Here is a 72,089-nt window from a genome sequence, read left to right on the forward strand (position 1 = left end):
CCTGGTTCAAGGAGGTGGCAAGGAAGCGGGAGCTCAGTGTTGGCTCTCTCAGGCAGCTATCCCAAGAGGCAGTGTGTGATAGCGGGGAGGGCGTTGCACAGATGACATTGCCAGATGACCACAGAAGGGGGAAAAAGTGTCAGCACTGAGGGGGTTGGGGGAGCAGTGACACTTGCTCCAAAGGAAAGAGTCAAGGAAAAGTTTGCGGGGGTGGGGGAGTGGTGCTGGTGTGGATAGAGGGCCTAGGAAAAAGAGAGAAGCTGCCTGCCATGGGCGTCATCCATCCTAAAGGTCTGCTCAGGTTGGGAAAAAGAACCCAACCGATTCACAGCGGACCCGAGCCCGACCCGGCCCGAGTCCCTCCAATTTTGCCCCGTGCCTGACCCAACCCCGACTCACCCCGACTCAACCCGACCCGGCCATCTCTTGACTTACCTTCCAACGCGGAACCTCCAGGAAGCTGACACTTGCTCACTGCGCAGACTCAGTTTTGTCCCGACTCCCAGTTCAGGTAAGTTTTTTAATACTTACTGGCAGAGCACTTACCGTGTGTGTCCGGCACGACCCAATCCGAGCCCGACCCGGACCCGGCCCGACCCACCCCGAGCCCAAAAGCCGGACCCGGAAGAGGGACCCGGCCCAAACCAAACCCAACTCATGTTGTCAGGTCCCGTTGGGTTCAGGTCAGGTAGCAGACCTTTAATCCACCCAGGCTTTGGGGCCCTTTTTGAGGAGGAGGGCAGCTCATAGGGAGGGAGTAGGTGGTGGCATAGTGGTAATGTTACTGGACTAGTCCTTGCCTAATGCTCTGGGGACATGGGTTCAAATCCCACCATAGCAGATGGTGGAATTTGAATTCAATTAATAAATATTGAGTTAAAAAGCTAGTCTAATGGTGACCATGAAACCATTGTCAATTGTTGTAAAAACCCATCTGGTTCACTAATGTCCTTTAGGGAAGGAAATCTGCTGTCTTTACCTGGTCTGGCCTACATGTGACTCCAGACCCACAGCAATGTGGTTGACTCTGAAATGGCCTAGCAAGCCACTAAGTTGTCAAGGGCACTTAGGGATGGACAATAAATTCTGGCCTTGCCAGTGATGCCCACATTCCATAAAAGAACAAAAAAAAGAACCAGGCACTGTCAGAGGTACATCAGCAATCTCAGTACCAACAAGAGACCCCCACCCCCCCCCAAGGCTGGTCACACTAGAGAAGGACAGAGAGGGGCATGTCAACAGCCTCCTGTGCACAGAAGAGGCTATCCCCAGGGGAGAGTGTTCTGCTCCAAGATGGTCTATGCCCCAATGTTGAGTAACAGTGTCAGCAAAGACTGCAGCCCTCCTGGGAGGCTGTCACTGATCTCTGCACCATGCTGTACGATGAGCTGAGACCCATGGGGGTAGGTGGACACCAACTGTGGCTCTCAACCTCTATACCTCCAGATCTTTCCAGGGATCCAATGGAGACATGTGTGAGTTCCCCCAGTCTGTAGCCCATCACTGCATTAGAGAAGTGACCAATGCCATGTTTAAGAGGGCTGATGATTATGTGCAATACGGCAAGTCAGTCAGAGAAAGCCATTGGGTTCGGGGCCATCACTAGATTCCCCAGGTGCAGGCTATGATCGATTGCATGCACATGACACAGGGATCAGTGACAGCCTCCCTGGAGAGCTGCAGTCTTCGCTGACACTGTTGCTCAACATGTGGGCATAGATCAGCTGAGAGCAGAACGCTCTCTCCTGGGGATAGCCTCTTCTGTGCACAGGAGGCTGTTGACGTGTCCTTCTCTGGTGTGACCAGCCTTGGGGGGGGCGTCTCTTGTTCGTACTGAGATTGTTGATGTGCCTCCGCCATCAAGGCTCCCACAGAGCAACCAGCAGCCTTCATCAACAGGAGGGGCTTTCACTCGATCAATGTCTGTGACCACTTCAGGTGTATGCTCAGTTCCTGGGAAGCAGCCATGCGCATATTTAATTCAGCAGTCCCAGGTGCAACCATTTTTCCCGACCTTCATGGGCCTTTAGGGATGGATACTGGGAGACAAGGCTGCTCACATCTGTGAAGAACCTGCGCACAGATGCAGAACAGAGGTACAACACCTGCCACGTGTCAACCCAAGCAAACATCGAGTAGGTCACTTGTCTGAAGATAGGATTCAGGTGCCTGGACTGATCCAGTGGAGCCCTTCAGTATACCCCAGCAAGGATCTCGTGGATCATGGTGGTCTGTTGTGCTCTGCATAATCTGGTGCTGCAGAGGAGGGAGACGTTGAATAATGAAGACATTGTCAATCATGATGCCTCCTTTGATGATGAGGATGTGGAGGACCCAGCTCACCAGGCAATACAAGATGAGGGACCCCTTTGATCACAGGCAAGGAACAATGAGATATGCTCAAGCAAGGCTCGGGTGCTCTAATATATAGCCATTTCTTGTGATCCTTGTGCCCTTTCAGAGACATTCCAATAAAACCTTGACTTTAATCAGCCCTGCTGTCGTTTTGCACTCCAATGTCCAGTGCCCAAGTGCTCATCACACAGTGGAAAGGCTGTGGAGCTCACCAAATGCAGCTTAATCCATCACTTCCAGCCCATTGAGGGAGCCAGGTTGTAGATGAGATCTCAAAAGACAGCAAAAGTTGGAATGAGAAGCAACAACAGTGAATGAAAGATTTATTGAGCAGCACAACAGAAGTAAGGATTTACATCTACATAATCTAAACACCCATGAACCCAGGTGCAGCTAGGTGCTTTCTCAACTCTCATGAGTGCTCCTATGTGGTGCTCTCCCTGCATTTGCAGCTGAGGTGGAGGCAGGCTGCTATTGGGCTGCCCCATGGCTTTGGATAATGGTGGCAGCCATCTTCTGACTGCCTCAGGCATGCTGAGGAGCTCCTGCATAGTTGCAGGACTCTCCTCTGTTATCTCACCTACTCGAGGCACTCGAATCACTGGCAGAGGGGATGAGGGCACACTTGGAGTGCCCTGAGATGAGCCCCCAGAAGCCAGTGAAGGCTGCTCCTCCTCCCTTGCAAGGCACAGTTATACCTCCCTACTGACCTGAGAAGGACAAGGGCGTAGTGGAGATTCCAGGCTCCTTGTTTCCCTCTCTCCTTGCCACTGCTGCATACGTGTCATGCACAAGTCGATGGCATGAAATCTGCATGCATCTCCTGCATCCACTGAGTGGTTTGCTGGCACTGGCTCACCAAAGGTCACCAATTTCTCAATGGAGGAAGCCAAGCACACACGCATCACTGACATGGCATCACTCACGGATGGACTTCTTCACCTTCCACGCAAGCGTGCGCGTAGCCTCTGGAAGCTCTGCTGGATGTTCCCTCACCTCTTGCTGCAGTTGCAGATTTGCTGTGTTAGCAATGACTGCTGAGGCACGTAATCAGCCTGTGTTTCAACATTGTCCTCCCACAGCCCTCTGACTGTCAATGGCCTCAGTTGTCACTGCTCAGACACGTATGCAATCTGCTCACCAAGTTATGCCCCTTAATCTACTCAGAAACATATACCCACTGAAGTGAGAGTATCTGCACTGCTGGAATGTACAGGAGAATGATCTGATTCTGCACCCTTTGAGGATCCCTTCTGATCCTCAGAGGCGGCCGGCTAGCCCCCGGTCATTCCAGCTCTCCGTGCTTCGGCATGATGCTGACCTGCATGAGAGAACAGATGGATTGAATGGTTAAGGGCTTCCCATTGCATCATCCCGACCATCCCTGCTGTGGAGCTCCATGTGTCCAGTGGTGAGCGTAAGCCCTATGTCTTGTGTGTGCTAGATACACCCTTGTGCCCCTGCACTCATTCACTCACCCTCTTGGCTTGGCATTCTTGTCTTGCCATCAGCAGTAGCTTGGCCATCCTGGTGCCCTGCCATTTCCAAAGCCTCTTCCTCCATGTGGGTCAGGATATGAAGATACAGCACCGCTCTGCCAGTCTTGGCCCTTTCTTTGCTGTTGTGTGCTGTCTTCTCCTGCAAGCACAAGATACAAGACTGTCAGTTTCCCCACAGAGACCAGCACAACGCCCATGCTGCTGGTAGACCGACGGCCCATATGCTGCTGCCTGACTCCCTTGCCTCCGACTTAGTGGTCACTCCCTCTCCACCAAACACACTTTCTCCTGTTGCTACATACAAGTCCCAAAGGGAAAAGTGGTATGGAATACTCATCTTGGCGAACCAAATGAGGTAATTGATTCATTTGGGCATTGGATCCTGGTTCGGGGTGTAACCCCATAGCTGCTAACCTCCTCTGTAATCTTCATCCAGGTTTGCTTACTCAGGCAGACTGGTCTTCTCTTCCCATCCCTGGGGAAGAGGACCTCCCGCCTTGCCCTTGAAGCCTGGAGGAGAACCTGAAGGGAGGCATTGCTGAATTGTTGGTCCACCCAATGTCGTCTTTCTGCCTTTCGTGCAGCAGACTTCCAGTCAGTTCTTTGTTTGGAGACAGCAGTCAAGCAGAGCGCTATATTTTGAAGGTAGCAGTGAATACAGGGCTGGCAGCTCTTTAAAAATGGCACCAGAGCCTGCCATAGAATCAGGTGATGTGACTGCGCCATCTCGCTTCCCACCTCTGCACTTCAATTGGACAGCCCCCGCGCCTGTCTTAAGTTAATTGGCCGGGCGCCCTGAGATTGCATGCGGCCAGCCTCTGAACACCCAAGCGGAGCAACACCCACATTCGCTGCTGCCAATGGGACCAATGGTCAGGGACAGGAGGGTATGACTATCAGTGAGGCAGGTAGAGGGATCCAGGAGGTGGTGTTGCAGAAGCCTCAACCCTTGTCCTTGTCCAACAGGTTCGAGATTCATGCTCCCTGTGTGGATGAGGGCAGGGACTGTAGGGAGGATGAGCAAACTGACCATTGCACCATGGTACAGGGAGCCATTCAAGTGGGGGAAGAAAAGAGAAATGTAGTCGTAATTGGGGATAGTTTGCTTAGGGGTATAGACACTATTCTCCGTGGCCAGGATCGAGAGTCCCGAAGGCTGTGTTGCCTACCTGGTGCCAGGGTTCAGGAGATCTCATCTGGGCTGCAGAGGAACTTGGAGTGGGAGGGGAAAAATCCAGTTGTCCTGGTCCACGTAGGTACCAACGATATAGGTAGAACAAGGATAGAGGTTCTGCTGAGGGAATATGAGCAGCTAGGGGCTAAATTAAAAAGCAGAACCAAAAAGATAATAATCTCCGGATTACTACCTGACCAAGAGCTAATGGGCACAGGGTCAATAAGATTAAAAAGGTAAATGCGTGGCTCAAAGATTGGTGTGGGAGAAATGGGTTTGAATTCATGGGACGTTGGCACCAGTACTGGGGAAGGATGGAGCTGTTCCGATGGGACGGGCTCCACCTGAATCATGCTGGGATCAGAGTCCGGGTGAATCACATAACTAGGGCTGTAGATAGTGCTTTAAACTAAATAGTGGGGGGGAGGGTTCAGTTGTATGGAAAATTAGGAAGTCAAAGTTAAAGGAAAAAGTAGGAGTGCAGGTTAGTGATGCGGCTGATTGTTACCAGAAAATAAAAGGAAGGGCAGAACATGTGAACGTCATATTGCACCAAGGAATCGTACAAGAGTAGGGAAATTTGATAATAGAACAAACTTAAAGGCTTTGCATCTGAATGCATGAAGCATTCGGAATAAAATAAATGAGTTAACAGCGCAAATAGAGACAAAAGGGTATGATTTAGTGGCGACTACTGAGACGTGGTTGCAGGGAAACCAGGTTTAGGAATTGAATATCCAAGGGTACTCAGTATTTCTGAAGGATAGGCAGGAAGGAAAAGGAGGTGGTGTAGCTTTGTTAGTAAAGGAAGAGATCAGTGCTGTCGTGAGAAACAATATAGGCACTGGAGATCAAGACATAGAATCAGTCTGGGTAGAAATATGAAATAGCAAGTGAAAGAAGTCCCTGGTGGGAGTAATCTATAGGTCCCCAAACAGTAGTGCCATGGGGCACAGTATAAACCAGGAAATACTGGGGGCTTGTAAGAAAGGTATGGCAATAATCATGGGTGATTTTAATATGCATATAGACTGGATTAATCAAATTGGCAAGGGTAACCTCGAGGGAGAGTGCATTGAATGTATTAGAGATTATTTTTTGGAGAAGTTTGTTGTGGAACCAACCAATGAACAGGCTATTCTAGATTTGGTATTGTGCAATGAGGTGGGATTAATTAATGATCTCATAGTTCAGGATCCTCTAGGGAAGAGTGATCATAGCGTGCTAGAATTTCAAATTCAGTTTGAGGGCGAGAAACTGGACTCCCACTAGCGTTCTAGAGTTAAACAAAGGTAATTACATACGCGTGAGGACAGATTTGGCCCTAGTGGACTGGGCCGTAAGACTAAAAGGTAGGACAGTTGATGAGCAGTGGCAGATGTTTAAGGAGATACTCAATTCCTCCCAACTAAAATATATTTCAGAGAGGAAGAAAGATTCTAAGAGGGAGAAAAAAATCCGTGGCTAAGCAAGGAAGTTAAGGCTAACATAAAGATAAAAACTAAGACATACCATATTGAAAAGGCCAGTGGCAGGCTGGAAGATTGGGAAACTTTTAAAGATCAATAAAGGGTTACTAAAAAAGTAATAAAAAGAGCAAAGGTAAATTATCAAAGAAAACTAGCGCGAAATATAAAAACGGATAGCAAATGTATGTGAACGGATATAAATATATAAAAGGGAAGCGAGTAGCTAAAGCAAATGTTGGTCCCTTGAAGGATGAGACTGGGGAGCTAATAGAGGGGAACACAGAAATGGTGGAGACACTAAATCAGTATTTTGCCTCAGTTTTCACGGTGGAGGACACTAGTACCATCCCAATAGTAACAGGTAATGCAGAGATTATAGAAAGGGAGGAACTCAGAACAATCATCATCACTGGGGAAAAAGTACAGAGCAAACTATTAGGATTGAAGGCAGCCAAGTCCCCAGGCCCTGATGGCCTACATCCTAGGGTCTTAAAGGAATGGCAAAGTGACAGCGGAGATAGTGGATTCATTGGTTATAATATTCCAAAATTTCCTGGATGCGGGAAAGGTTCCAGTGGATTGGAAAAATGCTAATATAATGCCCTTATTCAAAAAGGGAGAGAGGCAGAAAGTAGGAAACTATAGACCAGTTAGTTTAACATCTATCATTGCGAAATTGTTAGAATCCATTATTAAGGAAGTAATAACAGGACGCTTAGAAAGTCAAAACGCAATCCATCAGAGTCAATGTGGTTTTATGAAGGGTAAATTGTGTTTGACTAATTTGTTAGAGTTCCTCGAAGATGTAACAAGTAAAGTAGATAATGGGGATCCTGTAGATGTAGTATATCTGGACGTCCAGAAGCCATTTGCTAAGGTGCCGCACAAAAGGTTAATACGCAAGGTAAAATGACATGGGGTTAGGAGCAATTTATTAGCTTGGATAGAGGATTGGCTAACCAACAGAAAACAGTGAGTCGGGATAAATGGGTCTTTTTCTGGTTGGCAAGATGTAACTAGTGGCGTGCCACAGGGTTCAGTCCTCGTGCCCCAACTATTTATTTATATTAATGACTTGGATGCAGGGATGAAGGTACTATAGCCAGATTTGCAGATGACACTAAAATAGGTGAGATAGTAAGTTGCAATAAAGAAATAAGAAATTTACAAATGGATATGGATAGGTTAGGTGAATGGGCCAAAATTTGGCAGATGGAGTTTAACGTGGATAAGTGTGAGGTTATCCATTTTGGTCGGAAGAATAGAAAGGCAAATTTTTATCTAAATGGAGAGAAAGTTCAGAGTGCATCGGTGCAGAGGGATCTGGGTGTCCTCGTGCATGAATCACAGAAAGCTAGCATGCAGGTACAGCAGGTAATGAGGAAGGCAAATGGAATTTTGGCATTTATTGCTAAAGGAATAGAGTATAAAAGTAGGGAGTGCTGCAACTGTACAAGGCATTAGTGAGACCACACATGGAGTATTGCGTACAGTTTTGGTCCCCTTACTTGAGGATGGATGTAGTTGCATTGGAGGCAGTTCAGACGAGGTTCACTAGATTGATTCCAGAGATGAGGGGTTGGTCTTATGACGAGAGATTGAGCAGTTTAGCCTTTACTCTCGAGAGTTTAGAAGAATAAGAGGATATCTAATTGAGGTATATAAGATGATTAAGGGGATTGACAAAGTAGACATAGAGAGGATGTGGGGCAATCTAGAATGAGAGGTCATAGTTTTAGGATAAGGGGTAGCAGATTTAAAACAGCGATGAGGAGAAATGACTTCTCTCAAAGGGTTGTGTGTCTATGGAATTCACTATCCCAGAGTGCGGTGGATGCCGGGACATTGAGTAAATTTAAGGAGGAGATAGACAGATTTTTAATTAGTACTGGGTTGAAGGGTTATGGAGAATGGGCAGGAAAATGGAGTTGAGGCCAAGATGAGATCAGCCTTGATCGTATTGAATGGCGGAGCAGGCTCGAGGGGCTGAATTGCCTACTCCTGCTCCTGGTTCTTATGTTCTTATAAAGTTATGTGAACTGATAGTATGACTGCAGTAATCACAGCATTATCACAGTTTTCTCTGGCTGAAGGCATGACATGAGAGATCTATAGTTCTCAGAACTGGCCTTCATGACCTGTCAGGTATAGAAACCTTTCACAATGAATGAAACATGCACAGGTCTCCAGAGTTTACTGGAATGTATTTTCAATCGTAATACCTCAAAACCTTTCAGTCTACTCTGACTTTCTGTTTTTTCAACAAGTATTAATTTATTATAAGTATGTTAGTAATGGTTTAAGGATTCAGAAAAGAACTACAGGATTCGATGAAAAGAATACACAGAAAACCTCGCCAAGTTTAAGTACATTTAATCACTATATAAAAGTCTTTTATCATGTTTGATATATTGCTGATTGCCTTTGGAGTGGGATTTAATGGTTATTAGTGTAATACAATTCAGCTTGTCTGCACTTTCAGATGTTAAGTAAAAGAAGAGCATGACTGATACTTTGCTGGAGCTCAGAGAAACACAAAGCATGCCGCAATCAGCTTTTAGGGTGGGTAGTACAGAGGCACGATGACAGGCTGTAGTGATTAAGACAAGGCCTATAAACTTCAAACAAGGGGAGGTTGGCATGGCAAATCAAGAGAGCAGACCGGGTCTGACCTCCTGACACTCTTCCCTCTTTCCTCAACAGTACTAAGTCTGGGAAAAGACCCACTGAAGTTTGTACGACAGCTGTCCTTGTGTGTCCTCTCCTATCGATGTGAAAGTTGCTGTGTCCTTTCTCTCAGCTACTTTCTGCATGTGGGATAGCTTGTGTTTTAGAAGAACTTCATCACTTTTTTAAGAAAGGCTTGAAATGTTAAACAGCTCTTCATTATTCTATTCCATTAGTAACAGCTAAAATAGTGAATATGAGCCTCTTGTAAGATTACTGAATCCCAGGTTGATTTTAGTAATTCCCCTCCCTAAGCTTCAATGGTTTTATAGAACTCTTTTCTCCTGAAGCGCACTGTGAAAGTACTAACTTAAAAAAACACAGATAATGATTCTTTAAAATGAAACAATGCCAACTTTGGAAAAAGGTTCCCTAACCTCTTTTCAACCAAACTTGATTGCTTTGCTGAGTAAAATGGTGGCATTGTTTTAACAAATAAAAGATAATGGCCATACTTTGAAGATAATCCTGATTATGTATGTGTTTTGTTAAATGTCTTTAAGTAATGGACTGTGCTAACCTTGGGGCTGTAAGTTCTTCCGAAGCTTTTGATGATCCATTATTTGGGTCACATCATGTTATTTTTGGCAGGCTACCAGACTGCAACTGATTCAGCATGTAGGTTACTCCCATCACTGACAAAGATATGTGATAAGCAATTCACATAAGTTACAAATATTTTTGTTTACGATTCCTTTAATTCCTCAATATAATGAATTTCGAAAACTGTATTGTTTCAATGATGTAATTTCTATAAACTACATTTTGCTGTTAAATTTAGTACATTTTTACATAGTTTTTTTTAATTTTAGGGAGATACTTCTTTTGTTGAAGAAAAGCTTAATTCTCCAATCAAGATGGCTGATGCACCCAATTTTGCTGCTAAAATATCTGTGCAAGACTGAAGGCACATTTCTATAAATTGGCACTTAAGCAGGTAAGTGCTGAATTTTCCATTTATCCAGATGAGGCATTGTAAATTTTAGCAAAAATGGCACTGCAAAAACGGAGAAAAATCTATTTCGCTGAGCAGTATATGAAGGTCCTTAGAATTAGTGTTCAAGAAATGTGTGCTGGGAGCAGCCCAAGGGCTTGAGTTAGACACAGCAGGCTACCGACCAGGTCAACTCAAGGTCGATCACAAGGACAACCTTGGAGAAAGTTCCATGATCAAAAGAGAGAAACATGCAATGGGTTGCATCACCCATGCTGTGCTATGCTACCCATTTCTGTCTCTACCCTGTCAAAGCTGTAAAATCTTGCCCGTCCTTTGTACAGCTAACAGGTCTGAATGAATGGAAATCAATTTTCATATGTCAAACAGAATACGTTTCTCTTGATTTTCAAGCATGTTTTTTGGGGTGCTAACGTTCATATACATACTTTAGCCAAAGATTAAGATACGAATTAGTGGTAGAAATTAAAGTAAACTATTGTCACTTTCTATCACTGTTGCACCATTGTTAATTCGCATCTACTTTATTGTTGCTGTGGTCTACCTTTTTTTGCTGATTGGCTGCAGTCATTTTGTAATCCAAATTGATGAAAAAGGAACATAGGAGTCTGTGTTCTTTCTTCAATTCCATTTTTTTTTGATTATTTCTTATACAATTTTTATCAATTCACAGTATAGAAAATATGGAGGTGAAAATGCTCTTTAGTAGTAGCATGCAATGGGTGATAGCAAATCGGCAGCACATTTTTTTTTTAGATATACAGCACTGAAACAGGCCCTTTGGCCCACCGAGTCTGTGCCGACCGTCAACCACCCATTTATACTAATCCTACACTAATCCCATATTCCTACCACATCCCCACCTGTCCCTATATTTCCCTACCACCTATCTATACTAGGGGCAATTTGTAATGGCCAATTTACCTACCAACCTGCAAGTCTTTGGCATGTGGGAGGAAACCGGAGCACCCGGAGGAAACCCACGCAGACACAGGGAGAACTTGCAAACTCCACACAGGCAGTACCCAGAATTGAACCTGGGTTGCTGGAGCTGTGAGGCTGCGGTGCTAACCACTGCGCCACTGTGCCGCCCGCTGCATCTGGTTTTCTTTTCTATTTAAGTTGATTGAAAAGAAAAGAAAAATGGGCAACTACTTCACCATAACGCATTTCATTCTTTCACCTGAGTCTAATTTCAGGATGTTGCAGTGACATGGAGCACTGGAGAGGAAGCTAATCATACCTGCAAGTCCTCTTACAGTGAATTAGCAATTTACCTCACAGAGCTCAGGTCAAATTCCACAGGAGAGGAAAACAACAGCGATAAAAATCATACTATGTCACTTCACCAACTCAAACAATCCTCTTAATTTATTAATTTTCAGTCACTTCATTTTATCACCTCCTTAAAAAAAAAACACTGCAATCGTTCTTTTCTTTCAAAAGTGATTTCCAAAAGTGCTCAAACATAGTGGAAGATATCACAGTTCAGCAGGCATGTGATACCTTCTAGAGATAATGGACTAAAAATTCATCTCGGACAGTGGTACAAAATGGGCAGTATTTGATCAGCTTCCTGGTCTACGCAGTGCTTGTTATTTAATTCCACTAATTGCATCAGATCCAAATATCAGGCAGTGCCTATAAGGAGTGGCCAATCCAATACCACCCGTTCAGCACTACCTCCGAGACAAATTTCTAGCCCATTTTATTTTCATCAATTTAGGATGTATATTTTTTGTTTGGGTGTCAATACCAGTCCTGGCATCCCTCTTATTGAGGTAGTTCATTTTTATTTGCAGATTTCCCTCACCATTTTCTGCTCTAAATAGGCAAAAAGTGGAACCAATGACATAAAAAATCAGTCTTCTTCATTTCTTGTTGCTCCAATTACTTTCGTAAAGACTTTGAAGCCTAAAGTGCTCGACATAAATTTTTGCAACTTCACATTCAGCATATTGTAATATGATTGCACCTTATAATATTTCATGATGACTATTAGTTTCAAGAAGAGGAAGTGGAGATATTCCCTAATGTGAAGTAGATCAGAAAAATCAGTAATAAGGTTAGCACTGCAAAAAAAAGGGAGCTGAAGGGTGGAACCAATAACCAAATGTTTCCAGCCTTGAAATATAAACCATAGCTGTTCAATAAAAGACACCTTTATTTTCATTTTATAAACCACAGCAGTCTTTGATTCCTTTGCTTATGCTTGTCCTACCCTTTATTGTTTGTCTTTATAATTCAAACCATTTTAAAAGTTTCATCTTTCATATTTCACATTTTCATTTTCCTTTTGATGTTTTAATCAAGAAAATTGGGTAATTTTTTTTGCTAGCCCTAACGATACATCACTGATATGGCTAAGCTCATATTTACAAATAGGTCAATTCTTCACTGATTAACAAAAATCAAATTCAAATTGGGGCAGTTGGACCCCTTTACAAATATTTTTTGGGCACGAAATGGATATTGGGAGATAAATTTCAAGGCACAATCTCCTGCACCAGCTTCTGAGTGCCTGGCATGCCTGTCTAAAATAGTCTTAAATATTCTATTAAGAGGACTAATGCTTGTTTCAGGAACCCTAAGATAAATTGAGAAAAAACTCAAGCCTGCACTGGGCTTGGTTTGCTCAGTTTTTCTAGATCTATGGAAACCTAAACAATGGTTTGTAAAGGGACCTCTGGAGACTGCTGAAGAAATCACTCTCATTAATGTGCAACCAGGAGGAGCAGCTGGGTTATTTCTGGCCTACACACAAGCCCATCCCATTTACCTCCCTGTCCCACCTCCGTCCCTCAACGTGAGGACTTACCCGCAAGCTACATTTGGAAAAGACCCAGACCACAAGCCACATCAGGACGTCCAATTAACATTCCCAGCTTGCCAGTATTATGGAGATAAGACTGGCCTGAACCCACCTTCTCCCCCCGTAAGCACCTCCTGAAACCTTCTTCCTGCAACTTAGGTGCTGTTAGCAATTTTCCTTATGTGCCTGTCGGCAGCACCCAGGTGCCCAAACTTCAGGTCCTGATCACTGGCTACCTGGCGCTTTCCACACACTTCAGGCAGACAGTTGACTGCCAACAGGTAAATGAAGACCGAGAGTTTAAGTACCTGGGCTTCAAAATTATGCCTGCTAGGGAGTGCATAATAGAAGATGAGGCATTATAAGTGACAGCTATTAAAAGGCAACTAACCTAAAATTTGGTACCAATTCAAATCTTGCATTTTATTTCTGCTTGCAGTTTTTTTTTAATTCATTCATGGGATGTGGGCGTCACTGGCCAGGCCAGCATTTATTGCCTATCCCTAATTGCCCTTGAAAAGGTGGTGGTGAGCTGCCTTCTTAAACTGCTGCAGTCCATGTGAGGTAGGTACACCCACTGTGCTGTTCGGAAGGGAGTTCCAGGATTTTGACCCAGCGACAGTGAAGGAAAGGCGATATAGTTCCAAGTCAGGATGGTGTGTGACTTGGAGGGGAACTTGCAGGCGGTGATGTTCCCATGCATCTGCTGCTCTTGTCCTTCGAGGTGGTAGAGGTCGTGGGTTTGGAAGGTGCTGTCTAAGGAGCCTTGGTGCATTGCTGCAGTGCATCTTGTAGATGGTACACATTGTTGCCACTGTGCATCTGTGGTGGAGGGAGTGAATGTTTGTGGATGGTGTGCCAATCAAGCGGGCTGCTTTGTTCTGGATGATGTCAAACTTCTTGAGTGTTGTTGGAGCTGCACCCATCCAAGCAAGTGGAGAGTATTCCATCACACTCCTGACTTGTGCCTTGTAGATGGTGGACAGGCTTTGGGGAGTCAGGAGGTGAGTTACTCGCCTCAGGATTCCGAGCCTCTGACCTGCTCTTGTAGCCATGGTATTTATATGGCTACTTCAGTTCAGTTTCTGGTCAATGGTAGCCCCTAGGATGTTGATAGTGGGGGATTCAGCGATGGTAATGCCATTGAATGTCAAGGGGAGATGGGTAGATTCTCTCTTGTTGGAGATGGTCTTTGCCTGGCACTTGTGTAGCACAAATGTTACTTGCCACTTATCAGCCCAAGCCCGGATATTGTCCAGGTCTTGCTGCATTTCTACACGGACTGCTTCAGTATTCTCGGCAATCGTTTATTGCACTGACAAAACCCAGAGGAGTTGAAAGAACAAATGTAATGAAATTGCTCTCAGTGATAGGTATATCATGTTACCATTTTGTATGAAATTCCTCTGCATTATTTTAATGCATTTGTCAACTCATGCACAACAATTGCATTAAAATAGCACATAGATAATTTTATATGAATGTTTTGTTAGAGATACAGTCCAGAGCAATTTCACCCCTAAAAATATCCAGATTTGTGTCTGAAAGAAATCTCTGACTTAGAATCAGAGATCATAGTATCGTAGAATATTACTTCAGAGAAGGAAGCCATTTGGCCCATCGTACCCTTTGTCCCACTCCCCTGTGTTTTCCCATCACCTTGCAATTTTGCCTCCTTCAAATATGTATCCAATTCCCTTTTGAAAGTTATTGTTGAATTTTCTTCCACCACCCTTCCAGTCAATGCATTTTAGATCACTGTATTAAAAAAATCCCCTCATCTCACCCCTGGTTCTTTTGCCAATTACTTAAAATTTGCATCCTCTGGTTACCAAAGCTTCTGCCACTGTGAACAGTTTCTCTTTATTTACTCTAGCAAAACCTTTCATGATTTTGAATACCTCTATTAAATCCCCACTGAACCGTCTTTGCTGTAAGGAGAATGAAGCCAGCTTCTCCATTCTCTCCACTTAACATAAGTCACACATCCCTGGCACCATTCTAGTAAATCTTTTCTGCACCTTCTCTAAGGCTTTGACATCCTTCCTAACATGTGGTGCCCAGAATTGGACACAATACTCCAACTGAGGCCAAGAAGTATTTTATAAATGTTCAGCATTATTTCCTCGTTTTTGTACTCTATGCCTCTGTTTATAAAGCCAAAAATCATGTATGAATTTTTAACAGCCTTCCCAACTTGTCCTTTCGCCTTCCAAGATTTGTGTACATACACACTCAAATCTCTCTATTCCTGCAATGCACCTTTAAAATTGTACCATTTAGTTTATATTGCCTCTCTTCATTCTTCCTACCAAAATGCATCACTTCTCTGCATTAAATTTCATCTCCCATGTGTCTGCGCATTTCATCTCTCTGTGTATGTTCTCCTGGGGTCTGTTGCTATCCTCCCCACTGTTTATTGCAGTTTAAACTGTGTTTTTACATTTATTCCAAGAGCACCATCTCTATGGTATGGACAGAATACTAGTTACAACACCAATGCTATTTAATAATATACCGATTGAGTAGTATGAAAACCAACTGTGGTAGTGTGACACTTTGGAGTGGGTTCAGAATACCAAAACAGTTAAAAAAAAATCAAATCCCGACTCACAGTATCAACAACAACATAATCGCAGATTATGAGCTGGATGTTACCAAGCCCCTGACATTGTGATCCCTGGCGGGTAGGCCAGAGGATGGGTCTGAAAGAGGCCCACAAGGAGCCCGACGCTGAGAGGACCCGGCCCAATCCTCCCGGGGCGGTGAGGCTCCATGGCGGTCCCCTGCCGCTCGGCAAGGGGATCCAGATTTGAATATGTAAATAGCCGTTTACCATACGTTACTAAAGCATGCTGCTGCGATTCAGCCAGCAGGTCACAATCTACAGCTGGATGTGCGGCACTCACGCGCCTTCACTTTCACGTCCAAGAAAAACCGGTGGCACCGAGGCATCAGTCCTCGGAGCCTATGAAGGTGGGTGGGTGTGTGTTGTGAAGGGGGTCTCAACTCTGCATTCGTGAAGGGAGGATCCCTGTACTCTTGTTCTGTAAAGGAGGCCACTCTGTGCCCATGAACGTTTGGTGGGGGGTGGGGGTAAGGGGGCTTACCCTGCAGTCGGTCAACAATGTTTGGGGGAGGGGGAACAATGGTAGTCCATGACTCCTTCATGTGGGGTGGGGGCCACAAATGGTAGCCGGTTTAAGGTCATGCCACTGGGGGCCAATCCAGGCAACTGCAATAATCGGACTGTGGTCGTGCTGACCCACTCTTATTTAAAGCTAAGACGGGCACTGTCATGCCATACCATATAGGTGATGCCGGAACACAGCTGAAGGACCAATTCACATCACTGTCTGCCCTGATAGGTGCCATTGGCCTACTGAAGGAACCGGGTTCACCTCCAGAATGTAGGTGGGGCTGTCTTTCTGGATCCACGTACTGTGAGGAGACATATCCACATGAGGCGGAACCAAGAGGCAGGTGCAGCCCACGTGGAAGCTCCCAGACACAAGCAGCAGCAGTCACCAAGGCACTTTTGAGGCCAGAGAAGACAGCAGTTCTATAGGCCCTGCATGACATACCTGCAGATGTCAGAGCGCCAGCGTCAGGGATGACTACAGATGTCCAGCAAGGCGGTGACACATCTCTGTTCTCTGCTGAATGATGACCTGCAGTTGATGGGCTTTAGTGGTCACCTGTGGTACTGAAAGTGACCGCGGCTCATGACTTCGACACATCCGCATCAGTCCAGGGAACCACCAACAAACCGTATTGGGTTTCACAGTCAGCAATACACCGTTGTATCAGGGAGGTCAGTGATGCCTTGTACAGGAGGGCCTGTGATAATGTTTGCTTCAGGATTGACCCTGAGAGTCAGCCCCAGAGGGCCCTCGGATTTGGGGCCATTGCGGGATTCCCATGGGTGCAAGGGATCATAGGTCATGTCACTGGACTAGTAATCCGAAGGCCTAGGCTAATTCTCTGGGGACAGGGGTTCGAATCCCACCGCAGCAGATGGTGAAATTTGAATTCAATTAATAAATCTGGAATTAAAAGCTAATCTAATGGTGACCATGAAATCATTATCAATTTTTGTAAAAACCCATCTGGTTCACTAATGGCCTTTAGGGAAGGAAATCTTCTGTCCTTACCTGGTCTGGCCTACATGTGACTCCAGACACACAGCAATATGCTTGACTTTTAAAATGCCCTCTGAAATGGCCTAGTAAGCTACTCAGTTGTATCTAACCGCTACAAAGTGTAAGAAAAGGAATGAAACTGGACAAACCACCTGGCATCGACCTGGGCACTGAAAATGACAACGGCAAATCCAGCCCTGTCGACACTGCAAAGTCTACCTACTAACATCTGGGGGCTTGTACCAAAATTAGGGAAGCTGTCCCATAGCCCAGTCAAGCAACAGCCTAACATAGTCATACTCACCAAATCATACCTTACAGACAAGTCCCTGACACCACCATCACTATCCCTGAGTATGTCCAGTCCCACCACAGGTGGTGGCACAGTGGTGTACAGTCGGGAGGGAGTTGCCCTTGGAGTCCTCAACATTGACTCTTATAGAGTCATGAAGTCTTATAGAATCAGGTCAAACATGGGCAAGGAAACCTCCTGCTGATTATCACCTACTGCCCTCCCTCAGCTGATGAATCAGTGTTTCTCCATGTTGAACACCAATTGGAAGAAGGACGAAGGGTAGCAAGGGAACAGAATGTACTCTGATTGGGGGACTTCAATGCCCATCACCAAGAGTGGCTCGGTAGCACCAATACTGACCGAGCTGGCCGAGTCCCAAAGGATGTGGCTGCTAGATTGGGCCTGCAGCAGATGGTGAGAAAACCAATAAGAGGGAAAAATCTACTTGACCTCACCCTCACCAATCTACCTGTCGTAGATGCATCTGTCCATGATGGTATTGGTAGGAGTAACCACCACACAGTCCTTGTAGAGACTAAGTCCCATCTTCACATTGAGGATACCCTCCATCGTATTGTGTGGCACTTCCACCGTGCTAAATGGGATAGATTTTGAACAGATCTAGCAACTCAAAACTGGGTATCCATGAGACGCTGTGGGTCATCAGCAGCAGAAGAATTGTATTCAATCACAATCTGTAACCTCATGACCCGTCATATCCCCCACTCTACCATTACCATCAAGCCGGGGGACAAACCCTAGTTCAATGAAGAGTGCAGGAGGGCATGCCAGGAGCAGCATCAGGCATTTTCCTGGATGGGTGCAGCTCCAACAACACTCAAGAAGCTTGACACCATCCAGGACAAAGCAGCCTGTTTGACTGGGACCCCATCCACCACCTTCAACATTCACTCCCTTCACCACTGACGCACAGTGGCAGCAGTGTGTACTATCTACAAGATGCACTGCAGCAACCCACCAAGGCTCATTAGACAGCTCCTTCTAAACCAACAACCTCTACCATCTAGAAGGACGAGGGAAACAGATTCATGGGAACACCATCACCTGCAAGTTCACCTCCAAGCTGTACACCATCCTGACTCAGATTCATATCGCCATTCCTTCACTATCACTGGGTCAAAATCCTGGAACTCCCTTCCTACCAGCATTGTGGGTGTACCTACACCCTAAGGACTGCAGTGGTTCATGAAGGCAGCTCACCACCACCTTCTCAAGGGCAATTAGGGATGGGCAATAAATGCTGGCCTAGCCAGTGACGCCCACATCCCATGAGCAAATGAAAATAATGACTGCATGCAGGTGGCCATCAAGGCTCCAACTGGACAACCAGCTGCATACCTCAATAAAAAGGGCTTCTACTCAGTATATGTGCAGCTCCTATGTGACCAGAGGAAGCGCTTCATGCAAGTGTGTGTCCGCTTTTCTGGCAGCTGCCATGACTCCTTCATCCTGCGCCAGTCCCAGGTGCCAATGCTCTTCATTGCACCGGCTCAGATCCAAGGGTCGATTCTTGGAGGCAAAGTCTACCCCTTGCAGACACGGCTCCTGTAGCCAGTGAGAAACCCCACCAGCGATGCAGAGGAGAGATACAACGCCTGCCACAGCTTGACACGAGCTACTGTCGAGCAGGCGATCAGCATGTTGAAGATGCGCTTCTGCTGCCTGGATAGATCAGGTGGGGTCCTACAGTATGCAGCAGAAAGGGTTGTGGATATCGTTGTTGTATGATGTGCTGTGCACAACCTTTCAATACAGAGGGGGGAGGCTTTGAAGGACGATGAGAGACAGGAGGAGGAGACATCCTCAGATGATGAGGACACAGAGGGTTGCAGCAGCAAAAGCACATGGGAGGATGGAGAGCATCAATGCAGCGCATACATGGTGAGCAGCGAGAAATTAATGCATGACAACGCCTTAATGCTGAGCACTTCCACAATCCCCAAAGTGCACCATATGCTCCCCACATCACACACTACCGTGTTTCATCTGATAGACAGTCTTTGCATCTGTGACATCGGTGTCACCACCATTACTGGCAGCAGATGACTGAGCCATTACCCATGTGACTGCATCTGTGCAGCGCCACATCACACATACTGGCATGGCAATGATGTTATTCCATACATTGGTAGTTCTGGCAGGTCATGTAATGGGAAGACACGTAATCGGTACATGCTGTCATGCGTCATTCACACAGTAAAAAGGAGACACCTTAGGAAAGCACATTTCGTGAGAAGGAATTAATACATAGCCATGTCGCCCATGAAAACCCATATCGGTCATGGTGTCTTTTTGAAACATTTTCGGGTGCTCTTGTGCGGTGCTCCTTCTGCGGAAGCAGCTTGACTGGAGGCAGGCTGCTGATCAGGATGCCCTTTGGCTGCGGATGACTTGGGTGGCCATCTTCTTGGTGCCTGAGACTTGGAGGGCCCCGGCTGCCTGAGGCTGTCCTCAGACGTCATGGCTGCTGGAGCTGGAGTCACCAGCGGAGGGGCTGAGGAGCCAGTGTCCACATTTGAATCACCTTAAGAGGGGACCCCAGATGTGGAGCGCTGGCTCACCACCTCCTTCGCAAGGCTCGTAGGAACCTCGCTGCTCTCCTGAGAAGGACCAGTAGCAGAGATACTCTCCAGGCTCCTTGTCCCTCTCTCGCCTCGCCACTGCTGCATCCAGCTCATGGCTGAGACGAGGGTTTGCAGGTCAGCGTGCATTTGTTGAATGTGGCTCTCCATGAGGGTCGCCAACCTCTCGATGGAGGAAGCCATGTGCTCACATGCCTGGGACATGGCTGCTGTCAAGGCCTGGATGAACTCACCCATCATCCACTCAAAGCTTCGCATGGCCTCTAGCATCTCCGCCAGATGTTGCCTGGGGCTCAGCCTGGGCCCGGCCACCCATCGTCCTCCGACTGTCAGAGGCGTTGCCTTTTTCAGCCTCAGCTAGCTGTTCAGGTGCGAGTAGGTGCTCTCACCAGCTTGTGACCCAGACTTTAAAGTCAAACAGACTCCCACTAAAGTGAGTGTATCTGCACTGGTGGAAGGTGCGGGAGTGTGATGGACGCTGTGTCCTCTGAGGTTGTCTCTTCCTCAGAGGTGCTGGAGGTCTCCAGGAACTCCAGTGCCGACTCTGAGCATCGCCTTGCAAGATACAATGTGAAGAGCACAATTTTAGGTTTTATGGTGCATGTGTCACGAATATGACAGCATTGTGTCCAAAAATGAAATGTTTTGAGTAATCATTGTGTTTGTCAAAGAGTTCTATGTTCACCCAGGACCCCAAGCTCCACATCCAAAACACATGTCCTCCCTGGCTGCCAGCTAGCTCCTGAGCTTCCTCCTCAGCCTGTGTTGGTGGTCTAATGTTTGACACCCCTCCACCGGTCCTGGAGGCCAACCTAGAATTGAGGGCCCTCTTCGCCTAAAAGAGCAAGGATGCAGATATTGAACATTGCCAAACAACAATGTGACACATGTCACAACAGGGGCGTTAAAACAAAAAGTGGGGGAATCTCAGTCTGTAATATGGTCTTAGCCTGTCATGTAGGTGTCATGCTCTGAGATGCAAATGAGGGTGAGTTCTTTCACACATGCAGCCACTCATGTGGCATCAATTCTCCCCGCTCGACCTCCCTGTCTTTGACATGACAGTGGCACCTTTGTGCCATTCCGTGTGGGGATACCCAGGTCAAATGGAGCTGTACAACAAAGTGCCACCTACCTTTGCGGAGCGCATGAGATCATTCATCCTCTTGTGGCACTGCACCCAGTCTCAGCGGGTGACCCCACGGCAGCTTACCTCCTCTGCAATCTCCGTCCAGGCTTGCTGAGTCAGGTGGGAGGACCTAGTCTTACCATCGCTGGGGAAAAGGAATTCCCGCTTTTCCCTTGCAGCCTGGAGGAGAGTGAGTAGGGAGGCATCACTGAACCGTAGGGCCACCCTTCCTCATACCTGTGCCACCTCCGATGCCTTGCAGGGGTAGTTCCTTGGCAGATTGGGCTCTTCATACTTCACTGCTGGCTGGTCAGCTCCAACAGCAAAGGTTTAAATGTAAGCAAGGTTGGCTGCTTTTTAAATATGGCGCCAGCACCTGCTGACTTGTCAACTGACGCTGTTCACAGCTTCGTACAGCCTGCCCCCTCCACGTAATTGGTTGGGGGGGTGGCGGGCCAATCCGGGCATGCTAATGAGCCGTAATGTGTGAGATCATGATGGCTCTTTGGCTCGTGGCTCGCTTATGCGGGCCACCATTTTTTTGAGCTCGCCGCTGAGATCGGCAGTGGGCTCTTAAAATCCAGCCATATGTCATCAGCTTCTTCAAGAAAAAAAATGGACCTCTGACCGCAAAGAAGCAGGTGCACTGATTGATACCTGATAATATTCTAGCAATGATTTATTTTTCAAACAAATTTTGCACTGGTAAGGACCTGCTTTTAACATCCATTGCCATTTTTTGCAATTTCTCCTTACTGTACATGCTGTGTATATCCTTAAAAAGGCAGACTCAACTGCATGTGAATTCAGAAATTCATTCTAAGCTCACTGTCACCTTTTGCTAACATACTGAGCAACCCTCAAAGAAGAATGCCAGTTTTATCCATGTAGACTACGCTGATACTACCCAGAACAAAGCCTCAATATTTTAAGTAGATCTCATGAACACAGTAGGACAATGAAATTTCTTTTGGATATAGAGAATAAGATATAACTGAGATTAAAGGAAAGGAATATGATAAAGTTAGAGCTAACAATACTACACATAATCATTAGGAATTTAGGAAGTTTGCAACATAGGATGTACTTAGTACCAACAATATAGGAAGAAAAAGGGATGAGGTCCTGCAGGCTGAGTTTAGGGAGTAAAGAGATTAGCAAGCAGGACGTCAAAGGTAGTAGTCTCCGGATTACTCCCAAGGCCACGTGCTGGTGAGTATAGAAATAGGATAATGCACCAGATGAATGCGTGGCTCGAGGGATGAAGCAGGAGGAGGGCTTCAGATTTCTGGGGCATTAAGACTGGTTCTGGGGAAGGTGGGACCTATACAAGCCGGACAGTCTACACTTGAACATGACCGGGACGAATATTCTTGAAGGAAGATTTGTTTCTGCTTTTGGAGATGGTTTAAACTAGATTGGCAGGGGAATGGGAACATGAGAGCAGTTTCAGACAGGACAAATTCAGAGCAGGGAACAGGAGGCAGAAAAATAGCAATTGACTCTTCAAGACAAAGAAGCAAAGGACCGGCAGCTCTTAGTCCCAGCAGCACCACCTGGAGCGGTGGCCATTCCTGGGACTGCAATCCAACATCAACAAGAACAGGATGAACGCCCTGGGAAAAGGTAAGTTTTTGGGGCCTCACCGGGGTTGATAGGTCAGACCCCGGCGAGGCAAGGGTGGTCGATTGGGGACATGGGGGGCATGTTTGGCATGGGGGGTGGTTGGGGCATCTGGGGCAGCCCTCTGTCGGGCACAGGGTGCCTGATCATGAGGCCACCCCCGGCTGTCAGAAAGCCACCTGCTTTTGTCAGTCGGCTTTTCTCAGGCCTGGGCCGCCCGACCGGCCAAGGGTAAAATCCCTGTGGTGATGGGCGGAGGCCCTTAAGTGGCCGTTAACTGGCCACTTAAGGGCCTTGATTGGCCATGGGCCGGTCAATTTTCACCGCCGCCGCCCTGCGTAAAATGCCGATGGAGGCGGGAGCAGGTTGGGAAGGGCCTCCCAAACCTCCGACTCCATTTTACGCACCCCCCCCCCTCCCACTCCTGCCGCAACAAACCTGCTTTTTTGGGGGGGGGGGAGACGTAAAATTCCAGCCAAGAGTGCTACCAACTGAGCTATGGTTAACACTTTGAAGGAGTCATGATGAGAGTTCTTGATTCAGCACTGGCTACTATTTGAGATCAGAAAGCTGCTAGTGGCTCTTGTGAAGGTAGCATGCCAGAGACGAGTGTGTATTTTAAATGAGAATGAGATGTGGTTTTGTGTGCCCATGTGTTAGGTAGTATAGGATTTGATAAACACGAGGGAATTGTTCAGAGTGTTGGAGAGAAAAGGCATTGCCATGTGATATTGAAACAGATGGAGAAATAAAGAGCTGTAGTCACTCTTGCTGCTCTTATCAGGCTACTGAAGTGTGTACTGCATTGGATCCAGGCCTTGAGGCCGATGCCCTTGGTGCTGATCATCTCTACAACTTCTTTCTAGGCCTGGTGTAGAATAGTTCTGATAAACTGCCTCCAAATTGAAGAAAAGGGATCATCCCTCCTTGCTTAACCTCTAGCCATAGAACTTTCAACAGAGGCGTGGGACTTGCTACCAATTCAGCTTCCATTTTGCAACATGAAAAGACAGCAATGCCAATAAAATGAATGCAACCTCCCTTTAAGAGGTGCATTCTTGTTTTAAATAGAGCTCTAGAGTCCCAACCAAAATTATACTTCGAAATTGGGTGGACTGGCTGTTCCCAACATAATTGGGTTAGAAGACCACCAATCAAATGTCAATAACTCCCAAGAATTAAAATACCCTGTGCCTCAAATTTATGACAGTGGATGCATTTTGTACATTGTCGCCCACTCCCCTCCCCTATCCCCAGCCACCTATCCAAAACATGGCCAGGATAAAATCCATTCCTTTGTCCCAATATCAAGCTGTTTCAAATCTGCAAAGTTTGCAGTATAACTCGAATTCCAAGCCACTTAGAAGAAATTTTGGCAAGTGACTTGTTGCCACTTCCAGAAAGAAATCGCTCACTACTTCAGATTTGCAGGAGCTGCAGTATTAACTGCAAGCAATGTGAAGCAAATTGTAAAACAGACCACCTGAAAACTAGTTAAATATCATTTACAAAATACTTCATATTAGCTGAAGGATAACTGTAGCCCAAAATGCACAGAGTTCTGCTTTGCCTGGGCAGCAAGCAATGCAGAACTGACATATAACTTCAGTCTGCAGGCTTGGACTCCTCTAAAGCAGGTACTTGATCTCAAACCAGTTTTCTGAAACTAGATGAATTGTGCCCTTCCATGTTGATAGCTTTGGGATTAGTTTTGGATGCACAAGCATCACAAAATCATCTGCTATTGTAATTTACACAAAGTAAATTTAATAAGCATTGGGGGTCAACTGAGTGACAAACCTGTCACTTGTTTATTGTGTCTGAAACATTTAATTTTTACTCATGTGACACTTAACTGACTTTGGGCATATTTAAGTATGTAGAAAAACAAATGAAGCACCTCACTGTCAGCCACTTATGATGGATAACATTGCGTAGGTTTCCTAAAAAGAATGGCCCAGAAAAAAATAAAAAATGAAAAAGAAGGTTCATTGATATTTACTGGAGTAAGTATTTACCACAAATTCTCCTGGAATAGCTCTACAATAGTGATATGAGAAGAAGACTTCAGAATGGTTTTGCCAATGTTATTTAAAGGACAATAGACACCCTTCTCTCAGTTTGTCAATGAAACCCCAATCCCAGTTTCATTTCAGTGGCTCGCTTTTTGTGACAATGTATTTATTGTTCAGGTTAAACATCAGTATTTGAAGCAAATAATCTTTCATCCTTAATAAAATGAAGAAAAAAAAGGAAAATGGCATGTTTAACAAATAAAAAAAATGGATTTATGAAACAATATATTGTACTCAACTGCCACATTATCAAATTAAGACTAAATCTTTCTTTTTAAGGACTTGTTTTTAACCTAACAGGGAATAGTGTTCATAAACATATCATAATTTTCAAACTAATAAGTCAACAGACATTGCATGCCAAATGAAAAATGCTTTTGGAAAGAATGATTACTGACTTTGCTTGGCTCAGTGGCTGTTACCTGCCAGGAGAGGAAATACAACTGAAGTAAAAGGAACACAGAATGCTTACACATAGGAAAAAGAGAAGCAAACAGAGAATAGGTCACAGCCTTTCATAGTAACTTCCTGCTGGGGGAGTCCCCTAAGACTGGACCATGTTATGTTTGCTGTGCTGCTGGTTCAACCCTTATTAGTTCAATTCATGCATCAGTGACCACTGAGACATGACGTAAGGATTTATTGTGTTTTCTTTTGGTTTCTACAGTGTGGAGCTGGGGGAATTGGAGAGGTAGACTGCAGCTTGCAGTCATAGAGAGCACCTTTTACAAAAAGGAAAGCCTTAAATTGCAGCATAAATTTTAGGTAAGTACTAGAAGTTGTGCCCACTGCTACTTTTCTCAAAACAACACACACTGCAATAATTGTAAAGGACATAAGTTGCCTTACTTCATGATATTTCCATTTTTATTTCTAGCCGCTGACACTGGGATCATTAATATTCCAGTTCTATCACTAATTTACCTGCAACAAGAGACATGCTGTCGAAGCTTTTCGTCTTGCACTCATCAGGACAGGCACAAAAATGCCAAATTTCATAGGGGAGCAATAGTTGTTACTGCATGAGAAAGGATGCTGATTGGTTGGCAAGTCAACTCTGATTGGTCGAGGCATTACCATGGAGAATGCACCAGGGAACTATTGTTCCCCATGTTTTTGTTTAATTCATAAATGGTGCAAAGCCTGGACAAGTTCCTTTTCCCTTCAGAGGACAGGTCACTGCGTATGAATATATGTAGCTTATAGCAAGCATAAATGAGCCACATTGCGAGCCCAACTGATAATTTTAAACTGGTTGTTAGTGTAATTCTTAGGACACTCAGGATTGTTCAGCACGTGCTGTCCAATAGTGGAATCACATCTAATGTTAAACGTTACGTTGAGTTTTGCAAGCATGGGCTGGCTGAGTACGATCAGTACTCTGCCTATTGCGAACAGCTGAAGGGATGTATTGGTGGATACAATTTGCCAGTCGTCGAGACGTACGTCCTACGTACCTGGCATCGCACCGGCACCAAAATTTATATACCACAATACTCATTTGTGTGATAGGCAGAACATCTTTTTGGCTTGACAGCAGCATCTTGTTAGTGGAAAATACCATTTGTGTTTCTACTGCATAGTAGCAACGTGAAATGGCTAACTTTACCTGTTGCTCAAATTTTTGAGATACCTTACCCTTCCAGGGTAATTTGAGGTGTACTGGGCACTTTTCAGGTTTGAAAGTGGCGACCTTAGGCCCATTTGTGAGTATGTGCGATACACAACAAGCAATGATCTGATCAGTGTAATCATTATCCCGCAGGATAGCTTTGATATGCCCTATTTCGGCGTCAAGCTTGCATGGTGAGCAACTAGCTCAGGCTCTATTTACAAGATTGCCAATAAGGCCAATCCTATAGCACATGGAGCTGTAGGGATGCCAATGCATATATTGACCAATGAAGGTAGGCTTGCCTTAGACAGTAGTAGAAAACCCATTAGCAGATGTTTCAACTAGCACGTCGAGGAAAGGGAGCTCGTTAGACTGCTCCATTTCAATGGTGAATTTGAGTGTGGAATGGACCGCATTAAGCTGTGTAAGGAAATTCTTACATGCAGCTACAGATTCAAATATAATCTACATCTACATATTGGAAATATGCAAGGGGTAGGAGGTTAGGGGTCATTCCATCAAAAACACATTTTAACACTCCTGCTATCACACCAGGGCTGGCATTTTATATATGTGTGGTTAGACAAATTGCAGCTGCATATTCCTGCCCTTCTATTATCACTGACTTCATATTTATCACTCCTCTGATTTGGAAGGAGTTGGAAGCTGGGTAAAGGGAGCACTGGAGTAACTGATTTTCTAAAGCAGCATTTAGGGATTTGATGGTGCATTAGCTCTGAAATTGCACTGGTGGCATCATCCACTGATTGATGCATTCAGAGGAGAGGTGCTCAATTCAAAAATTATATATTATATATCCTATCTAACTGGAAAATAGCCAAATTAAACACTCTAGTAACCCCCAGAATAAAACAGACCAAACCAGTATCTTCAGACAACAAATTAACTATTTATTAAAAACTAAATCTTAAACACTATTAAGATAACCCTATGTCTAAAGACCTTATAACTTCTTATTTTAACCTAACTCCCCCATTCAAACATATACACTCAAAAACTAATGCTTAACCATTTTTCTTTATAAATGATTTTTTTTTAATTAGCTGTTTCTTAAGAATAAGTAAATAACTGGGTTGTTAGTCTTTGTCAGTTACGTTCCTGATGGGTGAGGTATCCTGGTGTAAAAATAGCTAAATGCCACTCAAAGTCTCCACATGAATTTGTTGAAACAGTCATTTGGTAGATAGGCATTCAAAGCACTTCGGCTGCAGCAGGCGTCAAACAGTTCTTTCTACAAGAAGTATAGCAATGAGTCGAAAAACCGATAGTCTCTCAGTCGAAACTTAACTGCGAATTCCAGAAAACACAATCAGTTAAGAGAGTTTCAATCTTGAAGCAAAGACTTCTTGGATTGAAAGTAAAGAAAATGAATTTTGCTACTGCAGCAATACAGTAGTCTCTTCAAAGGGTTATTTCCTCCTTAGGCAATTAGCATGGCCTGTAGCTCATTGTAAAATTTCTGCTGAGAGAAATAGACAGCTCTTTCCTCCAGTAAGCATGCTTTGCTGGTGTCTCTCAAAAACTGGTTTCAGCTGGTTTTTACACAGTGAAATTGAAACATTATACTATGTGACCTCCTCAATCTTATCCCGTTGCTTCGGTAACAAGTGCAGCTGTGGCACACTGTTCTCAGAAATCTAAAACTTCTCTCTCTGTCTTAAAGGTACACTGATTTTAACAGAATCTTAAAGGCACACTTTTTCAAACAGAGGAGAAAATAAATACAGTTCAGTTACAATATATACACACACATACACACTTTATATATATATATATATATATATATATATATATATATGATATGTATAGAAGTTTGAAAGCTCATATATACATCTACTGCACTATCGTGATTAACTCTGTTACTTCTTCGAATAACTCAATCAGATTACTCAGACACAATTAACTTTTAATAAATCCACACTGGTTGTCTCTTCTTAAACCATACTTCTCTATGAATGTATGTTTTTACATCTGCATGTACCGAGTTCTGTTGGGATTATTTTAACTTTAATATTAAAATAAAGTCGAGGTAAATTTGTTCATCACCATGCTTTGCTCTGTTCCTGTTCTGTTAGGCTCCTGAAACCCTCATCCATCTCTTTGTTACGTCTAGACTTGACTATTCCAATGCTCTCCTGCAAGCTTCCCATCGTTCACCCGACATAGTCTTGAGCTTATTCAAAACTCTGCTGCCAGCATCCTAAGTCACACCAAATCCTGTTCATCTATCACATCTGTGCTCGCTGACTTACATTGACACCAGTCCAGCAACATCTCAATTTTTTTAGATCCCTCATGGCCTTGCTCCTCCCTATCTCTGTAACCTCCTCAATCCCCACAACCCTTCAAGATCTCTGCGCTCCTCCAATTCTGGCCTCTTGTACATCCTCAGTTTTAATTGATCCAGCATTGGTGATTGTGCCTTCAACTGCCTAGGCCCTAAGTTCTGGAATTCTGCTTTTAAACTTCTCCACCTCACTGTCCGCTTTTAAGACATTCCTTAAAACCTACCGCTTTGACCAAGATTTTGGTCCTCTGTCCTACATATGAACAAACGAATTAGGAGCAGGAGTAGGCCACTCGGCCCCTCAAGCCTGCTCCACCATTCAATAAGATCATGGCTGATCTGATTGTGACCTCAACTCCACATTCCCGCCTACTGCTGATAACCTTTCAACCCCTTGCTTATCAAGCATCTATCTATCTCTGACTTAAAATATTTAAAGACTCTACTTCCACTGCCTTTTGAGGAAGAGCGTTCCAACGACTCACAACCCTCAGAGAAAAAAATTCTCCTCATCTCTGTCTTAAATAGTGGCCCCTAGTTCTAGATTCTCCCATGAGGGGAAACATTCTTTCCACATCCACCCTGTCAAGACCCTTCAGGATCTTATATGTTTCAATCATGTTGCCTCTTATTCTCCTAAACTCCAGCAGATATAAGCATAGCCTGTCCAACCTTTCCTCAGAAGACAATCTGCCCATTCCAGGTTTTAATCTAGTAAACCTTCTCTGAATTGCTTCCAACGCATTTACATCCTTAAATAAGGAGAACAATATTATGCACAGTACTCCAGATTTAATCTCACCAATGCCCTGTATAACTGAAGCATAACCTCCTTACTTTTGTATTTAATTCCTCTCACAATAAGTAACATTCCATTAGCTTTCCTGATTACTTGCTGTACCTGCATACTAACATTTTGCAATTCATGCACTAGGACATGCAGATCCAACTCCATCTCAGAGTTCTGCAATCTCTCACCATTTAGATAATATGCTTCTTTTTTATTCTTCCTGCCAAAATGGATAATTTCACATTTTCCCACATTATACTCCATTTGCCAGATCTTTGCCCACTCAATTAACCTATCTATGTCGCTTTGTAGCCTCCTTATGTCCTCTTCACAACTTTCCTACCTATCTTTGTATCATCAGCAAATTTAGCAACCATACCTCAGGTCCCGTCATCCAAGTCATTGATATAAATTGTAAAAAGTTGAGGCCCCAGCACTGATCACTGTAGCACACCACTCATTACATCTTGCCAACCAGAAAATTACCTATTTATGCCTACTGTCTGTTTCTTGTTAGCCAGCCAATCTTCTATCCATACCAATATGTTACTACCTACACCATGATCTTTTTATTATATGCAATAAACTTGGATGTGGCACTTTATCAAATGCCTTTTGGAAATCTAAGTACTGTACATCCCCTTTGTCTGCAGCACATGTTACTTCTTCAAAGAACTCCAATAAATTGGTTAAACAGATTTTCCCTTTCAAAAAACTATGTTAACTCTGCCTGATTACCTTGATTTTTTCTAAATGCCCTGCTATAATGTATTTGATTACATTTTCCCTATGACAGATGTTAAGCCAACTGACCTGTAGTTTACTGCTTTCTGTCTCCTTCCCTTTTTGAATAAAGGAGTTACATTGTCTATTTTCCAATCTAATGGAACCTTCCCCAAATCTAGGGTGTTTTGGAAAATTAAAACCAACGCATCAAATCAGGACCCGGGGACTTGTCAGCCCGCAGCTCCAATGATTTGCTCAGTACCACTTCCCTGGTGATTGTAATTTTCTTGACTTCTTCCCTCCCTTCCATTTCCTGATTTACAGCAATTTCTGGGATGTTCCTTGTATCCTCTATAATAGTGAAGACTGATGCAAAATACCTGTTCAATTCATCTGCCATCTCCTTATTTTCCCTTATTAATTCCCCAGACTCACTTTCTATAGGACCATGACTCACTTCGTTAAATCTTTCTTTTTTAAATATCTATAGAAACTCTTACTATCTGTTTTTATATTTCTAGCTATCTTTGTCTCGTAGTCCAATTTTTTCCTCCTTGTCAATCTTTTAGTCATTCTTTGCTGTTTTTTATATTCTGTCCACCAGAACACAAGAACACAAAAAATTGGAGCAAAAGTAGACCATATGGCCCATCGAGCCTGCTCTGCCATTCAATACGATCATGGCTGATCTTGGGCTTCGATTCCACTTTCCTGCCCGCTCCCCATATCCCATAATTCCCTGTAAGACCAAAAATCTATCTATCCCAGCCTTAAATGTATTCAATGATGGAGCATCCACAACCCCCTGGGGTAGAGAATTCCAAAGATTCACAACTTTTTGAGCGTAGTAATTTCTCCTCATCTCAGTCCTGAATGATCGGCCCCTTATCCTGAGACTGTGCCCCTGTGTTCTAGTTTCCCCAACCAGCAGAAACAATGTCTCAGCATCTACTTTATCAAGCCCTTTTAGAATCTTGTATGTGTCAATTAGATCACCTCTCATTCTTCTAAACTCCAGAGAATAAAGGCCCAATTTACTCAGCCTCTCATCATAGGACAACCCTCTCATCCCAGGGACCAATTTAGTAAATCTTCGCTGCACCACCTCCAGTGCAAGTATATCCTTTCTTAAATGTGGAGACCAAAACTGCACACAGTATTTCCAGGTGCAGTCTCACCAAAGTCCTGTACAGTTTTAGTAAGACTTCTTTATTCCTGTACTCCAATCCCCTTGCAATAAAGGCCAACATGCCATTTGCCTTCCTAATAGCCTGCTGCACCTGCATGTTAACTTTGTGCGTTCGTTGTATGAGCACCCCGAAGTCTCTCTGAACATCAACACTTACCAGTTTCACACCTTTTAAAAAATATTCTGCTTTTCTATTTTTATGACGAAAGTGAACAACTTCACAAATCCCTACATTATGCTCCATTTGCCATCTTATTCCCACTCTCTTAGCCTGTGTATATCTCTTTGCAGCCTCTCTACATCCTCCCCGCAGCTTACCTTTCCACCAAGCTTTGTATCATCAGCAAACTTAGGTACATTACTCTCCGTCTCTTCATCCAAGTCATTAATATAGAGTGTAAGTAGCTGAGGCCCCAGCACTGATCCTTGTGGCACCCCACTATTCACTGCCTGCCAACTTGAAAATGCCTCATTTATGCCCACTCTCTGCTTCCTGTCTGTTAAGCAATCCTCTATCCACACTAATATATTACCTCCAATACCATGAGCCCTTATCTTGCCTATTAATCTTTTATGCTACACCTTATCAAATGCATTTTGGAAATCCAGGTATACATCATCTACTGGTTCCCTTTATCTACCCGACTAGTTACATCCTCAAAAGACTCTAATAAATTTGTCAAACAGGATATCCCTTTAGTAAAACCATGCTGACTTGTTCTAATCATACTATCTGTTCCAAGTGCAATGTTAAAATTTCTTTAATAATAGTTTCCAGCATCTTCCCAATGACTAATGTTAGGCTAACTGGCCTGTAGTTCCCTGTTTTCTCTCACACTGCTTTTTAAGAAAAGAGGTAAACATTTGCCAACTTCCAATTTGACTTGACCATTCCTGAATCTAAGGAATTCTGGATAACCATAGCCAGCGCATCCACTATCTTTGCAGCTATGTCTTTTAGAACCCAGGGCGTAGGCCATCAGGTCCCGGGGATTTGTCAGATTTTAGTCCCTCAAGTTTCTCCAATACTTTTTCTCAGCTGATATCAATTTCCTTAATTTCCTCACTCTTTTTAGCCTCTAGGTTACTGCCTATTTCTGATATGGAACTTATGTCTTCTACTGTGAAGACAGATGCAAAATATTTGTTTCATGCCTCTGCCAATTCCTCATTCTCCATGATGATTTCTCCTGTCTCTGCCTCTAAGGGACCAATGTCTACTTTAGCTACTCTCTTCCTTTTTATGTACTTATAAAAGCTCCTAAAATCTGTTTTTATATTGCTGGCTAGTTTACTCTCATTCTATTTTTACCCTTGTTATCAACTTTTTGGTGGCCCTTCGCTGATTTCTAAAACACTCCCAATCCTCAGACTTGATACTATTTTTTGCAACATTGTAAGCCTCTTCTTTGAGTCTAATACTCGCCATAACTTCCTGAGTGAGCCATGGATGGGTCTTTCTTGACGAGTCCAATTGTCTGACATGCCACCTATCTTTGAGCAATATGTTTTTTCTTTAGGTTTGATACGATCTTTAATTTTTTTTAGTTAACCACAGATAGTGGGTCCTCCCTTTGGAATTTTTCTTTCTCATTCAAATGTATCGATTCTGTGTGTTCTGAAATATCCCTTTAAATGTCTGCCACTGCAACTCTATTGACCTATCCCTTAACTTAATATGTCCTCATGTGGCTCGGTGTCAAATTTTGTTTGATAACACTCTATGAAACATATAGGGATGTTTTGCCATGTTAAATGCATTATATAAATTAAGTTTCTTATTTAATTCATTCATAGGATGCGGGTGTCACTGTAAAGGTCAATATGTATTGCCCATCCCTAATTGCCCTTGAGAAAGTGATGGTGAGGCACATTTTTCACTGCTGCTGTCCATGTGGTGAAAGTATTCCCACAGTGCTGTTAGGTAAGGAGGCCCAGGATTTTGACCCAGCAACCATAAAGGAATGGTAATATATTTCCCGTCAGGATGGTGTGTGACTTGGAGGAGAACTTGAAGGTGGTGATGTTTCCAACTACCTGCTGCCCTTGTACTTCTAGATGGTCGAGGTAGCAGGTTTGTGAAGTGTGTTGAAGAAGCCTTGGCAAGTTGCTACAGTGCATCTTGTAGATGCAACACAGCAGCCACCGTGCACTAATGGTGGAAGAAGTGAAAGCTTGAGGTTGTGGGCGGGGTGCCAATCAAACAGGTTTCTTTGTCCTGGATGGTGTCGAGCTTCTTGAGCATTATTGGAGCTGCACTCATCCAGGCAAGTGGTGAGCATTCCATTATATTATTGACTTGTGCCTTTTAAATGGTAGAGAGACTTTTGGAGAGTCATTAGATAAATCACTTGCAGACTTTGACTTGCTCTACTAGCCACAGTATTTATGTGGCTGGTCCAGTTATGTTTCTGGTTAATGGTGGCCCCCAAGATGTTGTTGGGCAGGAAATCAATGACATTACTGTCATTGAATGTTAAAAGGAGGTGATTAGACATTCTCTTGTTGGAGATGGTCATTACCTGGCACTTGTGTGGCATGGATAATATTTGCCACTTGCCAGCCTTAGCCTGAATGTTGTCCAGGTCTTGCTGCATGTGGGCACAAACTGCTTCATTATCTGAGGAATTGCAAATAGATCAGAAGACTGCTATTGCTTACAAAGATTGTGCGCTGCAAACCATGCCAACATGTTTAGAGGATAGGTTGTTGTCTATTCTAAAATCACAGCTTAATGCACTGATATGTAAACATTGGCCCGGATTTTGTGGTTGTAGTTATGGCAAAATGTTAGCGTTCATAGTTATAGTTCATAGCGCTCCGTCCCCGGCAATGGCGTCCAGTGCCACCGCACAGGTGTCGGCGCCATTTTTAAAGGGTTTCAATCCCTTCGAAGAAATTTGAATTCTTTAAGTAACATTATTGTGCATTATCTTTAAAAAAAAATCATAAAAGTTGGAGGCCCTTCCTCCCCCCTCGCCCCCTAATGTTTGTTTTTGGGCCTCTATCACCAAAATTAACTTTATTCCCAACCCGAACTCCACCTCCCCCCACAACCTTGTTACATTTGCCCTTCAACCCCTTCCCAAAATCCCCACAGCCAATACGAAGTGCTTTCCCCGCTCCCCGTCACCTTCTGCCCTGATAATTTCACTCTTCACCCCTCCCCACCAGTGTCACGCCTTGAACGGAGTTCCGAAGGCGCAGGAGGTCTGGCCGGCAGTCGGAAGATCAGCGTGGGTCAGCTGCCGGGACAAGGTAAGTTAATTTGCATTTATTTCAATTAATTTTAATATGAAATTTTTATCATAATGGAAAAAAATTCACATTACACAAATATAAAATTAGCTTTCCAGGGCCAGACAGATTGTTTAAAAGTAGTTATGACTGAGTACACTCTCAATTACACCTCATTAACAAGGCAAAACTGTCTCAGGACTTTTTAACAGTGATCGTACATTGTGAAAAAGGACAGCTCTCATCAGTTCAGTGCTTTCTAAAGATTTACAGCAATTTCTCGATTTCCTCATTTAACTACATGGGCTGAGCAGCGGGGAGTGGGGGGGTGGATGGTGTGCTGCACCGAGGCTTCACCACCGCCGGTGAAAAGCGACGGGGCCTTCCCAGCGTTGGACATCATAGTGGGCCTCACATGGAAGAATTTTCCAGACCCCCCCCACCACAAACCCTGACATCGGAGGACGAGGAAAATTCAGCCCATGTAGTTAAACAATCTGTCTGGCCCTGGAAAGCTAATTTCATATTTGTGTAATGTCAATTTTTTTTCCATTAGGATAAAAATTCCAATTTTTTCAATATAAAAATATATTTTTACAGTTTGTTATGTGATATTTCACCTTCTAATTTGTATATCCCAATAATTTTTTCACTCTCTGTAAAATTTATAAACAGTAAAGGATAATCAATGCATTCTAATTCCTGGTTTTCTCTGAGAATTTTTCCATTGGTTGCTTACGCTGTTTGATGATATCACTTTTTCTGGATGCCTGGTGATCCTCTTAACATGATTCCAGATTTAAATTAACGTCGGGAAAGATAAAATCCACACCACAGAGATCACTAGATCTTTGTGCACAGTTTTCTTCGAGGTCAGTGGCAAGTGCTGTCACTTCGTCACTGACTGCAAAATTCAGGCCATTATATCAATGTTCAACATTATTGTGTTTCGTCATCATTTCTGTTGCTAAATATGAAAACAAATCATTCCAAGCCTTTAAACATATAAAAATATACAAAGAAAAAAGATGAGAAAAAATGCCAGTGAATGCTTGCATTACCTGTTAAATAGCACAGTCTTGTGCACCAACTTCTCCAGCCACTGGTAACACTAACTCCTTGAGAAGTAAAAGAAAACTTGCAGACAACTTCAGGAAATATTCTAGCAAGTTCTTCTCTGACATCCTAAGGCAATCAAGCAGGCTCCAGGAGACCATAGCTACCCATGACACATCACTTTATATATTTAACTAACTCACATCCTCATTATAGACAGTGCTGAAATTATGGTGGCTTTGATTAGACTCTGACCTTAGTGACCAGATTATGAATACCAGATAGGAATGTTTCACAAGTCTTGGTTAGATTTGCTGAGGAAGACAAAAGGGTCCAGAAAACTCATTTCTTCTTACATTATAATCTACTTCTTTAAATCCAAAGTTGCTTCACTCAAATTATTTGTTAATTTGAATTATTTTTCAAGTTCAAAAAGGATAGATGTTGTTTTAATTAAGTCTCTTAACTCAAATTACTGGATAACCTGCATTATTTCCATCCTTCAATAATTCTGAAGTAATAATAGTAGACTATATTTGTCTAGCTCCTGGTGAGTTAAAGAGACACAGTACCAATAGTGTCCCTGTGGACTCCCATGGCTAGGAACTGCAATGAATTCCTGACGACTTAATGATGAGCTCAAGTCCAAGCATGCCTCCTGGCTAGAAACTCATCGTTTTGTAATTAAAAAGGGCCTGAGTTTTAAGAGCCAGTATCAGCCTTGGCTCAGGTGATAGTGAACCTGTAATGAGTTCTATATGTTGTCTGATACAATATAAAAGTGAGATGATTGGAGTCCAGTTGTGCTGAAGATCTAAATCAGGTTTATTACAGATAAACCATTATACAGTACAGAGCTAACTATTTACAGAACCTTACTCTGTGCGTTACAGTTGCAGAGTGCCTCTGGCATGTAGTCACCTGGCTACATGCTGGTACTTAGCTCATTAGCCTACTAAGATATTAAAGGGACATCGCTCTTCAAGGCATTCCTATAACATCCCTTTTCTTTCCAAAGATAAGTCTCGTACGCTAAAAATAAAAATACATAAAATTAGATATCAAAATTAGTTAGGCAGGATATAGATCATAAAATTTTCAAATATAGAAACTTAAGAGTCCATATATCATTTCAGTGGTTTGACAACTCTTCCAGATCTGTTTATGGTATAACCTTCTGGGGATGTGGATTTCACCCTTGGCTGTTTTGGGTTTGCAGGCATGTTGTCAATTTGTTGGTTGTTATCCTGTTGTTCTGTCGCACCCTCATCGTCGGAGTGTGTTATTTCGAGTCCGCTGTGCATAATTGGAGTATTGCACACTTCTCTTAGTTAGCTTTGATTCCTTCTTAACACAGTTCCGCTAGATGTTGTAATTTCGTAGGACCGAGGCTGACTGCACACTTTGGATACTTCTGTAGGTAACCATGTTTTCATTGTGGGGTGTATGACCCTGAACTTTTGTCCTACATGTAACTGAGGTAGCTCCGCCCCTGCGTGTCGATCATGCACCATCTCTGTTCTCCCGTTTTTCAAGCTGCGTCTCCTGCATTGCAAAGAATTTGGACAGATGATGGCTTGGCAGAGTTGTTCGCACTTGTCTGCCAAACATGATCTCTGCTGGTGATGGTAAGCTTATCTCCATTACTGTAGCTCTGATGTGGAGCATGGCAACACAAAAATCTTGTTTTGTTGGCCTATACGTCAGGATAAGTGCTTTGACTGAGTGAACCATTCGCTCGGCGAGACCATTAGATCTAAGGTAATGTGGTGAGAGCGTCACATATTTTATGCCCCATTTGGCGCACACATCGCTGAAAGGTTTGATCTATACTGTGGCCCATTGTCAGAAATGAGTTCCTAAGGTGCACCGAATAGACTGAATATTGCATTCAATGAGTCTGCGGTGACCATGCTTGAAGCATCTGACAATTGGAAATTTGAAGAAATAATCAGTGACTAAGATAAAGTCGGCTCCGTTAATGGAAAATAGGTCAGAGACAATTTTGGACCAAGGGACTGATGGAATCTCATGAGGGTGTAGCGGTTCTTTGCGTTGCTGTGGCTGGTGGCTCTGGCATTCCTCGCACATCCTCACTAACCTTTCAATGTCACTGTTGATCCCTGGCCAATAAACAGTGTCTTGTGCCAGTCGTCTTGACCGCTGTATGCCCATATGGCCTTGGTGAAGTTGTGACAAGATGTCCTCTCGGAGAGCTTTGGGCATAATCACTTGTTTTCCCTTGAAGGTGATGCTTCGAGATACCGAGTGCATCTCTATAAGACCAAAAGTATCTGAGGGTTTCTGGCACCTCTTTTACCACGTCAGGCCAACCTTCTATGATGACTCTCCACAGTGCCATCAGTTGTGGGTCATTGGCTGTTTCTGATTGTGCCTGGTCACATTTGTGTTAACCAAAATGCAATAAATCGATTTTGAGCACATCTTCCACCTGTCCATGCTGTCTACATGTAGATCTAGTGGAATTTTTAATTCTTGCTCGGGTTTGGCAATCTGCTCTGCATATCCGAGCTGACCATTTTGGTGCCCGGTTTGTAGCAGACAAAGTCATACCCCTGTACTTTCACTAAGAGCTGCTGTAGTCAAGGTGGTGTGCTTGTCATTGTTTTGTACCAGATCATCTCCAGTGGTGTGTGGTCTGTTTCCACTATGAACTGCTTGCCGAACAGGTAGGTGTGGAACCTTGTGATCCCAAACACCAGAGCAAGGTTCCTCAAACGAGGCCATATGGGTAGAACTTAAAAACTAAAAGGGGACAATCACCTGGCTGGGAGTGTACTTCAGGCCTCCAAACAGTCAGGAAGAGATAGAGGAGCAGATAGGTAGGCAAATCTCAGAGAGGTGTAAAAATAAGGCTGCGTTTGCCGACAGCGCCAACACTAGGTGATGCTGCAAGGGCACATGCGCAAATGCGGCCTGTGCCACTAAAACGTCACAGTCTGTGAAGTCAGGCAGCTGCCAGGATGGCGCGACTCAAATAATCACACGATGGCAACCTAAATACACGGCAGCACACAATGGTCAGAGAGGAGGGAGCGAGCGGGCCAGGAGCAGGCGGAAGGAGGAGAGCGCACCCACCACCAGCAAGGTCCTCGGTCACGCTCTCCCCGCACCCGCTCTCTACCCACTCCCCAGACCCCATCTCTTCCCCCCCCCCCCACCCCAGCTCTCCAGCCCAGATTCCCCCACCATCTGCCCACGTTACGCAATGATGTCATCTGTACATGCGCCAACCCCATCTGCCCACATTACGCGATTACATCATCTGTGCATGCGCCAACTAGTCCTGGCACTGCAGAACACAGCATATGCGCAGAGGGTAGGAACCAATCTGAGCATGTGCACAGATTGGCGCAGTTGGATGACATAAGCTGCCGGCTGCATTAGAGTCATATATCACTGAAACAGGCCCTTCGGCCCACCAAGTCTGTGCCAACCAACAACCACCCATTTATACTAATCCAACATTAATCCCATATTCCCTACCACATCCCCACCATTCTCCTACCACCTTCTTACTCGAGGGGCAATTTACAATGGCCAATTTACCAATCAACCTGCAAGTCTTTGGTTGTAGGAGAAAACCCACACGGTCATAGGGAGAACTTACAAACTCCACACAGGCAGTGCCCAGAACCGAACCCAGGTTGGTGGAGTTGTGAGGCTGCGGTGCTAACCACAGTACCACTGTGCCATTATCAATAAATCACTTTGTAAAAATAATAGGGTAAGAATAGTAGATTTCAATTTCCCCAATATTAACTGGGATAGTCTTAGTGCAAAAGGCTTAAAGGGGGCGGAATTCTTGAAGTGCATATAGGAGAGCTTTTCGAGCCAGCAAGTGGAAAGTCCTCCAAGAAAAGGGGTAGCACTGAACCTAATCCTAGGGAATGAAACCGGACAAGTAGTAGAAGTATCAGTGGGGGAGCATTTTGGGGATAGTGACCATAATTCTGTAAGATTTAAGATAGTTATGGAAAAGGACAAAGATGGACTGGAAATAAAGGTACTGAATTGGGGGAAAGCCGATTTCAATATGATAAAACAGGATCTGGCCAAAGTGGACTGGGAGCAGCTACTTGTAAGAAAGTCTACATCAGACTAGTGGGAGTCATTCAAAAAGGAAATCGTGAGAGTTCAGGGCCAACATGTTCCCGTAAAGGTGAAGGTAGGACCGACGAGTCCAGGGAACCCTGGATGTCAAGGGTCAGAGAGGATTGGATAAGAAAAAAAAAGGAGGCTTAGGCAGATTCAGAGCGCTGAAAACAGCGGAGGCCCTAGAGGAGTATAAAAAGTGTGGGGGGGGGAGGGGGCACCTAAAAAAGTAATTAGGAGACCGAAGAGGGGGCATGATAAAACACTGCCGGACAAGATAAAGGGAAATCCCAAGGTATTTTATATTAAGAGCAAGAGGATAACTAGGGAAAGAGTAGGGCCCATTATGGACCAAAGTGGCAATCCGTGTGTGGAGTTAGAGGATGTAGGTGAGGTTTTAAATGATTACATTTCATCTGTGTTCACTATGGAGAAGAATAATGTAGGTGTAGAGATTAGGGAGGTGGATTGTGATATACTTGAACAAATTAGCATTGAAAGGGAGGAGGTATTAGTGGTTTTAGCGGGCTTAAAAGTGGATAAATCCCCACACCCAGATGAGATGTATCCCAGGCTGTTAGGTGAGGTAAGGGAGGAGATAGCAGGGGCTCTGACATAAATTTTCAAATCCTCTCTGGCCACAGGAAAGGTGCCAGAGGACTGGAGGACAGCGAATGTGATACCATTATTCAAGAAAGGTAGCAGGAATAAACCAGGTAATTACAGGCCAGTGAGTCTAACAGCAGTGGTAGGGAAACTATTGGAAAAAATCTGAGGGACAGGATTAATCTATACTTGGAGAGGCAGAGATTAATCAAGGATAGTCAGCATGGCTCTGTCAGGGGGAGCTCATGTCGAAGTAACTTGATTGAATATTTCGAGGAGGTGACCAGATGTGTACATGAGGGTAAAGCAGTTGATGTAGTCTACATGGACTTCAGTAAGGCTTTTGATAAGGTCCCGCATGGGAGATTGGTTAAGAAGGTAAGAGCCCGTGGGATCCAGGACAATTTGGCAAATTGGATCCAAAATTGGCTTAGTGGAAGGAGGCAGACGGTAATGGTCAAGGGTTGTTTTTATGATTGGAAGCCTGTAAACAGTGGTGTACCACAGGGATCGATGCTGTGACCCTTGCTGTTCGTAGTTTATATTAATGATTTAGACATGAATATGGGAAGTATGTTCAGTAAGTTCGCAGATGACATGAAAATTGGTGGTGTCGTAAATAGTGAGGAGGAAAGCCTTAGATGACAGGACGATACAGATGGGCTGGTAAGGTAGGCAGAGCAGTGGGAAATGCAATTTAAGCCTGAGAAGCGTGAGGTGATGCATTTTTGGAGGACTAACCAGGCGAGGGAATATACAATGGATGGTATGACTCCAGGAAGTACAGCGGGTCAGAGGAACCTTGGTGTACTTGTCCATAGATCACTAAAGGCAGCAGCACAGGTAGATAAGTTGGTTAGGAAGGCATATGGGATACTTGCCTTTATTAGCCGAGGCATAAAATATAAGTGCAGGGAGGTTATGATGGAGCTGTATAAAACGGTTGTTAGGCCACAGCTGGAGTACTGTGTACAGTTCTGGTCGCAACGCTATAGGAAGGATGTGATTGCACTGGAGAGGGTGAAGAGGAGCTTTTTTAAAAATTCATTCATGGGATGTAGGCATCACTGGCCAGGCCAGCATTTATTGCCCATCCCTAACTGCCTTTGAGAAGGTGGTGGTGAGCTGCCTTCTTGAACTGCTGCAGTCCATTTGGGGTAGGTACACCCACAGGGCTGTTAGGAAGGGAGTTCCAGGACTTTGACCCAGCGACAGTGAAGGAACAACGATATAGTTCCATGTCAGGATGGTGTGTGACTTGGAGGGGAACTTGCAGGTGGTGGTGTTCCCATGTATTTGCTTCTAGTTGGTAGAGGTCGCGGGTTTGGAAGGTACTGTCTAAGGAGCCTTGGTGCATTGCTGCAGTGCATGTTGTAGATGGTACACACCGCTGCCACTGTGCGTCGGTGGTGGAGAGAGTGAATGTTTGTAGATGTGGTGCCAATCAAGCTGGCTGCTTTGTCCTGGATGGTGTCGAGCTTCTTGAGTGTTGTTGGAGCTGCACCTATCCAGGCAAATGGAGAGTATTCCATCACACTCCTGACTTGTGGCTTTTAGATGGTGGACAGTCTTTAGCGAGTCAGGAGGTGAGTTACTCGCCTCAGGATTCCTAGCCTCTGACCTGCTCTTGTAGCCATGGTATTTATATGGCTATGCCAGTTCAGTTTCTGGTCAATGGTAGCCCCTAGGATGTTGATAGTGGGGGATTCAGCGATGGTAATGCCGTTGAATGTCAAGGGGAGATGGTTAGATTCTCTCTTCTTGGAGATGGTCATTGCCTGACAATTGTGTGGCATGAATGTTACCTGCCACTTATCAGCCCAAGCCTGGATATTGTCCAGGTCTTGCTGCATTTCTACACGGACTGCTTCAGTATCTGTGGAGTCACGAATGGTGCTGAACATTGTGCATTCATAGAGCAATGAACAAAGAACAGTACAGCACAGGAACAGGCCATTCTGCACTCCAAGCCTGTGCCGATCTTGATGCCTGCTGAAACTAACATCTTATGCACTTCCAGGGCCCATATCCTCTATTCCCTTCCTATTCATATATTTGTCAAGATATCTCTTAAATGTCTCTATCGTATCTGCTTCCACCACCTCCCCTGGCAGCAAGTTCCAGGCACTCACCACCCTCTGTGTAAAAAAACTTGCCTCGCACATCCCCTCTAAACTTTGCCCCTCTCACCTTAAACCTATGTCCCCTAGTAACTGACTCTTCCACCCTGGGAAAAAGCTTCTGCCTATCCACTCTGTCCATGCCGCTCATAACTTTGCAAACCTCTATCATGTCGCCCCTCCACCTCCGTCGTTCCAGTGAAAACAGTCCGAGTTTTTCCAACCTCTCCTCATAGCTAATGCCCTCCAGACCAGGCAACATCCTGGTAAACCTCCTCTGTACCCTCTCCAAAGCCTCCACGTCCTTCTGGTAGTGTGGCGACCAGAATTGCACGCAATATTCAATCATCAGCGAACATCCCCACTTCTGACCTTATGATTGAAGGAAGGTCATTGATGAAGCAGCTGAAGATGGTTTAGCCTAGGACACTACCCTGAGGAACTCCTGCAGTGATGTCCTGAAGCTCAGACGATTGAACTCCAACGACCACAACCATCTTCCTTTGCGCTAGGTATGACTCCAGCCAGCAGAGGGTTTTCTCCCTGATTCCCATTGACCTCAATTTTACTTGGGCTTCTTGATGCCATATTCGGTCAAATGCTGCCTTGATGTCAAGGGCAGTCACTCTCACCTCACCTCTTGAGTTCAGCTCTTTTGTCCATGTTTGAACCAAGGTTGGAATGAGGTCAGGAGCTGAGTGGCCCTAGCGGAACCCAAACTGAGCGTCACTGAGCAGGTTATTGCTAAGCAATTGTCGCTTGGTGGCACTGCTGATGACACCTTCCATCACTTTACTGATGATTGAGAGTAGGCTGATGGGGCGGTAATTGGCCGGGTTGGATTTGTCCTGCTTTTTGTGTACAGGAAATACCTGGACAATTTTCCACATTGCAGGGTAGATGCCAGTATTGTAGCAGTATTGGAACAGCTTGGCTAGGGGCGCGGCAAGTTCTAGAGCACAGGTCTTCGGAATATTGCCGGAATATTGTCAGGGCCCATAGCTTTTGCAGTATCCAGTGCCTTCAGTCGTTTCGTGATATCACGCGGAGTGAATCGAATTGTCTGAAGTCTGGCATCTGTGATGCTGGGGACCTCCGGAGGAGGCTGAGATGGATCATCAACTCGGCACTTCTGGCTGAAGATTGTTGCAAATGCTTCAGCCTTATCTTTTGCACTGATGTGCTGGGCTCCCCTATCATTGAGGATGGGGATATTTGTGGAGCCACCTCCTCCAGTTAGTTGTTTAATTGTCCACCACCATTCACGGCTAGATGCGGCAGGACTGCAGAGCTTAGATCTGATCCATTGGTTATGGGATCACTTAGCTCTGTCTATCGCATGCTGCTTACGCAGTTTGGCATGCAAGTATTCCTGGGTTGTAGCTTCACCAGGTTGACACCTCATTTTGAGGTTTGCCTGGTGCTGCTCCCAGCATGCCCTCCTGCACTCTTCATTGAACCAGGGTTGGTCTCCTGGCTTGATGGTAATGGTAGAGTGGGGGATATGCCGTGCCATGAGGTTACAGATCGTTGTTGAGTACAATTCTGCTGCTGATGGCCCACAGCGCCTCATGGATACCCAGTTTTGCATTGCTAGATCTGTTCGAAATCTATCCCATTTAGCACGGTGATAGTGCCACACAACACGATGGACGGTATCCTCAATGTGAAGGCGGGATTTGGTCTCCACAAGGACTGTGCGGTGGTCACTCCTACCAATACTGTCACGGACAGAAGCATCTACGGCAGGCAGATTGGTGAGGACAAGGTCAAGTATGTTTTTCCCTCTTGTTGGTTTCCCCACCACCTGCCGCAGACCCAGCTATGTCCTTTAGGACTTGGCCAGCTCGGTCAGTAGTGGTGCTACCGAGCCACTCTTGGTGATGGACATTGAAGTCCCCCACCCAGAGTACATTTTGTGCCCTTGCCAACCTCAGTGCTTCCTCCAAGTGATGTTCAACATGGAGGAGTACTGAGTCATCAGCTGAGGGAGGGCGGTAAGTGGTAATCAGTAGGAGGTTACCTTGCCCATGTTTGACCTGATGCCATGAGACTTCATGGGGTCCGGAGTCGATGTTGAGGACTCCCAGGGCAACTCCCTCCCTACTGTATACCACTGTGCCACCACCTCTGGTGGTTCTGTCCTGCCGGTGGGACAGGACATACCCAGGGATGGTGATGGCAGTGTCTGGGACATTGTCTGTAAGGTATGATTCCGTGAGTATGACTATGTCATGCTGTTGCTTGACTAGTCTGTGGGACAGCTCTCCCAACTTTGGCACAAGCCCCCAGATATTAGTAAGGAGGACTTTGCAGGGTCGACAGGGCTGTGTTTGCCGTTGTTGTTTCCGTTGCCTAGGTCGATGCCGGGTGGTCCGTCCGGTTTCACCAGGATGTTGCCTTGGCTGGAGCATTTCAGCTATGAAGAGAGACTGGATAGGCTAGGGTTGTTTTCCTTAGAGCAGAGAAGGCTGAGGGGGGACTTGATTGAGGTATACAAAATTATGAGGGGTATAGATAGGGTAGAAAGGAAGAAACTTTTTCCCTTCGTGGAGGTGTCAATAACCAAGGGGCATTGATTTAAAGTAAGGGGCAGAAGGTTTAGAGGGGATTTGAGGAAATTTTTTTTCACCCAGAGGGTGGTTGGAACCTGGAACACACTGCCTGATGGGGTGGTAGAGGCAGGAACCCTCACAATATTTAAGAAGTATTTAGATGAGCACTTGAAACGCCATAGCATTCGAGGCTATGGGCCAAATACTGGAAAATAGGATTAGAATAGATAGGTGCTTTATGGCGGGCACAGACACAGTGGCCGAAGGGCCTGTTTCTGTGCTGTATAACTCCATGACTCTACGGCTGTAAGTGTTTCACACTCTATGGTTGAGTAATTAGACTGTGCAAAGGATTATCATTTGGACCGAATGCAATTGGTTTTCCATCCTGCAGGATGCACGCTCCTAGCCCTTTTTGTGAGACGTCGACTTCCAGGATTGTCTTCTTCCTTGGGTCGTAGTACTGCAGGGTACAGGATTCTGCTGACAATGCTTGTTTGAGAGACTCAAACATATGTTGATTGACCTCCTGCCATACAAATGGTGCGTCTTTCGTCAAGAGCTCTCTCAGTGATGAAGCTTTGTCAGCTAAATTTGAAATGTATGGTGCCAAGAAGTTGAAAAATCCAAGACATCTCTGGAGGTCTTCCTTACTTGTGGAGTAGGCATATGCCTTACATCTTCGATTTTGCCTGGGTCAGGGCAGGTTCCACAACCAGAATAGATGGATCCAAAGAAATTGATGTGACTTACGTTCACCTGGCACTTCTTGCTGTTAAAAAAACGAGCCCTTCATGACGTGTTAATGCCATCAGTGAATGACAATTTTGATCATGTTCTGCTTTGGTTTTGCCCATTCCCGCAATGTCATCGGCGATGCATATGTCGCCAGGCATGTTTTCTATAATTCTGTCCATATGCCGCTGAAACTGATCTTGACTGACAGATAAGCCAAAGGGTATTCCCTGGAAGCAGTATTTTCCAAATGGTGTCTTGAAGGTGGTGACTTCTTGAGACTCCTTAGCTAGGTGTACTGACCAATATCCATATTTACCATCCAACTTTGAGAAGAATTTGCTTCCTGTGAACTTGGGATTTAATTCCTCTCATGTTGGAATCTTGTGAGGGCATCTCTATAGGGAGAGGTTTAAATGCCTCAGATCTGGACACACCCTGGTTGCTCCATCCTTCTTCAGTACGCATGTAATTGAGCTGCACCAGTCTGTGTGATGATGCACACGACGGATGATGCCATTGTGTTCCATGTCATCTAACTCATGCTTAAGCTTTTCTTGTATGTGCATGCTGCACTTTCTGTGAGGGTCAATTGATGGAATTGCATCCTCTCTGAGGTTCAGTACAGCATCACCTTTGAAATCTCCTATGCCGTTAAACCTGTCCGGGTACTTTAGTTATAGGTCATGGACTGACTCAATGAGGGTACTCTTGGTCTCTTCTGCTGTAATGGTACTTTGGTGACCTTGTGGATGGTCACAATGTTGAGGTCCTTACACTCAAGTAGTCCTGCCACTGCTGGTCCACTCGGGTCTACCAGGTAAAATATTTGCGGTTTCCATGCCAACTTGCCATAGCTGCATTGCATTGTTAGTGTGCCACTGCAAGGGATGGATGATCCATTGTATACAGATAACTTTGCATTTGTTGCTTGTATCATTGATTTCCAACAACTCTGGTACATATCCTTTAGGATTCGGACTGGTAGGATATTTGCACTCGCACTGATGTCAATCTTCACCCTGAGTGTACGTTTTCTAGCTTTCTTTGGGCACGTGATGTTAATGGTAGCAAAAGCTTCCAGTTCTTTGATTTCATCAACGTGATGTGTCAGGTTTACAATGTGGAATGCCTGCTGGTCTTTTGGCTGAGAATTGCTCTCTGAGCCTGGCCTCAGGCCTGTTTCACTGTGGACCTCGTGTATCTGCTTGTGTTTGTGCAGGTCTCTGGTGCTGTCCTTGCTGCTGTTGCCCTGTTGCTGAACCTGTCAACAGTTTGTTTTTGTCCTGTGACTTCTGGCTGCATCTTTGCAGCCAGATTTCTTGTGTAGGCGGGCCCTGTGTCCTTCTGCAGTATATGCCTTGCACAGTTCTTGAAATGCAGGACAACTTCGAGTGGGACAAACCACACTTACCACACAGCTTGCTTGCTCTTTTCGATCTGGTTATTATGCTAATACTGTTGGCTGCACCTAGTGCTTGCAGGTGTTCTTGTCCAACTATAATGGCTTCATATTTCCTGCTTTCTTCTAGCAGTGCATCAATGCCATGACTTTTCTTGTTCCCCAAGATGTCTTTCTGAAATGCTTCAATAGGGGTTGAGACAATCACAACCTCCATTAGTCGCTCTGACAGCTCCCTTTCTGAAAAATCACATTTGTTGCCCTTACTATGGCATCTACTGATGAACTGATCTATTGATTCCTGTGGCTGTTGCCTGTAGGACATCAATTCCAGGCGGTGAATTTGAAAATTCATTCTTAATCAAAGTTGATTATCTAGCACTTTCCATATCTTTGCTGCACTTTATGGTCCTCTTCAGATAAGCCTGAGGTATTGATTCTGGGTAATCCCTCATTTCCAACTGTTATTAGTATTTTTACAGACTGTTTCTCTTTTTCTACAATTACTTGTTCTATAAAGCATAACTGCATTCTTTGAAATGTTTGAACACAGATTCGATAGCAATGGCTTTCCAGTTCATGCTGGGAAATTTAGTATCCATACTTCTGCTGTTGTCTTGCTTTAAGACTTGTTGTCTGACTCTGCACTTTTTTTCCTTTAGGAAACTCTCTGTTATTTAGAATAGCTGCCTGGATGGAGAGGAGCAGGTTTTTTGCAGTGGTCTGTGTTTATCTTGCTTGCGGCACTTAAGCTGGTCTGTTTACACAGCTGTTCACTAGGCAGTTCAGTAGCTTTTTTGCTTGAGTTTGTTTATGTTCTTCATGCTTGGGTGGTTGAATAACATTTTTATAGTTGTGTCCGCGTGAATGAAAGCTTTTCTTCACACTTGAGTGATTTAATGAGTTTTTAAAACTTTGGCTGCGTGGATGAAGGCTCTGCAGTGATTGTAGGATTTCCATGCTTTTTGCTGTCAGACAATTCTTGTGATGGCACCAACCTCGATCAGCCTGGGAGAGCAGTTGGGTCTTCCCTCTTTTTTTACATGGAGCTTTTTTAAAAAATCGATTTTTAAGCACTTCAGAGTTTTTTACTTTTTAACTGGGATTCGTCAACTGTCGGCTTAATGACTCGCCAACTTACTTGCAGCCTGTCGTTGCGTGCTCTGTCTTCTACAGCTGGAGGTAAGTTCCTTTCTCTCTCTACTGTTTGGGCCAGTATATCTGTGGAACTTCCTCTCTTTTGGCTTTCGGAAGGGTAGTTTTTACAGCTGTTTTACCTGTGGTCTTCAACTTAGACTTTGTCTTCTCACCACAGCTGCCACCATATAATGAGTTCTTTATGTTTGTGCAACATAAATGAGCTGCATGGAGTCCAGTTGTGCTAAAGATCTCAAATGGGTTTATTACAGCTAAACTATTATACAATACAGAGCTAACTATTTACAGAACCTTACTCTGGGTGCTCCAGTTGCAGAGTGACTCTGGCATGTAGACACATGACTACATCCTGGTACTTAGCTCATTAGCATATTAAGATCCTAAAGGGACATCACTTTTAAAGGCAATCATACAACAGTACCCACCTCTGAGTCAGAAAGTTCTGGGTTCAAATCTCACTCCAGATACTTGAGCATAGAATTCAGGCTGACACACAAGTTCTGTACTGTCAGATGTAATGCTTAACCCAAGGCTGCATTGACCCTCTCAGCATGACATAAAAGATTATGTGGCATTGTTTCAAAGAAGAATAGTGGAGTTCTTTTGTGCCCTGGTTAAACTTTTTCCCATACATCATAGAACTTGAAATTATCAAAAGCTATAAAACTACGCCCTGAAATTCTACAGGCTCTACAATGACCCGCTGGAGTTATGGTGGAAGACTGGCAGAACCCCATGGAATTTCAAGGCCCTATTTGTTTTATGTCATTTAATGGACAGATGCCATTTATCTTTCAGTTTGTAAATACTTACGGTTCCTATTTTTGTGAAAGTAAATAGGCCATTCATGATATAATACCATGCTTTATTTTGGTGCTTGACTACAGGCAGAATCCTAAATGCTGCCAATGTGATTAGGGATTAGGTTTTATAAAATCTGCTGTTCTTATTGTGTTGAGTTAATATTGGCTTCACTCCCATCTGTTCCTTCTAACTGCCAGAAAAATAATTCTTGAGCAATAATATGCCCTCTCATTGCATTGGATAGCAAGCTTCCATTTAAGCAAAAGCAAAACAATGAAACTGTCAAATATACACATGGAATAATGGATACATAGCAAGGAGTTAGACAGCTATAACACAATTGAAGGATTCAGGCAACAGCATAAACTAGAATAGTGATTTATTAATGTCATCTGAACCTCAAGATTGTGTTACATCCTTGAACTGCATCCTTGGTCTCTGTTACTTGACATGCTGTGAGATGCACAAGGTACTTTTAATTTTATCTTCTAGTGGAGAAATTGAAAAAAAAGATTAGTATTTATATTTTTTCAAGTTTTTATTCAATAATGTATGTGACTGTAAGGAAATATACAACTGTAGCATTGTGAGCCTTGTGGGTTCCTAGGCAGTGACACAAGCCAAGAGTGCAGACGATAGTTCTTACTCCCAAACTGCCAACCTCTCGATTTCGTAGGGAATGGAGGATTCCTGCAAAATAAATGATTCAAGGCAGTTGCCAGGGAAGTGGGCATAGATCTGCATGATCTACTGTGGATGATCACACACCAGATGCACCTTAACAGCATGGAAGTCCTAGCAATTCATGAAGGTATCTGAGGAAGTCTACAGGACTTTCCAATTTTGAGGGAGAGTATGTTGTTCATGCCTTCCCTTGTGAATAATTTGGAGAAGAAATTATTCAGAAGATATGCTCTTTTCTGTTCATTCATGGTTTAAAGCCCATTTGGCAGCTTTTACTGTTCTCACCTCTTCTCTGACTGCCCTCTTGCTATTGTGACTGTGATTTTTTTTCGATTATGTTTTGTGCCTGCAGCTGTGCTTTTTCCTAGAACTTTCTTTGTTCCTCTGATCACCTTTTTAACATGTTTCTTTGTTACCATCTATTCAGCCCAGTGATCCCCTTTTCCTTTCCTGCAAGATATGTAGGGCTAATTTTTCTACTTTATTTCACTTTTAATTGAAGCTATGTATAATTATGATAATAAGCTGACCATCAAATTGAGTGGAAAATGCACACTACCATAAGTGAGTGAGCAGATTACCCATTTCAAAGCACTCCAGTGTAAACCATAACCTATTTTGGAAAGTGACCCAAACAAAACTCATTTCCTGATTACATTAAGTACAATAAGAGAACATATTTCTTTCAGTAATAATAGCTGACTGGCCACTGAAACAAAACACAAAGAATGGATATTAAAAATGGATGACTTTTAGTTCTATGGCTATTTCCAGGAAAAAAGTGATAGGGAAATGTTACAAAGGAAATTTATTCTAGATCTCCATCATCTCCCTTCTAACCCTCTTTAGGGGGTAATGTATTTTAAGATATCTCTATTGTGCTGCAGATTACTTTTTCCACATTGTTCTGCTGGCAGATAACTATATATCATTGAAATTAGAAACATCTTGTCAGAAACACTCAGCAATTACATTATTTTTGTTTGCTATATGGTCTAAGTACCAAAGGCATTTAAAACAAAAATCTAAATTTGTGCCAAAGCATAGTGATCAGGAAGGTCCCAAGTTCAATCCTTCATCCATGCCATATGCTAAACTTATCCAGGGTATCCATGGGGATGTCAGTAGTGGCTTTGTCTTACATCCACACACATATATTTCACAATGACGATTACTGGATAACAATAGATGCAGGTACTCCAGCTGAACTGGAAATCCTTATTACTGGACTTTGAGCAAGGTATTGGAGGACTGCTCACACCTATGGAACAATGCCCAAGCTAAAGTGAGAAGAAGAAGGCAAAATGGCAGTACAAGAGCAACCACTCATTGTGCACCCGATTCGATTTACCAAATGAGACGGGATATATAAAGGAGTGTTCCATCTGCGGTCACCTGTTCTCAATCACCACCAAAGGTTAAAATGAACCCTAAAGTTGAGTTAAAAAAAACTTAGTAATAATAGCCCGATATTTATGGGGAGGCAGGAAGGGAGAGGAGGTGACTTTTCAAGGCCAGGAAACCAGGAATTACAAGGAACGTGGAGGACCTGCAAATTTAATGGCAGGACCTCATTTGAATTATTTTTTCTCCATTTCCCTCCCATCAGGCAGCCAGATTAAAGGGCTGGCCATCTGTCAGGCTGGAAAGCCTGCATTAGAAGGCTGCAGCTGGGGACCTGAGAGAAATGGAGAGAAAGATCACAGGGGTAGGGGGGGAAGAAATCGTGGTGGGTAGTCAATATTAAATCACAGGAGGGTTGGCTTCAGACCACTAGGAGCGTCGCATCACGGGGAAAAAAAAATTCGAATCATGGGGGGATGGTCAGTATTAGATCATGGAGAGGAGGCAGATTTCTGCAGGTTAGCTTGAGGGGGGCCAGGAGGAAGTAATGCTGCTTCTCCAGGCCCATAAGCAGTGCTCAAAAAGTACTTAAATCGGCTGGATCTGGCAGTTATCACCACCCTTCAGCTCTTGGGTTTCCAGATGACTGCTAAAATCCAAGGTAGTCTCATTAACATATTAAAATTACTGGCCTGTCTGGCAAAAACAGGTTGCTTGCCTGCCTCCCCAAGCCTCCCCAGTTAAAGCAGGAGTAAGCATGTTCACAGGTTAGAGTCATGTTTCCTATTTTTAAGAATTTAACCCCCTCGCCTTTCAATTGGGTCTAACATACAAACATTTTGTATGCAGTTTCCTTGTCTGCTATTTTAACGGAGACACCAAACCATTTAACATCACTGTTGAAAAAGCAGATGAAGAAATTTCAATCAAACCTATAAATTCTTCTTACCCTGAAATTCAAAGAGCCTTATTCCAGGGCACACTCATGAATTCCAAAATATTAAAGATAAAGCTCTCATCATATACTTCAAAACAAGTGGCAGAAGTAGATTTTATCGGCCTATAGATGAGAACACATTTATATCATTTTAACAAGGTATTTAATTAAGTGAAAAAAAATTTATTCAGCAATTCTCAAATGCTGTACAAGAAACAAATATCATGCACGCTTTAATGATCTCCTCTTCAACATGGCAAAACTAGTAGAGATTCTCTCTCTTTAACCTGACATTAAATCAGTGATAAATAATGGCAGAAGATGGCAGATACTATATTAAATTCAGATAAGAAATAGGATCAGAAATACAGTAGCAAAGAACTAAATTCCAACTATTGGAGATAACAAATGCCACACTTTAATGTTCTTTACTGCAGGAATCCATTGATGGTGCATTTGAACTAGGCAGGGGTCGGAAAACTTTAGGACAGAAAATTTCTGCCAGCAGACTGGAACTAAATTTTTATGTGTAACCAATCAGTCACAGCAAACAGTGTTAACATCATTATGGCAGTGTGAGCTGAAGTATCTTATAGATAGCTTTTACTTCAGATTTTCCACTGCGGATTACAAAATATTTCCATGGCAACAGAAGAATAAACTCAACCAGAACTTTGAAAATACATTGTTAGATATTAACATCTGAATGATTAGGATGGACTTTTGCTCTCTATCCAAAAATGTTAAGTCTCCCTGACAAATTAGCCGCATGGGTTTAGCCCTGAAAATGTAATAAATTAAAATAAGAATAAAACCATGATAACAATTACCAGTGTTGTTCTAACTAAAACATTTGCAGTTTTTGACAGTTCATACGTTCCTACCCTTGATGTTGTTATCTTGCTAATGTACAATGATGATTCTTCATTTTCATACTTCCTATTTAGTGTCAAGTGAACCCAAATCAGTGGGAATGTGTTTTTTTTTTGTTTAACCCCGAGAGTTTCCATTAGACAGCTGAAATATTTCAACTGATCCTTCAGCTGTATTGTTGTAGGAAGCCAAATACTGCATGGTCTTTTTTTTAATAAATGGAAGTGGACGTGAAACCAAAAGGATAAAATTACAAAGTCTTTGCCCACTGCCTTTTGTAGCAGTCTGGATTGTTCAGTCTCAGAGGCCACCTCACAGAAAATAGTTATTTTCTCAGACTGCTCTGATGGAGACTTCTTTTACTAAATGGAAAAGAGCTATAATTATGCCATAATCTTGCTCTGGGGAAGAGAGAGAAAGAGAGGGAGATTACATAAGAGTGATCCTGAGACCATTCTGTAACCCTGTAGTATCTAGCTTTATTAAATTTGAATCAGTCAGCAATATTCCTGGTTGCTACAGTATTAATTTAACCACTTAGCATGCAGTGAATACAGTAAAGTCATTTTTCCCACACTAATATTCTGTAACAGGAGCTTCTCCCTTGAATTAGTGGATAAATGCACCATGTGCTGAGCTACAGAGTCATACAGACCAGGATATTTGCAGGCTCAATTTCTGGATTGTGCTGACTTAGCTGATTTCAGCCAGGGTGGCAACCATACTGTCAGATTTAGCCTTAGCACCCCCAGGGCAAGGGAGGAGAAAATTATTTCGGCTTCCAGCTCCTGATGCCTACTGGAATGTGTTTGTAGCTATTGTGTGAGGGTAAAATCAGCCTGGGTTATAATTTTCATAGTCAAAGAGCTGACTGATACTCATCACTTAAGCTCACAAGCAAGGAAAGCAAGCTGGTTGAGAAACAAGAGTGTGTCAATCACGTGACTGCACCCCAGCAAGAATCATCGCTTTCATGAGAGGAGGGACAAAAATAGAGGAAGAAATTGTTTGCCTGTACAGCTTTGGAACAATGCTGATTTGCTTTTGATTTCTGCAGCAGTTTTTCAGACTTCCAGTAGAGCTAGCATCGGTTATTACTAGTTTATTCCAAAAATGGGACAGAAACTTGCCCTTTGGGTCAGGACCCCAATGTCAAAATCAAATAGGGGTCAAACCCCCCTCAGGGTGGTATTTTATGCTCACCCCATGGCAAGTTTGGAGGCAGGGAGGGAATTTAATCGGGCGGGACCCCGCCATCCTCCTGCCTCCACCCCGATTAAGTCAGTGGTGGACAGACTTCCTGCCCGGCTGCCGATTGATGCCCTTCAGGGGAATTAATTCCCAATTAAGGGCCTCTTCCTGCTGCCGCTGGTATTAACCCAGCGGCAGGTGGGCCTGTCACCATGCAGGGAGCACGACATGCAAACCGATTTAGGGTTGCTTGTGGTCTCCGTGGGGTCTCTCATTCAGTGCCTGATTGAGAGACCTGGCATTGGGAAGGGGGTGGGGCACTGAGAGCCACCCCCCTGCCCTTGCTGCCGTCCCTCCTACTCCCACCTCTTCCCTGACCTCCACCCTGCAAAACCCCTCCTGCCATCACTAACCTCTGGCCTGGGTCGCACTGCAAACCTGGACCTCCAATGGGTGTCTTTCAGCAGCAACCCCTGCCTCCCTGGTGGCACTGCTGAGCAAAAGAGCTGCCAGCCTCTGATTAGCTAGCAGCTTTCGGCAGGAGGGACTTTCACTCCCAGGGTCATGATCTCAGAAAAGGCCCACTGGTGGCCTATTAATTGCCTGACTGGCCCGTCATATGTCAGGCCTTCTCCAGCCAGAGGCTGAGACTCCTGTCACCTCCATAAAATTCCCTTCCACTGGGCTGAATTTTTTGCTCCCATCTAAGGTGGTTTTGTCGGCGTGGGGGGACGGAGAAATGCGCGGAGACGTCCATCCTGAAATCCGGCAGCGTGCCACAGTGTCCCAATGATGTCAGAGGCAGGGAAGTACCATGGTGATATTGATGCCCCGATGCAATGGTAACCAAATTTAAAATACTGAAATGCACTAACTTTAATGTAATTATTTGTGATTCTACACTTGGTTTGTAATTTTGTGGAAGACATGCGGCAATCCTGTGCCTTCAGATTTGCAACCCTCAAAAGCTGGTAGCATTGAGGTGAGAGGCCTCAGTGCTGAGAAGGGAAGGTAACCTGACCATAGCAGCATAGGGGAAGCATAGGGGTTACTGCGGACATTGCTGCTATTCTGAGTGTGAAAGGAGGTTCTGTGTATTGGGGGTACTCTGCAAGAGGGATGTGTGTATTGGGAGTGCTCTGCATAGGTGGAGGTTGTGTGTGTCAACTGGCCATTGGACGGTATCATAAATGATGTTGTAATGTGTGTGATGTCTCACAAAGCCGGAAAAGATGATAGACCAACATTAACTTTTAGTCTTGAGGCACATCAGGCATCCAGATGAGCAAAAATTGACAAACAGAGTCACCTGGGCAGTCTCATTTCTGCATCTGAAGGGAGCCAAAGGCCCCCAGGCACCTGCTATGGGCCTCATACATCCTGTGTTTCTGGATCCCCGGGCATGTTGAAGCGCCTCCGATGGTGGCGAGCCCAAGCGGCAGCTGCACCTGACTGTGAAGCTCCAGGACGCGAACAGCAACAGCCGGCAAGGCCAAGAAGGGCCCAGGTATGCCAGAGTCTACTGGACTCACATCAACTACCTCCAGATGTTCGACCGACACTTTCAGTGAAGACTACAGCTCTCCAGGGAGGTCGTCACAGACTTATGAGACCTTCTGCAGGACGATTTGTGACCAATGGGATTTGGGGGTCACCCTATGCCAGTGGCTTTAAAAATAACTGTGGCACTTAACTTCTACGCATCTGGTTCTTTCCAGGGATCCACCGGAGACATGTGTAGGGTCTTCCCAGCCACACCCCCATCGCTGCATCAAGGAAGTGACCAATGCCCTGCCCAAGAGGGCCAGTGACCATGCGCACTCCAGACTGACCCTGACAGTCAGGCCGAGAGGGCTTAAGGGCGATAGTTGGATTCCCACAGGCGCAAAAGGCATAATAGATTGCATGCACGTGACCATCAAGGCTCCTATGGACCAGACAGCCACCTTCTTCAACAGGAATGGCTTCCATTAAATCAATGTTCAACTGGTCTGTGACCACCAAAAACATTTCCTACAGGTGTGTACTCGTTTCCCGAGAATTAGCCATGACACCCACACCTCGATAGTCCCAGGTGCCTCAGTTTTTCAATCCCCCTCTCATCTTCAGGGGTGGCTTGTTTTGGGCAAGGGCTACCCATTGAAGACTTGACTTCTGGCACCTGTAAGGAATGCTCGCGATGCAGCAGAGGAGAGGTATAACACTTGCCATGGATCCACCTGAGTGATCATTGAGCAGGCTGCTGAAGATGAGATTCCGCTGCCTTGATCGATGAGTTAGAGCCCTGCAGTTTGTCCCAGCAAGGGTCTCGCATATTGTGGTGGTCTACTGTACTCTGCACAAACTAGCAGTACAGAGGAGGGGGCCTTACATGAGGAAGACATTCCTGAGCGACAAACATCCTCTGACAAAGACGACGCAGAGGAGAGACAGGGCCAAGCAGTAATGGATGATGACAACATGGCGATGCAGGACAGACATGGTGAGCGACACATAAAGGAGGCAAGAGACAACCTCATAATGACCCACTTGCAGCCACCCTGATATCGACTCAATGAGAATGAAATAAAGACTGACGTTCATGCATGTAGTCTTCAGCCTCCTTCTCTTCTGTGTTACCTGAATGCAGACCTGCTACATTGTGCTCTGGTGCCCAAGGGGAGCATATGTTGATTACATCTTCTCTCACATTGTCATGATAATGAGGTTCATGGTCACATTGGCACTGATCTAAGGGGTATGTTGGAAGTCAGAGGTTCACAATTAAGGCACGGTGGAAGCTGATTTTCAAACATATTGGGACAAAAGAGCATTTAATTAAATTGTACATAACATTGTTGCGTCACCCGTGGATACCTACATGTAGCTAGGTGATTTTTTTTTTATATGCTTGCGAGTGCTTCTATGCAGTGTGACCCCTGCCATAGCAGCTGGCCTGGAGGCAGGCTGCTGATCAGGATGCCCCTTGGTCTGTGATGACGTCAACAGGTATCCTCTGGATCCCTGAGGCCTGGGGGGTCGCGGATGCCTGAGCGTTTCCTGCACTGATTCAGGACTCTCCTTAAGTGCAGTAGCTGTTAGAGCTGGGCTCATTGGCGGATGGACTGAGAAGCCGGTGTCCACACTCGAAACACCCTGAGGGGAGCCCCCAGATCTGGAGCGCAGCCTCTCCAATTCTCCCTTTCAAGTCTCGCCATAGAAGGACTAGGAGAGGGAAAAGTCTCCAGGCTCCTGGTCTTTCTCTCGCCTTGCCACTGCAGATCTGAACTCATGGCCAACCCGCCATCTGTGTAATGTGGCTCGTCATGAGGGTCGCCAACCTCTCGATGGAAGAAGTCATGCGCTCGTATGCCTGGAACATGGCAGCAGTCATGTCATGGATGGCGCTCACGTTGTTGCTGTACGTGGCACAGGTCTGGCCCATACCCCACTCCTACACTGTGGCGGTCACCCGAGCCATTTTCCACTTCATCTGGGGATCTAAAATGGACCGGGTCTGGAGGGACACGATGTTCAAACCTCTGGACAAGGGCGGGAAAAATGTACCCAACGTGGCACTCATCCTGATGACCACCTTCGTGTGCGGCTGCCTCAAGCTGTGTGTAGACCTCCAGTACGCAAACTCCAAGTGTCACTACATGCTGAGGTTCAATCCGGTGTTGCGAAGGATGGGCCTGGTCACATTGCCGCGGAACACTCCATGCAGTTGAACCGTGCCGTACCACCTATCCTTCGTGGAGCACTTTCTGCGGGAAAACACCTTTGACCACCGATCCATCAGGCAGTGGTCTGCACGGAATGTCCTCAAGGCCCTATGGGAAAAGGAGACGGTGGATACTGTCGGATGGTTCCTTGAGCAGACCACCAAAGTCATTTGGCGGAATGCCTCATCACCAGAACTTTCAAACAAGCACCAAGATGTAGCTTGGCTGGTGGTGAGAAGAGCCCTCCCCGTCAGATCCTTCCTGTACGCCCGAAGTCTCGCCCCCTCCGCACAATGCCCCCGCGGTGGCTGTGGTGGGGAAGAGGCGGTTGCCCACCTCCTCCTGGAATGTGTCTTTGCAAAGCAGGTGTGGAAAGAGATGCAGTGGTTATTGTCGAGGTTCATCCCAAGCAGCTCTGTAACACAGGAGTCTGTGCTCTACGGGCTGTTCTCAGGGACGCACACCGAGACAAACATCAACCGCTGCTGGAGGACTATCAATTCGGTGAAAGATGCCCTTTGGTCTGCCCGAAACTTGCTGGTCTTCCAGCGCAAAGAGTTGTCCACCACCAAATGTTGCAGACTGGCACATTTCAAGGTCCAGGACTACGTGCTGAGGGACGCACTAAAGCTTGGGGCAGCCGCAGCAAAGGCTCAATGGGGAAAGATCACAGTGTAAGATCCCCCCACCAAGCTGAACTGAGGGGCTGGATCCATGGGAAACCCCTCGAACTACATCGGGAAAATTTTAATTTGCTGTAAAATGTAAAAATGTAATTGGCATGACAAATGTGAAATGGAAGGGTTGTGAAGCAACTCATGATTGTATTGAAGGAAATTGATCACCTTTGCAAGGAGAACCACGCCAGAGGCTCGTCATCAGCCTGGGACTCAGCTTGGGCCTGGCCGCCCACAGTCCTCTGACTGTCAGAGGCCTGGACTGTCTCAGCCTCAGTTGGCTGCTCAGGCACCTGTGATGTGTTCTCAGCAGCTTGTGACCCTGATTCTAAAGCTGAGCGATTACCCACCAAGGTGAAAGTATTTGCAGGTGCAGGAGAGTCATAGGACATTGCATCCACTGAGTGTTGCTCCTCCTCAGTGATTGACGGAATACCGACCTGCAAGATACAATAAAAACATGGGTGTGCGAGGCTACACATATCCCATTAAGGACAACATGCCAGAGCCAACTCTCCGATATTGATTAATTTTTTGATGATCGGCAATAATCCTCTCTTGCACAGGGACTCTGATCTCCCCGTCTGAACTAGCGCATCCACCTTGGCACCCCATTAGTTCTAGGGCCTCTTCTTCACCCTGGCTGAGAGGAAACATGTCTTGCACACTGCCAGCGGTCCTGGCCACCTCCCTCCTGTTATGGGCCGTCTTCTACAAAAGGAAGGATATTACAATTATAAATTGGCTTAAGTTTCACCATGACTGTTCTGTTAACATTTGCCCCTCGTCACCAACTAGGGGATGTGAGATATCTCATACTGACACACCCTGTCATGGGATTTACTTGGGCTGAGGTATAACCGAGGGTGACTTGTTTCACAGATGCAGCCATGCATCTGTCATCATTCTTTAATTAGCTCCCTGTCTTTGGAATTAAGCTGATGCAGTGGCACTCTCACCATGTTGCACACCCTGTAGTGACACCCAAGTCCCACAAAGCAACTTTGGAATGTGACAACTTTGGAACGGAATCATAGAATGAAAGAAAATTTACTGCACAGAAAGGGGCCACTCGGCCCATTGTGTCTGCACCAGTCGAAAGGAAACTAAAAGCCACCAGCCTAATCCCACTTTCCAGCATTTGGTCCTGCAGGTTACGGCACTTCAGATGCACATCCAGGCACCTTTTAAATGAGGTGAGGTTTACTGCCTCTACCACCCTTTCAGGCAGTGAGTTCCAGACCCCCACCACCCTCTGGATGAAAAAAAGTCACTCATCACTCCGCTAATCCTTCTACAAATCACTTTAAATCTATGACCCCTAGTCACTGACCCCACTGTTAAGGTAAATAGCCCTTCCCATCCACTCTATCCAGTCCCCTCACAATTTTGTACATCTCAATCAAATCTCCCCTCAGCCCCCTCTGTTCCAAGGAGAACAACCCCAGCCTTTCCAATCTTTCCTCAATTTTCCAGTCCTGGCAAAATCCTCATAAATCTCCTCTGTACCCTCTCCAGTGCAATTACATCCTTTCTATAATGAGGTGACTAGAAGCACACACACTACTCAAGTTGAGGCCTAATTAACATTTTATATAGTTCCAGCATAACCTCCCTACCCTTATATTCTATGTCATGGCTAATAAAGAAAAGGATTCCATATGCCTTCTTAACCACCTTATCGACCTATCCTGCTGCCTTCAGGGATCTGTGGTCATACACTCCAAGGTCCCTCACTTCCTCTACACCTCTCAGTATCTTCCCATTTATTTTGTATTCCTTTGCTTTATTTGACCTCCTCCAATGTATCACCTCAGACTTCTCTGGGTTCAATTCCATTTGCCACTTTTCTGCCCACCTGACCAGTCCATTGTTATCTTCCTGCAGTCTACAGCTATCCTCCTTGCTATCAGCCATGTGGCCAATTTTTGTGTTGTCTGAAAACTTCTTGATCATTCCTGCTACATTTATGTCCAAATCGTTAATATATACCACAAAAAGCAGGCGGCCTAGTACTGAGCCCTGAAAACCCCACTGGAAACAGCCCTCCAGTCGCAAAAATGCCAATAATTACCCTTTGTTTACTGCCACTGAGTCAATTTTGTATCCAGCTTGCTACGTTCCTCTGGATCCCATAGGCTTTTTTTTTAAACCAGTCTGCCATGTGGGACCTTGTGAAAAACATTGCTAAAATCCATGTAGACCACATCAACTGCACTACCCTCATCAATCCTTCTTGTGACTTCCTCAAAAACATCAATTAAGTGAATCAGACACGACCTTCCCTTAACAAATCCATGCTGACTATCCTTGTTTAATCCATGTCTTTCTAAGTCACAGTTTATCCTGTCTCTCAGAATTGATTCAAATAATTTGCCCGCTACCGAGGTTAGACTGACTGGCCTGTAATTATTCGGTCTATCCCTTGCTCCCTTTTTATACAAAGGTACAACATTAGCAGACCTCTAATCCTCTGGCACCACACCTCTATCCAGCGAGGATTAGAAAATGGTGGTCAGACCTTCGCTATTTCCTCCCTGTCTTTTTTTAACAGCCTGGGGTACATTTCATCTGGGCCTGGTGATTTATCCACTTTCAAGGATACTAATCCCCTTAATACTTCCTCTCTCCCTATGTTTATCACATCCAATACTTCACACTCCCACTCCTGAACTACAATGTCTATATGGTCCCTCTTTTCTGTGAAGGTACAAAGTACTCATTAAGAACCATACCCACATCTTCCGCCTCCACACATAGGTTACCTTTTTGGCCTTTTATGGGCCCTACTCTTTCCTTAGTTATCCTCTTACTCTTAATATATTGATAAAACATCTTTGGGTTCACCGTGACTTTGCTTGCCAATATTCCTTCATGCCCTCTCTTTGCTTTTCTTATTTCCTTTTTGATTTCACCTCTCCACTTTCTATGCTCCTCTCGGCTTTCTGTAGTATTGAGATCTTGGTGTCGGACATAAGCGTTCCTTTTCATATCATGTAAGCTCCTTGACATCCAGGGGGCTCTAGATTTGGCCGTCCCACCATTTTCCTTTGTGGGAACATGTTTACTCTGAACCCCCTGAATCTCCCCTTTGAATGCCTCCCACTGCTTTGATACTGATTTACCTTCAAGTAGCTGTTTCCAGTCCACTTTTGCTAAATCACTTCCCATCTCTATAAAATTGGCCTTACCCCAATTTAGAACTTTAACTCCTGTTTGATCTCTGTCTTTTTCCATAATTATGTTAAAACTAACTGAAATATAATCAATACCACCAAAATGCTCTCCCACTGCCACTCCTTCCACCTGCACAGCTTCATTGCCTAAAACCAAGTCCAGAACTGTGCCCTCTCTTATTGGATTTGCTGCATACTAGCCAAAAATGTTTTCTTGAATGCACCCCAAGAATTTTGCTCCCTCAATTTTTTCCACACTAAAACTTTCCCAATTAATATTGGGGTAGTTAAAATCCCCTACTATTACTGTCTTATTGTTTTTGCACCTCAGAGATTTGCCTACATGTTTGCTCTTCTATCTCCCTCTAACAGTTTGGGAGTTTTGGTGCACTCCCAGTAGTGTGACTGCCCTTTTTTTTTGTTCCTAAGCTCAATCCATATACCTTAATTGATGATCCTTCTAACATATCACCCCTTCTCATAGCTGTAATTGCTTCTTTAACCAAAATTGTCAATGCCCCCCTCCCTTTTTATCCCCACTCTATCTCTTCTAAAAACCCTGTAACCAGGAACATTGAGCTTTGCTTCCTGGCCCTCATTAAGTCACATTTCTGTAATAGCTATGATATCATACCACCATGTATCTAACTGTTCCCTCAGCTCAACTGCTTTATTTGCTATACTTCTTGCATTGAAGTATATATCCTTGAGCACTGCCAAACTTTTTTTTTTATTATGGTAAATGGCCTCGCAGCAGCACAGCCGCTCACCTGACACACAGGACTGTTGCCATTTTGCACACCCACCTCCAGTCCCATTGGCAGGATCAATAAATTCAGCCTACCTGTGGGAACAGTCAGGCATCAGTGATGTTTCCCTGAATCGGCTGATTAGTGGCCAAGGGGCAGGCTTGCTGTCCTATTAAGGACGGTGGGTGGGCTCTCGAAGCTGGAGGGCCAATAGGAGGCCCTCCAGCATTGAAGATGCAGCAACAAGCAGTTCAGGTAAGGGAGAGAGAGAGGGGACACCTCCATTTTTAGGCTCCCTCTCTCCAACTTTTATAAGTTTTTAAATTTAAACTTGTCTTCAGCAGACAGGCCACCATTGTGGAGGGGGAGTCCCTTCACAGAGTGGCCTGTGGCTGCAGCTGTGGCCAGGGGTGAGGAGGGTATCAAAGCCCGCCTGGAGCACTGCCACCCCAGACTGTTGCCTGGAGGAAGCCTCCGGGCAGCTGGCCTGGTTCCCAACGCCTCTGGGTCCAGTCAGCCTCTTACAATAGGTCTTAATAGACCTTTAAAGACCCTTAATTGGCTACCTGCCACTTGCGAGCAGGTAGCCCTGCTGCCCCCCACCTCCCCCCACATCCCTCCTCTGGGAAAATGGTCCACCCGCCCACTTCTGCATTCGCCCCCAGTGGGGCCTAAAAATCCTACCCGTGGTTTTGATTGTAAAGTTGCCATTTGTTACTGGACTAAATGTATGGATGTATAATGTACCCACCGTTATTTTGTAAGCATGTGTGACAATTTGACTGCTCATAAAATCAGTATATCTTATGTGTAAAAAGTGAAAAACCATTCACACATCGAATGGCACTTAATAACAAGCAGCAGACCATGCAGTGCACAAAGACTTATGTAAAGGCTGCTCATAATTTACAGTCCAATAGAATGTAAACAATTCAACAAGTTATGGACAAAATAAATCTGCTTGGAACTGACCCCTATGCACGTTCTTCAGACAGTAGTCCCAACTCATCCGGAAGAAAACAATCTAAAGTCACCTATCACATATTTTCATTGGATTCTATCATATGATTGGGATTGTTGAGCATTCTAACTTTAAAAGTTTGATCAAAATTTTTCAGCAGGTCTGGTGGAAAGACTTCTTTGTCAAATATGTAGGCAGCAGGAGACTGAAAAATGATAGAAGTTATAAACCAAAACTATCATGATAAATGTAAGTCCATGTGCCACATGCTGTAAATTTACTGGTCATTAGGTGCTCATACCATGACTAGTTATGGGATAAGTAGAGGCTGACTCCTTTACAAGTGAGGCGGTGGATCACAATTTATGATTGTCTTTGACGTCTGATGAGATATTCTGGGTTGTCGTGGGGCATATGTGAATTAAGTAACATAATTGTATGGTGCAGCTATCTGAAACTGTAACAGGGATGGATAACTTTGACTCTGGTAGTGAAGAGCACAAAAGACTTAGAGAAATTGTACCAGTTGTTTAGTCTAATGCATGCTCAGCATGATGGTTACTTGCAAGTCTGTCTGAAAAGTTTAGAAATCCAAGAAAGTCTTCAGATAAAAGAATAAGAATTTTAAGCAATAACAACCAAAACATATATTTATATAGCATTAATGCAGTGAAAGATCCCAAGACATTTCACAACAGCATCATCAGAAAAGATACAAAGTGATAAAGACAGAGTGGGGCAGTAGCAAAGATTTTGGATTGATCTAGCAAAAAACTGCCACAGACATGAGCTAAATGATTTCCTTCTGTGCTATGAACTTCTGTGATTCTATGTGGTACTTTCTGTAGAATCATAGAATGTTACAATAAAAAAAGAGGTAATTCAGCCCATCATAGCCATGTCAGCTCTTTGAAATGCCAGTCCAATTAGTTCCACTCCCCTGCTCATTCTTCATAGCCCAGCAAAGATTTTCCCCTTTTGAGTAGTTATTAATTCCTTTTTGAAAGTTGTTACTGAATATACTTCCTCCACCACCCTTTCAGGCAATGCATTGTAGACCATAGTAACTCACTGCATAAAATATTTTTTCTTCATGTCCCTCTGGTTCTTTTGCCAGTTACCTTAAATCTGTGTCCTCTGGTTACTTTGTCCTACTGCCACTGGAAACATTTTCTCCTTATTTACTCTATCAAAACCCTTCAAGATTTTGAACACCACTAGCAAAATCTCCCCTTCACATCCTTGCTTTTAGAAGGACAACCCCAATTTTTCTAGTTTCCCCAAGTAATTGATATGCCTGGTACCATTCTAGTAAATGGTCATCTAGCCTTGGATGGGAATCTGGAAGTGGTAGCATGCCCATCTGCCTGTTGTTCTTGTCCCTCTAGAATCATAGAATGGTTACAGCATCGAAGGAGGCTCTTTGGGCCATCAAGCCCATGCCAACTCTCTGCAAGAGAAATTTAGCTTGTCCCACACCTCAGCCCAGAATTGGACACAATACTCCAATTGAGGCCGAGCCAGCGTTTTATAAAGGTTGATCAAACTTCCTTTATTTATAACTCCTCTATTTATAAAGCTCAGGATCCCATATACCTTCTTTGTCACTTTCTCAACCTGCCCTGTTTCCTTCAATGATTTGTGCACACATACCCCCAGAAAAAATGCATTGATTACCATATGAAAAAAGCACTGGAGTTCACCTAGTCAGAGATTGAACACACAAGCTTATGAGTAGCAACACCATGCACTGACCATCTGAGCTGAACAGTTGAAAGTTAATCACAGATTTAGGAGTTTCTGTTGAAAAAGCCTCAGCAAGTTGCTGCAATGCATCTTGTAGATGATACAAACTGTGCTGGTGGTGGAGGGAGTAAATGTTTAAGGTGGTGGATGGGGTACTGTTCAAGTGGGCTGTTTTGTCCTGGACGGTATCAAGCTTCTTGAGCGTTGTTGGAGCGGCACTCAACCAGGCAAGTGGAGAGTATTCTCTCACACTCTTGACTTGTGCCTTGCAGGTGATGGAAAGGCTTTCAGGGGTCACTCACTGCAGAATACCCAACCTCTAACCTGCTCTTGCAGCCAAGCTATTTATGTGGCTAGTTCAGTAAAGTTTCTGGACAAGGGTGACCTGCAGGATGTTGTTGGTGGAAGATTTGATGATGGTAATGCAACTGAATGTCAAGGTGGGGTGGTTAGTCATTGTCTGGCACTTGCGTGGCACAAAAGTTTCTCGCCAATTATCAGCCTGGGCACAGACTGATTTATAAAGCCAAGTATGCCATTTTTACAACTTCTCCTATCACCTTCAAAGACTTGTGTATATATACCCCCAGGTCTTTCTGTTCCTGCATCCCCTTCAGAACTGTACCATTCTGTCAGCCATGGTTCAGTGAGTAACACACTCACCTGAGTCAGAAGGTCGTGGGTTCAAGTCCCACTCCATAGACTTGAGCACAAACTCTAGCCTGATACTCCAGTGCCGTACTGAATGAATACTGACTATCAGAGGTGCTGTCTTTTGGATGAGACATTAAACCAAGACCTCATCTGCCCTCTCAGGTGGACGTAAAAAATCCCACAGTGCTATTTCAAAGAACAGCAGTGAAGTTCTCCCTAGTGTCCTAGTCAATATTTATCCTTCAGCCAACATCACTAAAAACAGATTGTCTGGTCGTTATCACATTTCTATTTAGAGGAGCTTGCTGTGGCAAATTGGCTGTCACGTTTCCTACATTACAATGATGACTACACTTCAAGAAAGCACTTGATTAGCTGTAAAGCACTTTGGGAAGTCCTGAAGTTGTGAAAGGTTGTATAAAAATACAAGATTTTTGATCCTTTTATTTAGACTATTTTGCCTCTCCTCATTCTTCCTACCAAAATGAATCACTTCACACTTGGCTACATTTCTGAGCTTTGTGTCATCTGCAAACTTTGCAATTATTCCCTGAATACGCAAGTCCAGGTCATTAATAAAGAGTCTTGTATTTATATTAGATTAGAGATACAGCACTGAAATAGGCCCTTCGGCCCACCGAGTCTGTGCCGAACATCAACCACCCATTTATACTAATCCTACACTAATCCCATATTCCTACCAAACATCCCCACCTGTCCCTATATTTCCCTACCACCTACCTATACTAGTGACAATTTATAATGGCCAATTTACCTATCAACCTGCAAGTCTTTTGGCTTGCATATAGTGCCTTTCATAACCACCAGATGTCTCAAAGTGCTTTACAGCCAATGAAGTACTTTTGAAGTGTAGTCACTGTTGTAGTGTAGGAAACACAATAGCCAATTTGCATGCAGCAAGCTCCCACAAACAGCAATGTGATAATGACCAGATAATATGTTTGTGATGCTGATTGAGGGATAAATATTTACCAGAACACCAAGGATAACTCACCCACGTTTATTCAAAGTAGCACCATGGAATCTTTTACATCGACTTGAAAGGACAAACAGCACCTCAGTTTAACAACTCATTTGAAAGACAACGCCTCCGACTCTGCAGCACTCCCTCAATACTGCACTGGAGGATCAGCCTTGACGTTTATGCTCAAGTCCTGGAGTTGGAATTGAAACTAGAACATTCTGTCTCAGAGACAAGAGTGTTACTAACCCTAAGCCACAGCTAACACATTATCAAAAGCAGCAGCAATCCCAAAACCGACTCCTGTTAGGCACCACTGTATACTTCCCTTCCTTGTGAAAAAAACAACCATTCGCCACTACTCACTTCTTTTAGCTAATTTTGTATCTATGCAGCCACAGCCCCTTCAATCACATGGTCTTCAATTTTGCTCACAAGTCTATTATGTGGTACGTCATCAAGCACATTTTGAAAGACACACACAAAATATACAAACATACTACCCTCATCAACTCTTTCCATTACATTATCATAAAACTAAATCAAGTTAGTCAAAGACAATTTGCATTTTAACAAATCCATGCTGGCTTTCATTTATTGGTACATATTTTCCCAACTGCTAATTATTTTTGTTCTCAATTAATGTGCTTAAAAGATTCCCTACCACAAACATTAAGCTGATGAACCTGTAATTGCTGGGCTGCTCCCTCTCACCTTTTGTAAATAGGGGTATAACATTTACAATCCTTTACTACTCTGGTACTAGTCCCAATTCTATGGAGGATTAGAAGATTGTAGCCAGAGCCTCTGCAATTTCCACCCTTCTGTCCCTCAGGAATCCAGGATGCATCCCATCCCGAGTAAATTACCTTTTTATTTTGGGAGCTGCCAACTTTTTCAACAATTCCTTTTCAGGTATTTTTATCCCATCCAATTTTTCTACTAACTCTTCCTTTACTGTGACCTTGGCAGCATTCCTTCTTTAATGAAGACAGATGCAAAGAATTTATGGGTGGAAAGCAGGAAATAACAAGTGTCAGAAAATGCTTTTTGGAGTAGTTTATTGGTCCTTAACAGTAGTTATACAATTGGACAGAGTATTAAGCAAGAAATAATTGGAGCTTGTAACAAGGGTAATATAATAACTATAGGGGCTTTAATCATCATATAGACTGGAATAATCAAATTAGCACAGGTAGCCTGGAAGATGAGTTTGTAGAATGCTTTTGCAACAATTTTCTGGAACAATATATTATGGAACCAACCAGGGATAAAGATATTTTAGATCTAATATTGCACTATGAAACAAGTTTAATTAATAATTGCACAGTAAAATATCCTCTGGGAAAAGGTGATCATAATACAATTGAATTCTATGTTAAGGTTAAAAGCAACACACTCCAGTTCCAAACCAGAATCTTAAACTTAAAGCCAATTACATAGGTATGAGGGGAGAGCTGGCTAAGGTTGATTGGGCAAATTGACTGAAAGGTACGGCAGTAGATAAACAGTGGGAAAGATTTAAAGAAACAATTCAAAATGTTCAACAAAAAATACATTTCAGTCAAAAACAAAAACTCAGCAAGTAAAATCCATCTGTGACTTACTATGGTTCAATGAAGAGTGCAGGAGGGCATGCCAGGAGCAGCACCAGGCATACCTCAAAATGAGGTGCCAACCTGGTGTAGCTACAACCCAGGACTAATTGCATGCCAAAGAGTATAAGCAGCATGTGATAGACAGGGCTAAGCAATTCCATAACCAACGGATCAGATCTAAGCTCTGCAGTCCTGTCACATCCAGCCGTGAATGGTGATGCACAATTAAACAACTAACTGGAGAAGGTGGATCCACAAATATCCCATCCTCAACAATGGGGGAGCCCAGCACATCAGTGAAAAAGATAAGACTGAAGCATTTGCAACAATCTTCAGCCAGAAGTGCCGAGTTGATGATCCATCTTGGCCTCCTCCTGAGGCCCCAGCATCACAGATGCCAGTCTTCAGCCAATTTGATTCACTCCACTTGATATCAAGAAATGACTGAAGGCACTGGATACTGCAAAGACTATGGGTGCAGCCAACATTCTGGCAATGGTACTGCAGACCTGTGCTCCAGAACTTGCCGCACCCCTAGCCAAGCTCTTCCAGTACAGCTACAACACTAGCATCTATGATGCAGTGTGGAAAGTTGCCCAGGTATTTCCTGTACACTGAAAGCAGGACAAGTCCAACCCAGCCAATTACCGCCCCATCGGTCTACTCTCAATCATCCGTAAAGTGATGGAAGGTGTCGTCAACAGCAAGCGGCACTTGCTTAACAATAACCTGCTCAGTGACGCCCAGTTTGGGTTCTGGCAAGGCCACTCAGCTCCTGACCTCATTACAACCTTGGTTCAAACATGGACAAAAGAGCTGAACTCAAGCGGTGAGATGAGAGTGACTGCCCTTGACATCAAAACAGCATTTGACCAAGTATGGCATCAAGGAGACATAGAAAAACTGGAGTCAATAGGAATCAGGGGGAAAACTCTCTGATGGTTGGAGTCATACCTAGCACAAAGGAAGTTGGTTGTGGTTGTTGGAGGTCAATCATCTCAGCTCCAGGACATCACTGCAGGAGTTCCTCAGGGTAGTGTCCTTGGCCCAACCATCTTTAGCTGCTTCATCAATGACCTTCCTTCAATCATAAGTTCAGAAGTGGGGATGTTAATTGATGGTTGTACAATGTTCATCACCATTCACGACTCCTCAGATACTGAAACAGTCCGTATAGAAATACAGCATGACCTGGACAATATCCAGGCTTGGGCTGATAAGTGGCGAGTATCATTCATGCCACACAAGTGCCAGGCAATGACCATCTCCAACAAGAGACAAACTAACCATCTCCCCTTGACATTCAATGGCATTACAATTGCTGAATACCCTACTATCAACATCCTAGGGGCTACCATTGACCAGAAACTGAACTGGAGTAGCTATATAAATACCGTGGCTATAAGAGCAGGTCAGAGGCGAGGAATCCTGCAGTGAGTAACTCACCTCCTGACTCCCCAAAGCCTGTCCACCATCTACAAGTCACAAGTCAGGAGTGTGATGGAATACTCTCCACTTGCCTGGATGGGTGCAGCTCCAACAACACTCAAGAAGCTCAACACCATCCAGGACAAAGCAGCCTGCTTGATTGGCACCCCATCCGCCACCTACGCACAGTAGCAGCAGTGTATGCCATCTACAAAATGCACCGCAGCAACTCACCAAGGATTCTTCGACAACATCTTCCAAACCAGCGACCTCTACCAACTAGAAGGACAAGGGCAATACATGCATGGGATCACCACCACCTGCAAGTTCCTTTCCAAGCCACACACTTGGAACTACATCAGCGTTCTTTCACTGTCGATGGGTCAAAATTCTGGAACTCCCTTCCTAACAGCACTGTTGGTGTACCTACACCTCAAGGACTGCAGCAGTTGAAGAAGGCAGCTCACCAACCACCTTCTCGAGGGCAATTAGAGATGGGCGATGAATCCTGGCCCAGCCAGCGATGCCGACATCCCATGAACAAATGGACAAAAGCGAGGAAGTTATGGTAAATCTTTATAAAACAGTGGTTCGGCCTCAGCTGGAAGATTGTGTCCACTATTGGGCATCACAGTTTTGGAAGTATGCCAAGGCCTTGGAGAGGATGCCAAAGAGATTTACGAGAATGTTACCAGGGACGAGAGACTTCAGTTATGTGGAGAGATTGGATAAGCTGGGGCATTGTCCTTAGAACAGATAAGTTTAAGAGGAATTTGATAGAGGTGTTCAAAATCTTGAAGTGTTTTATTACAGTAAATAAAGAAAAATTGTTTCCAGTGGCAAAAGGATTGGTAACCAAAGGACAGAGACTTAAGGTGATGGGCAAAAAAGCCAGGGGCGACATAAGGAAACATTTTTTGCACTGTGATTTGTTGTGATCTGGAATGCACTGCCTAAAAGGTGAGTGGAAACAGATTGAATAGTAACATGCAAAAGAGAAATGGATAAATAGTTAAAGGAAACAAAATTGTAGGGTTACGGAGAAAGAGCAGAAATTGGGATTAATTGGATAGCTCTACCAAAGAGGTATCAAATAAGGGGCGGAATGGCCTCCTTCTGTGCTGAATCATTCTATAGCCGGAAACTTTCGTTGGGCGGAGGGGCCCCGTCCACTGGCCAAAAAGTCGGTGGCGAGCCCGCCTCCGCTGTGCCTGAGGAGCCAGACCAGATATTATGCTTCCCAGGCCCTTAATTGGTCTTGGGCAGGACTTCCACCTCCTTGAGGCAGGAAGTCCCACCTAATGGAGCTGCCGGCCAATCAGCGGGCTGGCAGCTCTTAGTCCCAGCAGGGGCACTAGTCCCACCGGGAGTAGTGGCCACTGCTGGGACTGCACCCAGCCATTGGAAGAAGATGAAGGATGGCCCGGAAAAGAGGTAAGATTTTAAGGCCTTGTTGGGGACAAGTGGTCAGTCCCCGGCGAGGCAAGGGGTAAGGGGGGTTGGTTAGGGGAGCGGGGGAGAGTGTTGTGTGTTGAGGGTGGTTGGGGCTTTGGGGGCAGTCCTCCGTTGGGCACAGGATTCCCGATCAGGCAGGCACACCCCCCCCTCCACACCCAGCCCACAAGAAGGATGCCTGGTTTCATCAGGTGGGCTTTCTGAGGCCTCAGCTGCCTGCCAGCCAAGAGTAAAATACCCGTGGTGGCAGGTGGAGGCAATTAAGTGCCAGTTAATTGGCCACTTAAGGGTCTTGAATGGCCTGGTGCAGACAGGCCATTTCCTGCTGCCTCTGTGCCACGTAAATTGGCAATGGGGGCAGGAGGGGGTCGGGAATGCCCCATCCTGCCGCCTCCCACTCTATTTTACACCCCCACCCCGCCGCGCCACCAGCCTGCTCATTTGGGAGGCATAAAATTCTGGCCTATGATTCCGTGATACACAAAATGGAGTCAACTGAGACTACAGCCAAGGAGAGGGAGATTTTGAGGCCCCTCACCTCGTGGAAACAGAGCAATAACACCCTGAAAATGGTGGTGAATTACTTACTGCTCCATTCCTGTGGTTGCCAAAATCTTCTATTGCACCTACTGCTGAGCTGCCTGAGTCAGGCGGT

Source organism: Heterodontus francisci, chromosome 2 (genome assembly GCF_036365525.1).
Source record: "Heterodontus francisci isolate sHetFra1 chromosome 2, sHetFra1.hap1, whole genome shotgun sequence".
NCBI classification, from domain to species: domain Eukaryota; kingdom Metazoa; phylum Chordata; class Chondrichthyes; order Heterodontiformes; family Heterodontidae; genus Heterodontus; species Heterodontus francisci.